Genomic DNA, 72089 nt, shown 5'->3' with positions numbered 1-72089 from the left:
GCGATAATCTTCATTGTCTAGCTTCCCTTGATTCATGCTTGTTACATGATGTACCCTGAAGGTTGAAAATTTGCTTCCAGATCCACTTTAGTTACCCACCCAAATTCATTCCATTCATTTTGTCATACCTCTCCTCTGAGTTGACAAACATGGTTATTCCCATTACATTATCACAAAGACCCTGTGAGAAACGTTAGGCTGCAAAACAGTGACTGGCCCAGTGGCTATCTTCTGTCATACCAGCTTCATTTTTAGGTACATCTTTCTGGACATATGCTCACTGAAGATGGCTTTAACATGCATAGGATATGATTTTAATTAAATTTGAATAAAACCAGCTATTTTAAAAATTATTTATTGCATTTTAAAATAATTATTTTTCTCTCTTTCCTTTCAATGAGAGCCAAAGGGGGCTGACTCTGTAAATTAAAACTATAATGCAGCGAAAACAATGTATACCAGAAAAGTGAAAAGAACCATGAAATAGATTATAATAGTTAAAAATTAATTTAAAGGCCATGTAATGTAAAAACATTGAATTGAATTTAAAAGTCAATTTAAAATTATAAAAATAGGTTGAAAACATAAACAACATAGGACTGTGTGATAGGACCTGGATCCCAAAAGCAACGAATGGAAGGGAGAACATATGAAAGGTGATTAAAAAAGAATGGTGTAGAACTGAATGAGAACAGTTTCACATTTGCACCATTCTTTTTGGGTCATCCAGTATTGGTGCTGAGACAGGTTGTGTCAGTTGCTTATACCACCACAGCATTACAAAAGAAGTAAGACTGTGAATAAAGAAAACAAATGGGCTCTGCAATAAAGTGTTGGAGTGTAGTGTGGTCTGGCTTAGAGTTTCAGTCACTCCATTCTTATATTTCCTAAGGACTGGAGTGCAGCTTTGGTGCAGTTTCTGGCCTCTTAGGATGCGTGCATAATTTAAACAGCATACCTCCAAAGTGACTCAAAGCAGCTTTATTTTGGCCTGTCTGTATGGGCCCTGAGCTTGCTACTAGGATACTTATGGTATGGGCTGTAGCATATAATCTCTAATGACCCATAGAAAAGTCTCTTGAGATAGAGCTTGAACAAACAAAAGACCATCCATGGTTTTGAGTTTCTGTGTACAGAAAATGGTCACAAATTTCCAAGGGGCAGGGCTTTTCCCTTGCAGTGTTTTTCCACTAGCAGAAAAATACTTTTAGAACAACCTCTTAATGACCATTTGCTACAGCGTAATGTTTGTTGCCCCCAGATCTGGTATTTTCTCTGGCCATTCTGTAGAGTTACGACGACATTCAGTTCACACGCTTCTTCAAAATGGCCCTCCTTAGCAGTGGCATCCCTAGAGCTGGTGTCACCTGCTGCAGTAACTCATGATGTCACCCTCTCCATTGACCTCCTCCCATTTCACACCATACAGAATCCTTAGCAATCCTTTTTTGCACTAATGTTACTTGTAAATCTTAATTTCCATGTACAGTAGCACTGAGTGTAATGCTAATAGTTGTGACAAACAACTGACAAAATTAAAATTTTACTTTCAAATTACAATATCATATGCACAACCTTAATGTTACATATGCATAGTGAATATCTGGTTAAAATATGATGTTTTTAAAGAAAAATTAAAAAGAATATTTTTTTTAAAAAAATTAAAAAATTAAAATTTTTGAAATTTTAATTTAAAGAAATTCTGGGGGCCCTCCCTTCTCCTCCCACTGAGCTTTACCCCACTTCCAACATTTTTAAAAGCATTTTAAAGGGAATCAGATGAATGCCAAAGCCCATTTCTACTAGTAACACCACTGCTCTTTAGGAAAGCTAGTTGTCATTGCCTTCCTATAGCCTGATTTATCTTTGTAGATTATGGTGAAGTGGTGGCCTTCCAGCTGTTGTTGTACTCTGCAACTACCACCAGCCCTGAGGAATGATGGGAGTTGCAGTTCTTGGAGGGCTGCACTCTTCATACCTGACATAGGCAATCATATGTTACAGAGACAGTGGGCAAGGAAATCTCATGTCTGAATTCTTCTCCAGAAACCATGGACGATGTTTATTGAATACATGAAAAGTAAGGGAGATTTTCTTATTTTTTAAGGTTTTTAGACAAGTGAGATATAAAGTAGGGGATTTGTTTTAAAAATGTCTTATGTTCTTATTAGGTTTGTGGTGAGGATTTATATTTTTAGTATGATATCATGATTTAAAGGTTAATATAATCATAATTGTAACTTTTGTATAAACTAAAGGGACTTAGGCCCGATACAGAATGGTCTGAAAGGCTGGCCTGTGGGCAAAGTCAGGGCACAGCATCATGATGATGTATGCCATGACTCAGCCCCCAGGGTGCAGTATCATGACGCACCTCTGACACTGTGTCCAGATGACACAGCGCTGAAGGGACACCATGCAGCCACACCACTGTGGCTATGGTGCCTTGTGGAGGGCACAAAAAAGAGCCACTTTTTGTGGCTCCTTGTTGTGCTCTCCAAAGGCTGGATCAGGGCTCCAGTGTGAGGTTGCCGTAGCCCTGATCTGGGCAGGAAAGGGTCACATCCCACCACCCCTTAGGGGCGGTCTGTATAGCCCCATAGTTAAGTACTATAAAAAGAGCTATAGTCAGATATGCTGGGAGCCTATTTTCCCCTTGTTAATTGTGTATCTATTTTTCCTTTTAAAAATGTGTTTCTGTAATGTTTTTGTCTGGCTGTGTTTCAATGAAATATATTTTCCCCGCCCCCAAGAAAGAAGTTTGAATTCTTCCCCAAGTGAAAAAAAAGCCTCTTACAGAAAAAAGGCATCCATGTGTAACAAAAGAAAGAAAGAAAAAGAAAAGCATTTTGTGTAAGGTGGAAAATTTTTCATCAGCATCAGCATTCTCAACCAAAGTATCCATTTCACACTAATTGCAAGATGAAGGATACTGTGCCTTGGAGATCTGTGCATTTATATGGCTTGCTGTGCATTTTAGAAAATGAAATGATGTGAAAAAATAATGCACATATTGGAAAAAATGCAAATGGATAAAAAATGGATACTGCTGAAAAAATATGCAGAAACATTCTGAAATCAATGAGAAAAATGTATTCAATAATGTGTATATTAAGGAATGAAGTGTACAGAAAATGAGTACAGATTTCCATATAGGAAGAAAAAGCACCGTCTCCAAATCTCATACAAATGATGGATGTAACATGAATGCAGGTGAGAACTGGAGAAGTACCTCTCTTTTTCTTCTCTTCTCTTTTCTAGTTTTTAACTAGTTTTTCTAGTCCCTGATCCTTTGACTGAAGACAGGCAGACACTTCAAGTGTAGTGGGAGAGTTTTGAATATGCATTCTTTGCCTTGGAAATGAATGTATTGGAATGCAGCAAATGCTTCTCGAAACCACTTTCAGAGCACTTGAAAGATTGCAGTGAAATTATGCTGCCAGAGCTGAGTTAAATTTTTGGGAGCTCAGGAGAAAAAACTCCTAAAGGATAATGCTGCCCCCCTTTCCACATTCCTTGTGTAGAATCTGGCAAATTAGAACCAAGGCCAATGCCAAAGGACAATTCCATTGAAAACATTTTGTTATAGTATTGGCTGAAAGCTGTCCAGCACAATGGAAATGGTATACAAAAAAAAGGCAAAACCCCACTTGATCCACCAATAGTATAAGTATAGTTCAACAATAAGGATACAGCAATTAAAAGACTAGGAAATACAAGATGAATAAAACAAAGTTCTGTCTGAAAATCCCTACATTTTTATTGCAGAGGTGCAACACAATGAAAAACCAGCAAGCTGTAGTGACTGGAGAAAAGTGTGAGAGGACTGTATTGAAACCTCTGTACAAGCCTCACAAGTTTGGTGAGGAACCATGGGTCAGCCATATCCAAAATGATGAGGACAAAATGACAGTGCCAAAGGTAAGGAGGGGATGCATGTACACAGTGCTCTGAACTGTCTGGAGAAAAATGTAACAAACAAACTTACATATAACAAAATCCAAAATTCACAAGATCTTTCTTTCTTTCTTTCTTTCTTTCTTTCTTTCTAGAATGGTTATTCCTGTTTACCATATGATGTCAGGAAATGTCCCACAGTGGCATGCTGTATGTACCTGGTGTGGTAACTCATAGTTTCACCCACCCACCCCCATTGACCTCCTCCCACACCACACTATACAAAATCCTTAATTTTTTTGTACTAATGTTATGCATAAATCATAATTCCCATATATCACTGAATGTAATGGCAATGGTCGTGACCTAAACAACTAGCACCATTAAAATTATACATTTGAATTACAATATCATGTGCACGGCCTAAATGTATTTACATGGATATAATTTCATGTGTTTAAATTGAAAACGTTGTAAAATATGTTTTTTAAATTAAAATATATTTTATTAATTTTAAAATTATTTTTTTAAAAATAAATTATTAATTTTTTTCCAAAATTTTAAATCTTAATTTTAAAAAAAAGAAAATCTGGGCCTCTCCTTTCTCCTCCCACTGAGCCTCACCCTACTTTCACCATCTCATTGGCTTTCTAATGGGACACAGGTGAATGCCACAGCCTGTTTCTGCCAAAAAAGCCAATGTTTCAAGAACAGTGTTGTCACCTCCTCTTAGAGTGTCATCTGGTGTGGTCCGTACCCCCCTAGTGACACCACTGGGAAGGGGAAAGAAGCAGACTTTATACATATTGTAATTGAGGATAGACTTCCTCAAAAATTACAATTTCCCTTTGTTACATGATGTGATTAAAACCACAGTTAAGATCCCACATCGGGGGAACAGCTATCTATCACATAGCTATATCTCCTGGTGTTGCCCCAACACAAACTCACCTTGTAAGTTGCTTCGCACCCCCCCCCCCCCGCCACCCATTTCCATTGCCAGAGAGCTGGGAGATGAGTGGGGAAACATCCAGCTATTTTCCTTTAACTCAACTTGCTGCAACAGTCATTTTCAGAGACCTCTGGGAAGTTCCTGCAGATGACATCTTTGCAGCAGGTCCAGCTACAGGAAAAGAGCTTGATGCATCTCCACTGATCACAACACACCCCAACAACATGGAAATGGCTGTCTGTATGTGTGTGTGTGTGTGTGGGGGGTCATCATTTAAAATGTGGGAGTTGGCAGGGGTTGGCCATTGCACAGGTGTGGGTGCCTTCAAGTCACCTGACATCTTATGATGACCATTATATATTTCATTTAGAGTATTTGTAGCCCACTCTTCTGCCACAAAGGCTTTCAGAGTAGCATATAAATTGTTAATTAGACAGTAGTCCTGTCAGTTGCTTCCTCTGAAAGAGAGCCTACAAACACTTAGTGATGTTGATGGTCTCCCATCACAGTTGATAAAACAAAAATCCATTCACTACAACAAGCAAAACGGTAGGGTATGATAGTGTTGGATTTACACTATTGTAACTCATTAAGATGATGCCTGTCCACATTTATATCATTTGTAAGAATTTAATTTTAAAAATTTCAAGCACAGAATCCAACAGAATCAGCATCAAGGGCCCTTAATTTGTTCAGAGAGTGCTGGCATTTCTGGTTTGTTGTTAGATATTAGATCCAATGGGCTCACTGTATCAGCGGACAAGCCATCCATGGATTAGAGCTCCTATGGATTACCCAGGCCCATATAAACCAATGACAGCATGCACCTGGTGCTGTGCATTGATTAATATGGGCTTGACCACTTGCATTTTTTCTCATCCATAGGGTAAAGAGCAGAACCAAACCTTTGCAGATGGGAAGGGCCCATTGTACTTGGATTGGAGACTGCCAACAAATATCAGGTGCTGCTGCAGGCAATATTTCAGAGCTAAACAACCTCTGAGTATTCCTTGCCTAAGAAAATACTTGAAACTCATGAAGTCACCATAAACTGAGAGGCACCTTGATGGCACATGCGCACACATTCCCTTTTTCCCATTCAAAAAGTGCAAGAGTGAAAATGTCTTTACTACATACTGATTGTGTTGAAAGTCATTTTTTAAATAACTAAGAAGGGATTCAATACAGAGCTGAAAATACATAGATTTACACCCATCAATATTTTAGCCATTTTTCTTATCAGAAAAATATTTGAATTAAAAAAAAACACAAGAAAAATCACTAAAACTCTTATCAAAGCTTTAAAAATATTGGTTTAAAAAGACAACTGATCTGAGCCTACAAAAGACATACATTTAGAAATTGTTTTTATTTTTGACATGCTGTAACTTTAAAAAGGCATTAAAGCAGGTAGGAACAATGTGGTTGACTGATTAAACATGTCAATTTGTTTCCAATGGGTGTCCAAAAGTAGGGAAAGAGTGTTCATAGGACACAGAATTATTATTTTTAAAAATGCCCTGGAAAGCATCCTTTCTTCAGTAATAAAGAACCTGCCTTCAGGAAACTGAATGGAGTTGAAGAATCTGGCTTGCTGTCCCTAAGAGCTGGACACATCCTTCATGGATTGAAAGCAGAAGGGAGTTATGTTGGATATTCTCAGCTTCTCATGTTACATTTGTTCTTTCCAGTAAATCCATTGCTGATTGAATGAATGCATCCGTAAGCCGGCTTCCTTTTTGCCATTCTCTCCTGATCTCAAGGCCTGGTCCAGAATGTTCTAGCTCTGTGTGCTTCAGTGCATCTCACTCAGTCGCCTGGAATATCTTTTCAGACTGATATGACTCTCGGCCCTATTTTTGTTCGCCAAAACGTTGAGTTGTCTGAAAGCAGCAGCAGTAGCAGCATGAAGTTCGCTCCCCAAGCAGCAAAGATTGATTTCTCCTTTGAGTAGCCCATGCTCTCCACAGAAGTATCCTTTCCAGTTATGTTTTGAAAGTCATCAGACACGCTGTTATAAATGATAACTGGCGATTACTGGAGATGCTGTAAAATAATAGTGAGCAGAAGAGCATCTGTAATTTCCACGGCTGGTTTGCAATCATCACTCAAAATGAACCCTGTCTGAATGGTAAGGCGAAACTTTTCCACCACCACTCTCTGGCCCACCCCTACTGCCACCCCCACCTCCTTGCCTGCATTTTACTGCTCTCTAACACAACTGAAATAGATACTGTCTCATGAATTTTTATGCAAAATTCCAGGCAATCCACTGAAGCATAAGCAACACACTCTCTAGCTGTATGTATACGATGTTCAGGTCTCCTCCAGGAAAATATTCAAAGCTTCCAACTGTCTGATGGCTTTTGTGGTTGCATAGAGGAAACATTTCTTTTACTTATAATGTGATCTAATAGGCCATTTCAATGAGTCTAGGGGACAATTCTTATTAGACCCAGGGCAGGCTGTACCACCACTTACATGCCATGAATTTAAACAGCAAAACAGGACAATTCCTTTAAAATCCAAGGGCTGGGTTTGTGCAGCTCTCCTGGTAGCACTTAGCTAGCATAGCCAATTGTAGAGGATGTTGGGACCTGCAATCCAAAAAGATCTGCATAGTCATTTAATTTTCACCCCTGCTTTAAAACGAGCATTTCCAACTTGAATTAAAGAGGGTTTTCTGCCCAATGCAGGTAGCATAGTTGTGGACAGGGATAGGAACCCATGACAATCACCTTTGAGGGCCACATGCAACTCATGAGCCATGTGTCACCTGCCCATTCAATAGGAAAACTGGGTTGTTCGTGAAAGGCATTACATGCCAACTTCTTTTCAACTTCAGTCTCAAGTAGCCACAAGCGTTTTAGGAGGCAATGAGTACAAGAGGTGGGTAGATTCAATGTTCTGTAACATGAGCAAAGAAATCAAGCTCAGGCCACCATTCACAGAATGCATGACAAGATGTTAGTCACTGGGCCGGACAGACTGGAGAACAGACAAAATAATCTTTGGAGAAAGAAGCAAACATCAGGGAAGTAGGCCAAAGGACAATCCTGTGAACACAAAGATGAAACAAGCATTCTTGTAGATTGAGTACAGCATATCTGGAAGCTGTGAAGCCAGATGTTGATTGGAATTGGTCCTCCTTGCCCTCCCAAGATCTGGTAAATTCTTAGCAGCAGTGACTGTTGGCTGTCTTGAAGTCCCTGCTATGCAGGTGTGAGAACCCTGACCCTAGTGCAAGAATATGTGCTTCCAAGTTAAGCGTGTTAGTGTTACATGAACAAACGTTAGCCTCTTGTGTATGTCTCACTCCCCTAATGGGGCTTCAAGGAGGAGGCTGGGAACATTTAATTCCACTTTTTAAAACCAAACCAGCCTTTGTTGTTATAACCAAAGTGGAACAAACTGAAGTTAATTTTAAACTATAGTTTTCAGAATAAGCCAACATCAGACTGGTTAATGATGCTAGATTGTTCAGGTAAACCGTGTTTCAAAATAACCACTGTTCTCAATTCAGAGAAATGCACAAACTGTGGATAGATGATCATAACAGAGATTGGTGTTTTTAATTTCCTTCTTGCAACCATAGCAAAGCAGGGAAGAGGGGCACTAGGCTCATGAATGTAGAGATGGCACTGAGAATGGATGCCACCCCCACCCCTACCCCCAATTTCAGAACCACATTTGGTACCAGGTCTGTTGTGGTTGCTGTGTGCCTTCAAGTCATTTTTGACTCATGGCAACCCTAAGGCGAAGCTACCACAGGGTTTTCTTGGCAGAATTTGTTTAGAGTGGGATCATCATTACCTTCCTTTGAGGCTGGAATGTGTGACAGTGGGTTGCCATGGCTGAGCAGGGATTCAAAGGCTGGTCTCCAGTGTCTTGGTTTAACACGCAAATCACTACACCATGCTGGGCAGTAGTTCAAAGCACATCCCTCCATGCCACCCAGCATGTCTGCTATTGCCATGCATTGCTCATTCTAAGGTCAGAACAAGGTGCTGAGCCATGTGCCTGATGCTGGGTGCCTTGTTCTGACCTCACATAGTGAGCAATGCACCACCACCACGACTGCACTACCTGGCAAACAGCTGCCCCATATTGAAATGGAGAGCCAAGATAATGGGAGGAGGTCAGAGCAGCTGCAGACAGGATCTCAATCTGTGTGTATGATTGCTACAAAAGGTAAGTTATGAATGGTGAAAATATCCTTGGAGGACAAAGTGAGCTGCAGTAGGAAGTGAAAAAGTTAACTGTGTGAACACACTCTAAGGGGAAATAGTTTGATAAGTGCTGAACTGTAATGATTTTATATGGTCTTACAACCAGTTGGCTCATTGGTATGAGTTTGTGAAGTTCATTCTTGATCCAGATCAATAAATCTTGAACCAACTGAGTTTTTGTAAGAGAACTCATTGAAGAAGAAAACTCCATGGATTTGATTGCTTTCCCCAGCTTTTGAAACGCAAAGAACAAACGCAGTGCTGGAATAAAGATTTTTTATTCTCCTTCAGTGCAGTGCGTATTAAGTCATTCTGCCTGATTCATAGCTCTTTGTTTCTACCTCTTTGTGCACTACTAGGCTGGGTCCTTTCTAAGGCACAGTAATCAAATTTTGCAAACACGGCTTAAACAATACCTCACCATCTTCTTCCATTAGGACTGTATCAGCATTTTCATTATAGCATTAACACTACTACCATCACTCTTGATTTATGCTATACGTTCTAGTACTAAGCTGCCAAATATTGCTTGTTTTGCTTGACACAATGCTGCAGTACTGTATGCAGATTTCAGCGAATGTCTCCAGGGGACATTTCTTCAAGGGCTCCTAAATACCATCATTAACATATCTCATCATATCTGATTTCAGAAGCTGGCTCATATTTGTAGGGTGCTATCTGGGATCTCAAGGACTGAGTAGTAAGTAGTTCATCACAACATCCTATGCTTTTCTCATGGTTTGAAGACATAGTCTCCAGAAGAAAGGGGAGGGGAGGGGATGGGCTCTGAACCCTTTCTGCAATGATCTGGCAAATTAGATCACCAAGACTCCTATTATGGTTGCATTTCTCCAGGAATTATTCATCAGAAGTGTACAAAATGATCACGCACTAGGAAATAGTAACACAGCAATTATTATTATTATTATTATTATTATTATTATTATTATTATTATTAAGTATTTATATCCCACCTCTCTACAAAATGCAATCGAGGCAGGATACCTCCCCAGGAATAATAAAAAAAGCCTGCTTGCCGTCTTTCTTAGCGACACTTACTTGAGTAGGATACACTGAACATATGGAGGATATTTTAGAGCCTTCATATTTAAGGATGTTTGAATGATAATGGATGGGAAAACTAATCCCCCCCCCAGCAATGCCAGTAAGGCAAAATTAATAGGAAACTACTAGCAATGTTGAGTCCCGACAAACAGTTTCCAGGTCTACAGTTAAAGGGAAACCCTGCATTTTCTTATAGACATTAACATTCATATTTGCTTAAAGATGGATCCAGATAAGGCTCAACTCTGTCAAGCCACATGTCTTCTTCAATTCATCTCCTTACTTGGCTTGCTTACAAGAGTGCAAAGCAGCTCTTGCCAGCCTGGTACCCTCCGGCTATGTTGGACTGCAGCTCCCATCATCCTCCAGCCAATGTGGCCAGTAGCTAGAGAATTATAGATGTTTCCCTGCAGGGTGGGAAAGGCTAGTGTAAAGAGTTTGAAGTACTCTTGAGGCAAAATGGCTGAGAATAACTGGTCAGAAAAAAAATAATTTGAGGTATTTTTTGAGTTAGGGTGAAGTACCAGGTGCATGGAATTTTGCAGTACTTTATTTGAACTAGAATGGGAAGTTTCAAAATGGTGACCTTCATTGGTCTTTAACCTTCATATGCAAGGACATAACATTTTAGTCCCAAAGATTTATTGCAGGATTCATACAGAGCTAGACTTGTAATATCCTCTGAACAGTAGTAAACACTTTCCCGGCTGCTTCTTGTAATCAACTGTAAAAGAGAAGAAGAAAGTCAGATTTCTTTTTACTGAGATAAACACGTATGACTCTGGAGACCATGATTCGAGTACCAATTCAGCCATGTAAATCCACGGGGTGACCTTGAGCAATTCACACTCTCTCAGCCTCAGAGGATGGCAATGGCAAACCCACTCTGAAACAACTTTCCAAGGAAACCCTGTGATAGGTTCCCCTTGGGGTCACCATAAGTAATATAATGATTTGGAGCCACATAACAACAAGAGCAACAAATGTAAACCATCACTGTAATCATTATGATTATGATAACTCATCATCATCTGTTGCAGTGGTTTGTTGGTTTTCTAACCCACAATGGCCTGTCATGTGTCAAGCAAACTAGAACTACTGCGGCTCCATGGTTAGTTAACTTGGCTAATGATGGCCACTAGCAGCTGGGAAACCTTTTTTGTCTTTCTTTTTCCACTCCTTTAACTCAGTCTAACCTAGTTTCATTCCCACCAATGCCCATCCCTAGTGGTCCCTAATTCGCACATCTTGTTAAATCTAAATCCACGCTTGTTTCCTGTTAACTGCAGATTAATGAGATCCCAGTACATTAGCAAAGTGTGTGTCTTTCTTAAAACAAATAAATAAATCAAACACTCTGTTTCCTAGTGCCTGACCCTCTTTTAACTGAACAATCTGCAGTTAAAAATGCAATTTTGTTGTTATCCTACGGCTGTACAGTGGGGGCTTTACATGATGCACATTTTTACAGTTCAAGGGGCTATGAACATGTTTGTGGTTGAAGCGGAGCAATATGAAATCCTGCATCACAGATGCAAAGTAGCTATTTTCATGTGTCTGTCTCCGTTCTGGAGATACCCTGTAGCATGGCTTAGGAAGCCTAATTTCTTTTTATCTGTGGTCTGTTTTCCCCTACTTATAAGATTGCTGAGCTGCTTCATCCTAGTCCCTTCTTTCATTTCTGTTTCTTATATTTTAATTTACTTCATAGTCTTATCATTTGTCCAAATCCTTTGTTCCTTGAAATGCTTTCTATATGCATTTGATTCTGTTAGTTAAATCCACTGGCATCTCTCCTTCTATCCCCCCCCCCCCCAACACACTTTCTTTTTTCTAAAGCACCTCCTGACATTCAGGTTTTTCCTCCCAGATGCATTTAGAAAAATCATTTGGAGAGAGAATGCAAAGCAAATTTCATGTTTCAATTTGCAGAAGCACTTGTCCTCCCCTGTACAGTTATATGCACATCTCTCCACCTTTGTTCTCCAGACTGTTAGGATGTCCATTAACAGTAATAGGAGCTTGTTAGCCAGGTAAAAAGACCAGTCCTTCATCTTCTCCTGCTCTTCCAGAATGAGACCATTAAAATGTAGGGAGAGGGAGTTCAACTGTAATATGAAAAAAATGAGGAAAAATTAATTTTGATTTATTAGTGAAACAAGGTGACACTGCCAGGGAATGAAAGCCAGATTGACAGTCACAGGATATTAGAAAAAATCTCTTTGTTCAGCCACATGGAGAGCAGAGAAAAAGGACTGCCAGAATCAGCTACCTTCCTGCAATCTGACCAGCTTCCTTTCCTCCTCACCAGTGATCAGCCTCTGGTGATGGCTTCCTTGTCCTTTCCCCTATAAACATGGTTTGATAGGTGCCAACTAGCCATAGTTATGTTCCCATCCACTCTCAGCCTCTCCAAGTGTGTGAAACATGTATAGAGAGTCCAGCAGAAAAGTGTTTGGATTACCTGTCAAGGTAGCAGTGGCCTATTTTGCTTAGCAGCAGTAGTACAGCAGGACAAGTGGAAATACTGGAGTTCATTACTACAGACTTTTACCCATGTATCCAAGGAGAAGCCATAGTCATGCCCACAGAGACAAAAGCAGAGAAGAGGAAGACAGAGAGTTAACAGTAGTGGTGGCTCTTGGTTTCCATGAAGTGAGCCCAACCTGAACTTTAAAGGAACTATTTCAGGTACAGTAATTTTGCATAGTCCCTTTAAATCCAAAGCACGCCCACAGCTCCATGGACATGGGAGCTACCAGAAGCCACTGGATTCAGGACTGGGAAAAGTACCTTTGTGGAATATATCTCCCAGAGTCCCCCAGCCAGCATGGCTATTGATCATGCTCTGTGGCTGAATCCTACTTTTCTTAGGCTGCATCCATACTATAGAAACAGTTCAGTTTTACATCTCTTCAACTGCCATGGCTCAGTGCTGTGGATTCTGGGAATTGTAATTTTTTGTGGCACTGGAACATTCTTACAGAGAAGGCTAAATACCAGAATTTCATAGCATTGAATCATAGAATCATTGAGTTGGAAGAGACCACAAGGGCCATCCAGTCCAACCCTCTGCCATGCAAAAACTCACAATCAAAGCATACCTGACAGATGGCCATCCAGCCTCTGCTTAAAGACCTGAAAGAATAAAACTCCACCATACTCCGAGGGAATGTGTTTCACTGTCGAACAGCTCTTACTGTCAGGAAGTTCCTCCTAATGTTAAGCCATGGCTAAAGTAGTGTCAAAGTGAATTCTTTCTGCAATGTGGATGCAACAGCCTTAGACTTATACTCAAAAAGAATTAACACTCCATATATATATATATATATATATATATATATATATATATATATGAATATAACAAATCAACCCACAACCATTAGTAGCATTTCTTAATTAAGGGGCTGGACAGAAGGTCTTTCCCTCTCATCGGTGCCGCAGTAGCCACACCACGCCGCACCGATGTGCACCCTAAAAAGAAGCTGCCTAGAGCACTTTGTGCACATTGATGCCACCATTTCTATGATTCTGCTTTAACTGCCAGGGCAACATCCTATGGAATCCTGGCATCTGCAGTTTAGGAAAGGGTATTTAGAATTTTTAACCAGAAACCTCCCATGATACCTCACCAAACTGCGTACCACGGATGCAGCCAAGACATTTAAAGGAGACTCTCAGTGATAAAAATCTGTTGTGTGAAAGGGCCCTATAGTTGAGGAAGGGCTATTACAGGACTGGGGAATTGGTCTTCAGCTTTCAACAACATAGTCAACAGTGAGGCATGATGAGAGATTCAGTCCAATGACATTTGATGGGTCACATGTTCCCCATTCCCTAAAACAGTTTTTTTTTAAAGTTGTGATCCACTCAAGTTGACCCTTCCAAAAAAATTCAACAAAGTTTCTGTGTAGTTAACAAACTGTCGAAGACAATGGTTCATGCAGTGTAAATGAGCCCTGGTGGCGCAGTGGTTAAATGCCTGTACTGCAGCCATTCACTCAAAACCACAAGGTTGCGAGTTCAAGACCAGCAAAAGGGCCCAAGCTCGACTCAGGCTTGCATCCTTCCGAGGAGGGAGCTAAAATGAGTACCCAGACTGTTGGGGGCAAATTAGCTTACTTGCTAATTGGCTTACTTGCTGTTCACCGCTATGATCTTTGGAATAGCGGTATATAAATAAAACAAAACAAACAAAACAAAACAAATGCAAAGATCAACAGGATATGTTGATCTAAAATGAGTGTTGGTCCTTCAAAATGAGATGGCTGCCTCAGGCAACAGATTCTGAGAGTCATAAAAAGGCAGGTAATTATTAACTATTTAATTTTAATTACATTTTTACTTTTAGAGAGGAAAGGGAGCGGCTTACTTGATTTTCTGCCTCATGTACAAAAACATCTTGCTTAGCTTTGGCCATCTGACTCTTGGCTTATGCTTTCTGGCTCCTCTGACTCTTGATTCCCAGTTTCTTCCTGGGCTATCTATCTGTGGCTGTCTAAGATCCAGCACTGCTACTCTGCAAATGTGAACAGAGATACACAATACTAGAACAGCTTGGAACGTGAAGTCTTAGTGAGAATTAGTGACAGACATTTGGCTGAAGAAATTTACAGCTAGTCAAGCTTGGAAAGCTGTGGGATTACCACCTTGTTGAAAATTTGAAAATCTCCCAGATTTATGTCTCAATTATCTGCGTTTGCCCTTTGGAAGTGTGCGCTGGAAAATAGCAGTACTGATTAGGTTACAACACGTAGCAAGAGATGTAATCTAAACAAGCATCCCCACCTAAGTTACTAGTCTCCAGAAACTTTTTATAGATAGATAGCCCAGGAAGAAACTGGGAATCGAGATTCAGAGAAGCCAGGAATCATAAGCCAAGAGTCAAATGGCCAAACTTCATGAGAGGGACAGGTGATGGATGGAATCTCAGACCATACATTTTCTTATACTTAGGGAGACCATTGATCCATCGAACCCAGTAATCACAATTCTGACTGGCAGTGGCTCTTCAGGGTTTCATGTAGGATGTATTTCCTTCTACTTTTATACATTCACCGTGTATATTTTTCCATGTCTGGTTGCATGGTACTTCATTGATGGCTATCTCACTATCCCTTCTCTCCCTTGTCTTCTTTTTGACTACTTTAAAAATAAACAAACAACAACAACAACAACCTGAAGCCCAGTTCGCTAGGTTTTTGTCAGTCCAGCAAATGGAATGAGATTTTCAGCTCTAGAAATTTCTGCTGTTAGTTTCACATATTTGTACATATAGGTTTGAAAATAACCAATGTGGAGTAGTAATTTAAGCAATGGATTATGACTCTGGTGAATAGGATTTGAATCTGCGCTCAGCCATGAAACTCACTGAGTGACCCTGAGCAAGTCATGCTCCCTCGGACTCAGAGGATGGCAATGGCAAACCCCCTCTGAAAAAACTTGCCAAGAAAATCCTGTGATAGGTTTACCTTTGGGTTGCCATAAGTCAGAAATGACTTGATGCCCCACAATAACAACAATAGGTTTCAAGCAATGTACAAAGAAATTATACGTATTATTGTTAGGAAGGATCGAATTAGGGGAATTTTAGTTAGCTCTAATACGAGAGGCGTGTCCTAACAACGCACACACAGGATTGTGTCCCTTAGTGTATACCAGAGGTCACCTAGTCCACCCTCAAGAGAAAGAGACTCTGATACCAATGAGGTGCAATTAAATTATAAACATTTATTATAGCCACACAACAAAAGGGATCACACACGCACACACACATTCAATGCTATAGCAAGGGAGGGGTGAGTTCAGGAGTAAAGGAAGGAAGAGAGAGGCACCGTTGGAAATATTTACCTTAGACGTCTTCTCCAAGGAGTCGGATGTGATGTAGGATGGATGGTGGGACACGGCCGCGAGAACGGGGAAGGAAAGAGCGGCTGTGGTGGCTATGGAGCTGAGTTCTGGCAGGCAAAGCTAACTTAGAGGCCCGGTGACAGTGAGCTTGGCTTCGCTCAAGTGATTTCAGCAGAGCAAGATGCTCTTGGAACTCAGGCTCGGAACTGGAAGCTTGACAAGCCTACTGAAGGGCTGAAAACTAGGACCGTATATAGTGCTAAACCTATCCTCAGGCGATGGCTGCCTGTGGGACAAAGGCGTTGATGACTTATCTTTGTCTAAGCCTAAAGTTAAACAATGGCTGTACAATGCAAGAGGTCTGGCACTTTTCAGGAGAGCAGATATCTTGATGGCTGAGCCATTACGTTAATCACTGGCTCATTAAGAAGGAAGCCACATCTATTGTCTTCCTTGCAGAGGTCTCTGTGAATCTGGTTTAGCAACTCCCAAAACTTCCTCTAAAAGTTTTGAATCTACCTTTTTCCTGAGACCATGCCTTGGCAAGGCAGCTGGCTACGTGGTCTGCTTGCCTTTAGGTTAATGGCAGCTTGCTGTGCAGTCAGTCAGGGGTCATGGCTTCAGATCGCATGGCACCCAAAATTTTATATAAATCCATACTTGGTAACATTATGATATTATATATAGACATTATTATGGTTGTCCTTTTGATTTTTAATTTGTTATTTCTACTTCCTTGTTGCCCAGGTTGATTAGTGAATAGGTTGGTTGGATTACTAGCTTATTTGTGGTCAAAGGTAAGTGGAACAAGGATGCCATGTACACAGACAATGCACACACTGATTGTGGTGGGAAGCTGATGGAGGCAAGAGGGGGTATGTGTAACACGCATGTAACACTGAATCATGAAGAAAAAGTAATCCACATCTGGTCTCCAGTTTTCTGCCATGCAATGGATTCAGTGGGGTCTTATACCATCTCCCCACCACAAGCAAATTGTCCAGGGTTCTCATATAGAGATGTTTTTAAAACTGTGAGTTAGAGCATCTCAAAAAGAGGGGGAGGATCTTCTTGTTAACAAACCATGATAATTATTGAAATCATACTACTTTGGGGTTGTTGGGGAGGGGTTAAGATCTCATATACCAATGTGCTAACCTGTCAGTCACAGCACTAGATACATTAAATTAAAAACATTGTAAGGAATAATGACAATGCACTTCTTTCAAAATGTTATAATAAGTAAAGGAAACCAATTATTTCTAACAAGCCTCTAGGCCTGCCTCCATATCAGCCAGAGTGGGCACACATTGCTTTTTGGGCTAACAATTCATACAATCTTTTTCTATTGGCCTTACTGGGTAGGACTGATGGAAACTGAAAGCCAAAACACCATTGTGCCCTAATCCATGGCACCAACCCCAGTCACCACCCCTATTTTGGTAAAATAAAAAGATGTCATAAATTCCAGTGACACAGTTTGTCAATTTGACCCTTAAGCGTCTCCACTAATATTGCCTGCAATTCCCTCTTCTGATCGACTGCCATGGTGAGCCAGTGCCTGGTAGCACCATACAGAATCAAAAGGGGATCAATACAAAAAAGATGTTCCTCACTCTTCTCTCCTCCAGTTAGAGTGGTCTCCTCCTCCTCCAGTTAACCACTTGAAGTTCAAATTGATTATTTACCATTTAAGCTAAGAGAGCCAGTGTGGTACAGCAGAAACAGGCTTGGGGTACATCTACACTGTATAAACAATGCAGTTTGATACCACTTTAAATGCTGTATCTCCATCCTATGGAATCCTAGGATGTATAAGTTTTCAAGATCTCTTGCTTTTTTTGCCAAAGAGTGTAGGTTTCTGTAGGATGGAGTCATGGCAATTAAAGTAGAGTCAAACTGCATCATTTCTACAGTGTATATGCACACTTGGTCCAGAATTCCACAGGACAGAGGTTTAAATCCCAGCTAAGTCATGGAAACCCATTGGATGACCTTGGGCAAGTGACACTCTCTCAGCTTCAGATAAAGGCAATTATAAACTTCCTCTGAATTAATTTTAAGGGAACTCTGGTTGACTTGAAAATACACAGTAGCAACAAACCAATTAAGTTTGCAGTCCAACAAATGAAAGAAAGTGTGGGTATTTCCATAGGATGTTTAGAGATTCCCCCCCACCTCAGAAAAACAGAACAAAAACAAGCAAACCCAAGTTTAAAAAACACACACATCGAGCACTAAACTATCAGTCCTTCTCAACAGCAGTTAACAAATTACTCTATCTAGGATGGGAGGCATTCTTGCCAACTGTTTTATATAACAACACTAGATTTGCAGCTTGAAAGACTGGTGTTAACCAGGGGTGTAGCTAGCAATTTGAAATTGGTGTGCTCAGCAGTGAAGCACTTTGTCCCCATACCCATAATCCTCCAAGGCAGAGGTGGCATTACACACACTATGATCACCTACACAGCAGGTGTGGTTAGATGCTGATATCAGAAACAAGAGCATGCTTCTCAAGGGGGAAATATCATTGTCCCTCAAGAATGCAAAGCCCTGCGTAGTGCCGCATACATTGGCCCCATTTCCACTTACAGATAAATCGGTGTGCGATTCGAATCAGTGGATTGATTCGACAGCGGAGCATGGTTCCCATTACATTTGCCCCGATCACATTTTTTTCCCTCCAAAATAATCCACTTGTGTTTCCCATTCACAAATGAATTGATTCAAAATGATTTGGTTCCAGCCGGCCGAAGGGGAAATTTGAATTGATTCCAATTTGCAAGTGGTTCACACTTGCGCAGATTCGATTTATCGAAAAAGAAGCGGAAAAAATCAGCGTCAAAAAGACACAAGTTAAATGGGTCTAGCACATGCCCCCCTTCTCGGAATTGTTTCAGTGATTCGGATTAAGTGGAAACTAGAGTCGTTTGAACGGGTTTGAACCGATTCATGATCCGATTTAAAAGGTAATGAGAATGAGACCATCGTTTATGCTGGATTGTTGGTTTTGCTTTCCAAGTTGGGAACATGCATTGCGGCATGAATTTCTTGGAAGTTGAACTTCCAGTGGATGTTTTGATATTATTTCTGATCATGTTTGCCAGTGTCCTATGTTCCAGCCCTTTTAGTGACCAACCTACAGTATGGATGCCACAAGCTTCAGGGCAGTGGGAGTTTGTGGCACCCTTGGATTTATTAAAGGCTTAGCTGGTTATGCAGTTGTTAGCTTATGTGGTTGCATGCATTTACTGTTGTTATTAATTGCCATCAGTTCAAAGTTGGCTTTGAATTGCTGCAATCTAATAAATGAGAGACCTCCAAGTTTCCTTGTTATTAATAAGACCTGCTCAATTCTTGCAAACTCGGGGTCATGATTTACTTGATTGAGTCTATCCAACTGTAATGAGTTGTCTTCTTTTCCTACTGTATTTCACGTTACCAAGCTTTATTGCCTTTCCTAATGAGTCATGTCATCTCATATTATTATTATTATTATTATTATTAGCACTTATTTATACAGTGCTGTAAAATTTGCATAACGCTTTACATAGCAGGAATCAAAATACAGTAAAACAGCAAGAATAAAGAATGAAATACCTGCCATATGGCATGCAATCTAAACATCAACATACAAGATTATATCCAAAGTATGGCAACCTCAGTTTAATAATTTTGGCTTCTAGGGAAAATTCAAACTTGCTTTACTTTTGGACCCATGTATTTTTGACAGTAATGTTACCCACAGTCCTTTCCTTCAGCATTACATTTCAAATGAGACTAGTCACTTTCTATCTGCTTTTTTCACTGTCTGTCTTTAGGAACCATATGATGAAACTGGAAATACTATGCATGTATAGTCCTGACTTTGGCATTCAATTATATGTCTTTGCATTTGAGGAGTTTTACATGTATGCATATATATCTTAATACATATCAGAACTACATCCATAATTTAGAGGTGACTAATGTGATGCTTGCTGAAGCCAGCAAGGCGTAGTGGTTTGCATGTTGGATTATGACTCTGGAGACTAGGGTTCAATTTTCTGTTTGGCCATGAAGCCTAGTGGGTAACCTTGGGCAAATTACTTCAACTTCAAGGAAGGCAAGGCCTTCCCTGAACAAACCTTGCCAAGAAAACCTTATGATAGCTTTGCCTTAGGGAAATGTCATAAAGGCACACAATAACAATGTGATGCTTCCCCTAAAATGCTGCACACCATACTTTTCATGTTTCAATATGGCTCTTACATAGGACGTTGCATTATATGGAGTCAGACCATGATTTCCTTGGCGTTGGTCCTTTCTAGTCCACTGCTGGTGGATATTTGAGGGAGGCATTGTCAGCTGTGCTAATTGAGAGCCTTTGGACTGGAGATGCCAAAGGCTAAATCTAGAACCTTATACATTTGGAGTGTATGTTGTTGCAGGCTCTATGGGCTCCTCTTACTCTTTATCTATTTATTTGATTGATATCTCACCTTTCTCTTGGACCTGGGACCCAAAATCAACATGATTATTTTTTTTAAAAAAGTACAAATAAAAACACAGTACATTTCATATATATTGTTTAAAAAACAAGCAGGTTACAGTATGAACTCTCACCTTCATTAATGAGAGTATTAGGTGCACATCAATTAAAAAAATTAGTAATAGAAAAAAACCAATTAAGAAAACATGTACTCGCCATTAAACGGTCTTTCCTTAGAAGACTATCATTTGCTCAAAGCCAACTTGAATGTAAATTTATCAGTCAGCAGAACAACAGGGAGGGAGTAAGCTTATCTTCCCTTGGTAGGGAGTTCCACAGCTGGGGAGCAGCTACTTGATAAGGCTGCCAATTCTGGCTGAATTTCATTCTGGAGAATTTTTTCAAAATGAAATCAAATTTCCGCGTGTGGAGCTATATGTCTACATTCACAGATACAATCTCGTCACCTCTTTAATTCACCTTTACTGTTTTCAGGCTTGGGAAACCAGGCCTTTAAATAATAAGATGTCTGCTTCTTCTTTGTACGTTTATATTATTTTTGGTTTTTTTCTTCTTTCTTTTTCTTCTTTCAGTGCTTTCTGTTCATTTTCTGTTGTCATTCTGCAAGGAACTTTAGGAAAACTTTTTAAACAAAGAGTATACACACACACACACACACAGAGGGAAACAGTAAAGCCTAGGGACAACCTCAAAAGACAAGTAGTTGAATCCATTTCTGTTACTCTGTCTTTCCTCTTCTTCTGACAGATGGCGAGCACCACACCTTCATACTAAAACACTTGAAATGTACCTTAAAATTGTGTTGGCTTGTCTTCAGCTTCCTGCTTTTTAAACCTATGTTTGAGCCTGCCTCTTGCTGTTTTTAGCAGATTTGGGTTCTTTTTAAAAGAAGCCTAGAAACTCTCCACAGGTCATATTAATATTCTGTTTCACTGACAGCTTGGCCTTCACAACACTATTAGTCAGCCTGTTTCTGTCCTTGGTCCACATTTGTGTCATTAAAATGAAAACTCTCTCACAGTAGACATTAGAAACAGAACTGAAAAGTGCAAAAGTCACCAGTTTCTTCATTTGGTTGCTATAATGTATTTATTTCTTTATTAGTTTTTGAATTTGTACCACATATTTTCTCCCCATATGGGATTCAAGGCAGTACTTGGTACTTGTCTGAAAACTTTCTCTTATCTTGGATTTGTGTTCTGCTGCTTTGAGACAATCTCTTACTTTATTTGTTGTAAAATACGATAATCATCACAGAGCTTGTCACCCTTGATCACAGTATGCACCCTGACTATGGAGATTATTGCATTGTATTTAAAGCGACTTATCTCCGATGGGACATAGTCACGTTTATTTTAAAAGCAAGTGTTATTGCTACATAAGTGCAACCTGTATGCAGCCCAGATCCCAGTTGCACTTATGTAGCATCTTTTCAAAAACAGGAAGCTTCTATGAAAAGCTGCAGGATAAGCACAGCTGGCATCTGGGCTGCACTCACCCGGCTGCAGCTGCGTGTGATAACACCCACTTTTAAAATTAAACGTGACTGTATCCTATTGGGGATAAGTCACTTTAAATACAGTGCGATAATCTCCGGTGTCTTAAAGGCTACTTTTCTGAATTTTTTGTTGTCTACTGAAGACACATTGTCCAAAATGACTTGGGCTTTTCTCCTCTCCACAGTTTTGAATGGTGGCCTTCCATGGCACCATGGAATTCTTCAGAACTGACACCATCAATTCCACTTTTGTCATAGCATCCCTAAACGTACCAGTTCCTATCTGATCTTGGAAGTGAAGCACAGTTAGTCTTGGTTAGTACTTGGATGGGAGCCTGCCAATAAATATCAAATGCTGTGGGCTATACTTCAGAGGAAAGAACTGGAAAATCACCTGAGTATTCCTGCCTGAGAAAACCCTATGAAATGCCATAGTCAACAGGCAACTTAAAGGACTCCTGTATGTATTCAGTACTAGTGAGTAGAAATAACACACACAGAGAGAGCATCTTGAATATTTGCAGTCAGATTGTGCAAAAAGAAAATATAACAACAAAAGAGATCTGTATTCTTCCTCACTGAAATCTTGTCCACATAATCTTCAAACACTTTTCTCTGTGAAGAAAAGCATGCTCCCAATGCACTCCAAGGCTCTTATATGTGTTCAGTACTGATGAGTAACAGATATCTTATTAGTATTTGTTGAACAACATATTTCTACTACTTTTCTACAGTCTTAAAAAAAAAAAAAGGGGGGGGGGGGAGAATGGGACAAAAAGAGATCCTTCCTTCTTGGCCAGGAAGTTAACTTCCTGTATACCATAGGATATGTGTTTCTATATCAAAACTCAAAGCCTCAAAGTGAGTGGTTGAGGAAAGCAAGCAAAAGACTTGCTAAGTATATGGAACTGGGAGAAGCTGCACATCTGCCAAATGTGCCGGTCTGTCAGTAGAAGAAAGATCAAGGACGAATTTTGGTTGCAATCTGACACTTTAGGTTTTGGCTTGACAGCCCTCACTAAAGATAGGGAAGAATTTAATCTCATTTAATCTTCAGTAAGAATTTATCAACATATGTACATCTCTTCATATTTAGGATGGAAAGAATCTGAGATTTAAAAAATCAGAATGTGGAAGAAAGCAAAGCCAGCCAATTTGTCCATCTAGGCCAAAGGCTTTCTGTGCTTACCTCTCTGACATCTTTTCTCCCCCCTGACAGTGTCTTCATTTTTAATACCTATGTGTCAGTCATTGGCCTCTTCAAGTGGGCAATATCTGCATTCAAGTGCATTTTGCTCATTTTGGGAGAAATCCTCCCAGATTCCCCCCAGATGTACACATTTCTTCATGTATGTGATGAATTTTATTTTGAAAATGAGAATGGAGGAGGCAGTAATATGGACAGATGTTCCAATCTCCCCTTGCCTACCTGCACCCCTGTACACTTTCTTTCTTAAAGCTACTCTCTAACAAAAGTTGTTAACTGACCACATCTCTAGGAATTACGGCAATACTAATGGTCATTTTATGCTCATTTTTCTCAAACATGTATTACTTGTGAGACAGAAAAAATGAATACCATAGTGTGTGGCCTTTCCCCATCAGTGACAGTTAGCTGAGCTATTCATTTGGAAGCTCATTGTAAGAGGAACAATAGAGCCATGCACTACTACTGCCAATTGAACCCCAAATGACACATCAGGGTTTTTTTTAAAAGAAAGAAAGAAAGAAAGAAAAGAAAAAGAAACAAGAGTGAAAGGAGGTAGCAAAATATAACTGCTATATATAACTTGTTTCTTAGATAGATTATGTTATACCTGAAGTTAATTGGCTACTGAAATTCTGTGAGGGAAGGTGGAAGATGATGAGAGAAATTTAGCCAGAAATCAGTGGCACAACATCCAAGATTAAGAGCTGGATAAAAGGTTGCTCCAAGAATCCCAAAAGCTAAGGTTATAGACAGGCAATAGGAGGCATGACTGCACATATTGTGCTTCAAAACCCTACAAAGTCTATATAGCAATATAGATATAACAATTGGATTATTAGTACGCATATATTATTATGTGTTCACTTTTTTAAAAATTGGTGTATGTATACCTGAAAACTGTAATGAGAGAAATCACTTTAAAACTTAGATGATGTTGAAAGTACAAGCGCTAATGGGTTATGGCTAGATGAAGCAATCTCATCACACCTTCACCATAGTTGAGTCACTTATGGCTCTACTCAGCACTCAATCTTAATGTAAGTCTTCTGTCATGTATTATAAGACATTGGCCATCTGAACAGGATTGCCAATACGTTAAAAGGTCTGAATGTCTGGATATTTTCTTCTTTCTGATATAGTCCAGAATAGTGTGTTGTAGTGGCTTGCATGTTGGTCTATGACTCTGGAGATCAGGGTTTGAATCCCCAGCCAGCCATGGAAACCCACTGGGTGACCTTGAGCAAGTCACACTCTCTCAGCCTCAGGGGAAGGCAAAGGCAAACCCCCTTTGAACAAATCTTGCCCAGAAAACCCTGTGATAGGTTTGCAATGACTTGAAGGCACACACCAACACAGTTAATGACTCCATAAATAATATGAGAATTGCCAGTGTTAAGATGAGTGAGGAGAAGATCAGCTCAGTGAGGAACAGGGTCATAAATGGCTATTAATGAGGATGTCTGTGTATCACTTTTGATATGTAGTTGAAATATTGTGTGAAATGAAATGTCTGATTTAGTTTTAGTAATAACACAAGAGAATAATACTGTACAAAATGGGTTTGAGTCAGTGGTTAACACTAAGGGTAAGCTTTTTCCTGGTCAATAAAGATTTGGCCAGTTGACCAGTCACATATGATCAAACAGTGATCAGGCGTGCTGAAAAGATCAACATCATGACATGATGATCATCAACAATTTCATAGTTATAGTAAATTTAGTTGTTATTGTGATGCAACAATATTAATTTTGGAAAATTATTTAGCAAATTATTCTTTGTATAACCTTTTTGTTCTGCCCTTCCTTCAAGGAGTTCTCTTTTCATTTTATCCTCATGACAACTCTGTTGGGCTGACAGCATGCACAATGGCACAGGACAGCCAAATGAATCATGTGCAGCCTAGATATTGTTGGACTGCAGCCCCCAGAATTCCTCATCATTGGCTATGTTGATTACAGCTGCTGGAATTTGTTGCCCAACAACATCCAGAGGGCTGCATGATCCCCAGACATAAAGTAATGGCTGGATGAGAGTTGGAGCAAGTGTCTCCCTGATCTAACACTCTTACCTTTCAGGATGAGGCCTTTGCCATATATAAACTTCTGTCAATGATACCTAGACATATAGCAGGACTTGAAGAAGCTTTGCTGTATGCTAGATTTGCAACCAGGTGCTGCAGTACTAGAGAACAAGTAGCACGTGTACCAACTATTACTACTACTGCTGCTGCTACTACTACTACTACTACTTTATAGGCTGAGTTTCCCTTATCTTGAATTCTGAAATCCAAAATACTCCAAAACCCAAAACGTGTTCTATGGGTGGCTGGGTTAGTGACACTTTTGCTTTCTGATGGTTCAATGTACACAATATTTATTTCATGCACAAAATTATTAAAAATATTATGTAAAATTACCTTCAGATTATGTGTATAAGGTGTATATGAAACATAAATGTTATCTGGTTCATCTTGGTTTACTGGGGCCAAACACATTGCAACTGCTTAACCCATAAGTCCCTACATTTCATGCAAGCGGTGAAACTAATAATCAGGCGTTCGTTTATCATGGCACCCAAGCCTGGGATCCTGGTTTGTTATTTTCAAACAAGCCAGGTTCTGTAAGCTTACAACAATCCCTGTTAGTCGGTAGCATATCACTCTGGGCAGTTCTAGCCTATGACATTTGGCTGCATGAAGCAACAAACAAGATGGTGCCCTCTCCCATTCGATGTACAAAAGCCACCTAGAATGATAGTTGAATCTTTCTTCTACAGTAGTGATGGGACAATGCCTTCCACTATGCCAAAAGGCACCAGGCTATTGTAGGAGGCACAGGGCAGGCTGTGTATCATAGAGATGTCACCTCCTACACTTTGCTGCTACTTCCCAGCATCTACTACCTGAGATGACTACTTCACTCTGCCTAAAGACAGAACTGCCTCTGTGTTTGGAAAGAACAGACTAGAAGCCTTTGTAACTTCTATACAATATTGGTTTGGTCCAGTGGATGGGCAAACCCCAAAGAAGGAGCTGATTAGTAGATGAGTTCAGGAAGAAAGGAAGATTAAGAGTACATCAACACTGTAGAAATAATGTAGTTTGATACACTTCAGGTGCTGTAGCACCATCCTTTGGAATCCTGGGATTTTTAGTTTTACAAGGTATTTTGACTTCTCTTTCAAAGAGTGCTGGTGCCTTGCAAAACTACAAAGTGGTGCCAATCTGCATTATTTCTACTATGTAGATGCACAAATGGAGATGAGCTGAAGTTGCCAAGGAGTAGGCCCTTTTTATTTTGAATAAGCAGGATTTTTCATTGTGTGTAGAAGTGTATGTATGTATGTATGTATGTATGTATGGTGTTATCAAGCCCAAGCTTACGAGGGGATGAAAGGGTAAATTTTTATAGCAGAATTTCTGTTGTATCTGTTTCATATCTTTTATTGAGAACTTCAAGATCCACATCCAAATGTTGCAATACAACTGAGCAGCTTAGGCAGAAGTGTTCTGAAGTCAAATCTTTCACCAGCATCTCATTGGATGCTTGGAACTTTTGGGACAGTCCATATGTGTCTAATTTAATGTATAATTTGCTGTTTTGTTGTTAAAAATAGATATTGGGACTTAAGCTGTGATTGAGTTTGCAATATTAAATTATAGTTTACCTCCCTCCCTGAACCTAGAAAGAGGTACACCTTCATTCAGATGCCATGATATGACTTCCTGGTAGTTTTACCCAGTCCTGTGAATGGGAGATACCAATGTAACACAATATATTAGTACTGTGCAAATGTGGCCAGGTTTTGTGGATGATTCTTTTGCTCTGACATTATTTGTAAGAAGACAAAGAAAAGGAGAAATCTGTGAATCATTTACCTGAGCTGTCACATTCCATCTTCTCTTGCTTTCATAAAGCATAACACTTGGAAAGAATGGTTCCTTGCCAGAGCTGTCTTTTTTCCCCAAGATCTAAATATTAGTTTAGGCTATAGCACATTGTACATAAGATAAATCTGTCCGGATGTCTGAGATTTTCTGCCATCTTATAGCCGCAAGTGCGTGTATTAGTCATTCCTAAATAAGGTCTGGAGTGAACAATCTCCTGGCTGAACTTCAATATTGAATGATGAGATCATGTTAGAAGAATCTCTACCAAGGTCATGCTGGGTTAACAAAATGCCTGGTGTGGAAAATGCAGATAGAAATGGTTATTCTCCACCACCCCCTTTCTCATAATACAAGTATAGTAGCTATTAAAGAAAATTAGCCCCAAAAGAAAGTCTTTCTTCACACAATGCATGAAAATCCAAGTGTTCTCAGTTAATAAATATTAAAAAACAAACAAATTAATTTATGGAATTCGTCACAATCTCAAAGGACTTGAAAAGGGGATCTGACAGTTGAACGGAAGATAGGTCTATCTTCAGCTTATTAATCATGATCGCTATATGGAAGCCTCACATTCAAAGTACTAGTGTCCTAATCCAAACAGGGAGTGAAATTCACTCCATTATTGTGGGATAAGATGTGCTCCTTTTAGAACCAGGAGCTGCCATTGATTTAGAAGCAATTTGACCAAACACATGCTACTGGAGAGAAACTGTAGGAGAAACTATCACATTGGTGGTCATTCCGGTGAGAAGATGAGTGAAGAAGTAGATGAAGAACTAGATTTTAGGTGTGGTCTATCGTAGCATTTTTTTCTCCCACTCATGCCCCTCCAAGGTCAGATGGGGCTGGCCCATGACACTGTATGACCTGAAGCAAAGAACAAGATTGGGCTCTTTTCCATTTCATGTACAGAAGCTGACTGATCTGGTAGCTTAATCTTTCTCCACCATAGATGATGGGACCGTATCCCTTACCATACCTGAAGTCCACAGACTGGCCTAGGAAATACATGGTGCACTGTACGCAGCCCACAACCATGTGGTTGCCTCCCACTATATGCTGCCTGTGGCGAGTGCCTCACACAGCTTAATGATAGGGCCATTGCTGAAGACAGAAAATAGAAAGCATATTGACTGTAACAGAGTTAGTTCCCTGTTAGGAAAGGACGTGTAGTGGTATATATTAAACCCAAGTGTACCAGGGTATCTCATATTCTGGAATCACCACCTATATTCTCTTCTGAAGGCATACTTTCAGATTTGCTAAGGATGGCACAGGGAAATCCTGACCAATACAGGCCAGTCTCTCTCTCTCTCACACACACACACACCCCACATCCACACCACCATTCAGTTCCTTTTTGCCCCTCCTATTTTCTTGGCTGACAGTATCTAGAATATTAAAGCAGATGAGAAGAAGCTTCATGCAATGCACCTGTTACTGAGCCATGCAGGTGTGAGACAAAATGTCTAAATGTGTATAAAATATTCCATACACGTGCTCAACTAGTTTGTTATGAAAGAGGTTCTAAGTTTTCTTCTTCACCGATATGTCCATTTTGGGTGTTTAGTTGGCATGGCTGCTTCTGTCACTATGCAGAATGAGATGGTTACCTCAAGTGGTAACTGCTGAGGGCAATGGTGTTATGCTCTTGGAGGTTCTCTTTGAATTCCAGCTGTTCTTCTCTGCTTGATGGCAAAGCTATCTTCTCTGAAGATGCCAGCCACACATGTAGGAGAAACGTTAGGAAAAAAACTCTTCTAGAACATGGCCACATAGTCCGAAAAAACCCACAAAAAACTAAAGCTGCCTTTGTTACACAACTTGTCCTGGGTCTCCTAAAATAGCCTGGTGTCTTAGATGTGGTGCAGTGCACCCCCTTCCATTCCCAACATTGCGCGATAATTCAATTGCCAATCCAATGGGCTTCTGTACAAGAAATGAGGAGGGGCAGCCATCTTGTCTTCTGCCTTAGAAAGCATATTCTCTTGGTCTGACTTTGGTGTGTTGGTCCTATTATCTGTTTGGAAGAATCTGAACATTCCCCTCATGTAGTATGAAATTATACAGCTTAGTGTCAGATGCTATTATCACACACGGCTTCTGTGGGTGTACTTTAGCTAGGAATATTCATCTCTCCTCCAGAGCATGACTAGTGCTCTGCTGGCTTGTGATAAGAGAACTGTTACAGGGAATAGTAAAGGAGTCTGTTGCAGCAACAAGATGGTGGAAACTCCTAGGTGGACACTAGCAAAGACTCAACTCTCTAGAGTAGTGAACCGTTGTGGTTGATTGTATACCATCATCAAATATCACAAACTAAGGAGAAGCTATGCTGCAGAAATATTTTGTTCTGCAATGTGTGAGAACTACAGCAAGGAACGTAGCCACGCCAAGGCTATCAAAAGCACACAACATCAGTTGTCAACATTTCAACTGAACTATGGAAAAACAGGGTTTTCAGTTTTACATTAAGGAAAAATTAAAGAGTTTTAGATGATGAAAAATGCTCAAAGCAATAATAAATTTGTGCAACTTGGCATCCATTTATTGCACATATAAAAGATAATGGACCTCTGTATACTCTTTAATCTCCACATGGATTCCTGTGGAAAGATATCATGGGTGGATAGTGACGATATCTTTCTGTTAGGAGTTTTACGTGATTGAGAGCCCTACTTAATTTGTCAGTTCTGCTTTTAATTTTTGCTGTCAATTGTTGTGGTGTCTCTTAATTGTTTTATGATTTGCATGTAATTTTTATTAGATGATGTGAAAGGTATTGATACATTTAAGACTTTATTTATTTAACATTTTAAGACTTTTTTTAAAAATAACCCTTTTGCAAAGAAAGTTGGGAAAAGGTGGGTATGCATTGCTGAACCTCTTTTGGGCCACCAGTAATAGGATTACAAGAAAGTGTGGCTTCTGCCCTTGTTTGTGGTAACACCGTCTCTAATCGCTTCATAATGAGGCATGGGTGAGCACTTTCATCAATATTTATGACCCACTGTAGTGATTTCATGTCATATCAGTGTTAGGAAAAAGAGCCACTCACCAAATTAGCAGCATTACCTTTCATATAAGCTTTGTCAACGTAGGCTATTAAGTGTTTACTGGCTATTTATTGATGTTACCATTCAAATGAAAATGTCAGCTAATTAATGTCCAGTGGATTTGTTTCCCCAGGTTGCGACAGGGCATCTCAAAGCCTTTCTCTGCTTTGTCTCTTGGCATTTTCCCAAGATATTCCCAAGAAACCAGGACACGATTTTTGGAACATATGTTTGTAAAATTTTGGCTAACCGATAGAGTGTGAGTGTGTCATTTTGTGTGTCTGTGTGTGTGTATAACAGGGCAGGGAAGAAGAAAATGCTTTCTATCCTTCCAAATGAAACCATCAGCCCAGCTATTTATTGCCTTTTGCTGAGACGCAAAGCAAGCGAGGTCTGTTATGATGACAAATTAATTCACACCTGGCTTTGATCACTGCGTGAAAAAGTTTTCAGAAGACACCAGTTTCCAGCAATCACATTTCCCCCCCTTTCTTTTTTCCCTCCACAATTATAAGAATTCAGGTTTGCGTCTTCAATTCCAAACTACAAAAGCATGTCCTTGTAGCTGGTGTACAACTCTTTAAAAAAGGAAAAAGAAAGAAAAGAAAAGAAACCTAGGAAACTCAAATCTGAACAGAAGGATAAATATTTCTGACTAACGAATGAGCAGAAACTTGGATCTGGATACGATATGCACTGCTAATGTTCCGTAGATGGTTTGCAGTACGGCTAGCCTTGTTACGAGGGCTTTGCTTGTGTGCATGAAAGCACTGCTTGCGTTGGTATGCACCTGTCTTTCTGACTTGCTGTCATGTAATGTGTCAAAAGCAAATTAAAAAGGGAGCGGCTCCCTGATAAAAATAGACTAGTATGTAACTAGCAACTGGCTTGAGAGGGGAAGTGAATATATAAAGATATATATCGTTAATATATCGCTAATGTTTACCACTTCACCACTCATGCCCCAGGCTCAAAATACATAATAATGCAAATTAACATACGGCACGTGGAAGAGCTGGAATTGTAAAGATAACCATACCTAATACAGGCGATGACAGAACATCTGCTCTTTAATTAATCTTACGTAAAAGCCGGAGCTTGGCATTAAGACACAGAGTGTTTATGACAACTGTTTTTATTCTTGTAGTTAACATGCTCCTGGCCTCCCTGGTGGAGTTGTTTCTGCTTTGTAATACGCACATAAAGCTCCAATAAACAACCAACCAGATTTTTTTTTAAAGCACAGAGGAAAAGAAGACAATTATTCAGGGCTTATCGTATGGGGGGAAAAAGAGATACCAATCCACAAACAACAACAAAAATATGATATTATTAAAAAGAGCTGGCCCACACATATATGTCTATCATTTAATGGTTGCAGCATAGGAATGGAACATCATCAAGGCTAGATGATACAACGAGGCCCTAAACTAAGAGTGCATTTTCACTGTAAAAATCATGTAACTTGACACTACGTTAACTGCCATGGCTCCATCTTACCAAATCCTGGGATTTGTAGTTTTGTGAAGCACTAGCAATCTTTGGCAGAGAAGGCTAACAACCTTATAAAACTACAGTTCCCAAATTTGTAGCTACAGCACTTAAAGCGGTATCAAACTGCATTATTCCTACAGCGGAGATGCACTCTATGTCACATTTAAGAGACCCCATGATAGAGAGTACCCTTGGTATCTCCTGGGGTTTGGTTCCAGGATCCCCCATGTATGCCAAAATCTGTGGATGCTCAAGTGCCATTAAATATAATTTAAGTAAAATGGTGTCTCTTATATAAAATTGCAAAATCAAGGCTTGCCTTTTGGAATTGATATAGATTTTAAAATTATTTTCAATCCGTGGATAGTTGAATCCATGGATAAAGAAACTGTGTATACAGAAGGCTGACTGTATTAGTAAAAAAGCATTATTTTGACAGAATGTTAGAAATTATTAATTTCCATTTATTTTTTTATTTATTATTTAGAGGCAGTTTGTAATTTGAGGTCTTGCACTGCAGCTTTCTATATGTACTACTACTACTACTACTACTACTAATAATAATAATAATAATAGGAAGAAGAAGGAAGAGGAGGAGGAGGAGGAGGAGATGACAGTGGACCTTGGTATCTGCAGGGGTATTGTTCTAGAATCCCTCCTCCATGGATACCAACATTTGTGGATGCGCAAAGTCCCATTAAATACGATGACATAGAAAAATCGCGTTCCTTATAAAAAATGGCAAAATCAAGATTTGTTTTTTGGAATTTTTTTGAATATTTTCAAACTGTGGATGGTTTATTCCATGGATAAGGAATCCATGGATATGGAGAGCCAACTGTAACAACAACAATAACAACAACAAATGGGGGAGGTAACACACATAATGACATCTAAACCCTGTTAAAATACTGTTAAAGCACATACGCCTAGGGCAATTAAAATCATCTAGTATAAATCAAAATATCCTAGGGGGCCTAAACACTGTGCCAATGGAGTGCTGTGATGCACCCCACCATGTGGTTGGGCACTCAATATGACGCTGGCATGGGGGTGGCCAGCGTGCATACATCATGCCCCCATGCCACCCCCACATCGGTTTATAACACCGGTCTGTTTAGCCCACTAATTTAAAATTCACAGTTTAAAACTGACTGGGTAGGTCTGCTAGAAGAGATAGGTCATTGATACTCTTTTAAATCTAGGCAGAATATTTAGTTATTACATATCTCCTGACAGGCCATTCCACAGTCTAGGGTGATGAAAATGTCCTCTGGGTGACACTTGTCAGTCTAATCCTGGATGTCTGAATAAAATGTCCCCCAGAGGATCTGGGTGTACAGATTATTTTGTTATCACTGTATTGTTACAGATTATCTGGAAAGAGATTATGGAGATATGGGTAAGGAGGGATTGCTCCTCTCAGTGGCACCTATCATTGTATTAATGGGAGTGATGGGGCCATGCCACTTCAGTGATGGGAGAAGGACTGCAGGAAAAGAGATTCCACCTCAACAGGTGGAACTTCCTGACAGTAAGGGCTGTTCGACAGTGGAACAAACTCCCTCGGAGTGTAGTGGAGTCTCCTTCCTTGGAGGTCTTCAAGCAGAGGCTGGATGGCCATCTGTCGGGGATGCTTTGATTGTGATTTCCTGCATGGCAGGGGGTTGGACTGGATGGCCCCTGTGGTCTCTTCCAACTCTATGATTCTATGATTCTAGGATAAGCGTGATAATCATTTGATAATCATTTGATAAAGATTATTATTTGAGAAGCTTATCGCAATTGCGCAATAAGAATGACTGAAGGACAGGATAAGGACAGACATCATCTCATAATATTTGTGTGATCACACCAAAAGGACAAGGTAAGGATGGAAGTGTTCCATCCTTTACCCCATGAGATAATCTCCATATATGTTACAAATTATATGGGAGGAGGAAATCCTATAGGTAACCTGGGTCCAAACCATGTAGGGTTTTAAAGGTAATAACCAACACTTTATATTTTGCCCAGAAACTAACTGGCAGCCAATGAAATGATTTTAATATAGGTGTGATATTCTTACTTCTAGATGTATCAATGATCAATCTGGCTGCTATGTTCTGAACTACAGTAATTGAAGTTTATGAACATGGTACAAAGGTATCCCAATGTACAGCACATTGCGAACGTCCAGCCTTGAGGTTACCAGCATGTGCACTACCATCTTTAGGCCTTCCATTTTTAAATTTGGCACTGAATATTGTAGATGGAATTGAGCACAGAAAAGCTAGTTTGTACAGTTAGCTCTCCCTATTCACAGATTCTTTATCCATGAATTCATGCATCCATGGCTTGAATACTGACAGACAGACAGACACACATACACATTCCAAAAAGCATACTGTACTTTGATATTGCTATTTTATACAAGGATCATCATTTTACTATGCCGTTATATTTAATGGGACCTGAGCATTCACAGATTTTGGTATTCACAAGGAATCCTGGAAACAAATCCCAAACAAGAGCCCATTGGATATGCTCATTCTAATTCTGCAAGCATGAATGTTTGTTGAACCTTGTTAGATGGTAATGGAAAACCCCTTGGCCAGCTACCAGCTCATCAATGCTATTTTTTCCAGCTGAGCTGAAGGGAAAATAGCAATAGCAAGTACATTTCTATACTGTTTATCAGTGCACTTAAGCACTCCCTAAGTGGTTTACAATGTGTAAGCCAATTGCCCCATTAAGCTGGGTACTCATTTAAGCGACCTCAGAAGGATGTAAGGCTGAGTTGACCCAGAGGCCCTGGTTGGTACTGAACTCACAACCTTATGGTTTGTGAGTGAGTGGCTGCACTACAGGCATTTAACCACTGTGCCCTCAGGGCTCTTCTCCTTGCATGATATGGAAGCTCTGAAAATCCAGAACCTAAAAAAGCCCCTGAAGAATTGGACCAAAGAATAATCTAGACCAGCACCCTCCTTCCAATGGAGTCCAACACAATGGCAACAGACCTTTGTTGTTAGTTGCCATCTGCAAGGTTGTAGCTACTAGGGGGAGGCAAAATGAGCCCCCAAATTTCTAGTACTGTAGAGAGACACTGAAAATAATTTGCACCTGGAACTCTTGTATTTGCTTCATTTGCATTCCCTTGGTAACTCTGCTTAGCCTTTTTCTTTTTCGTGTTAAAATATCCCAGTTTTTCTCTCCTTCTCCCACTTTCCACCTTTGTCCTTATTTACTTCAGTTGCTGCAAACTGAGTTCAAAGCACAAAAGTAATTTGTACTTAAGTAACTCAGCAGAGTGGAGCAAAGAGGAGGGGGTGGAATCTTATACTTCCCAATAGGTTCAGACAAAAGCAAATTGCTGTAACATCTCCTAGCTTGTACTTCCACATTAATAACCTCTGCCCAGTGGTCTATATTCTGACGCTGTTGGGTCATTTTTGTCCTGGTTTTCATCTGTGAAACGTTGGCAAATGTGTTTTTACAGTAGTAGGGCCTGTAAGAATATATCTGCCTGAGGCCCCAGAAACCCTTTGGATGGCCCTGCTTGAAGCTGTGTTGTGATGCCCATGAAGGTAGGAAAACATATGTCAAATACAAAAGTATATGATGGTGCCTCTATAGTGCCTGTTTCAGTAACAGAAGGAGGAAAAAAACCTCAAAATAAAAAAGATGTAAAATGATAGCTGACAACTAAAAACAACAACCAACCAACAAAACTGAATTCACTTTTTTAAAAATGAAAGTCATTCATGGACAGTTATAGAATGAGAATCTGGAAACAGCACTCAGAGATATATAAAAAGAAGCCTGGAAGATAATCTATTCCTATCTGTCTATCCATTTATCTACCCACTGAGTGTCTATCTATACACCCTGCATAAAGACAAGCTGCTAGTAGAAAATGCAGGCCTGGTGTGTGCGCGGAAATCACACATCCAAAGGATCATTTTTATTTATCTACCTCTATATCTATATCTATATCTATATCTATATCTATATCTATATCTATCTATCTATCTATCTATCTATCTATCTATCTATCTATCTATCTATCTATCAGAGAAGGCAGATAAACTGAAAGCTCAGGTGTGTGTGTAAGTGACTTCAAGCTGCTTTATGGTTACCTCATGAATTTCATGGGGTTTTCTTAGGCAAGGAATACTCAGATGTGGCTCAGTCCTGTCCTTTAATATTGACTCTGGCCAAAGGTTTGCAAACAGTATAAAAGTAGCTCTGTCTGTAAAGTCATAGTTTTGCTCTGTGTTTGCCCAAAGGCAAGGGGGAATTAAAGAAGTGGGAGTTGGGGGTGGAAATAAAAATCAACCTTGCCATGCACATCCCTCCCGTGGGAATTGTCAACAACTGTGTTTCAACTTTCTTCTTGCATCATAATCAGTGGTTTCTAATATGTGGATATATTGCCGTGTAAATCCAGTGATTAAGGGGAATGATCATCTCTTTTCTCCCAGTGCGCATAAGTAGCATTTACTGTTTGCAGGGAACTTTCAGAACAATACATTAAAAAAAGAACACACCTAGTAATTTAATCACTCTGCATTGTTTATGACTTCTTTTTTTCCTCGAGAAACAGTAACAGGGTGTACGTCTCCAGCAGAAGCCATCTGAAAGTTTGCCAAGGCAAGGTCCTTGTTCATTCTCTTCCTATAGTCCTGGCATGCAGAAGCATGGAAGATGACAAAAGGCATTTTGTGAGGGGACATCAAGAATCAAAAATAGCAGTAGAAACAGGAAGAAAAAGGATTCTTTAGGACACAGCTATGATTACTTCATAGAACTGGACATGACATAAAATCCAGACTGTGTTCTGGAAACACCGTCTGCAACTGGGATAGCAAAGTGATCCATAGCATAACCAGGGCTGGCATCAGCACTTGGCATACATGGGCTGCCAGTTACCATTTCTAATGCTTGCTTTTGGCATTATTTCATGTTCTCTCTGCCTGGCATTCAAAAGAGCACTAGGTGGCTGGGCCTACATGCCATTCTATTTCCCCATAATCCTGCAGAGAGTGTTGCTTTAAGGCATTATGGGGGATTGAAATGTTGGCTATGCCTAGTTACTCATTGCTGCTTGGGGCACATCTGGTTGCCATCCAAGTGCTAATTATTTTATGTTTTAATTATACTGCACTGAGATGGATGCAGAAATTTATTAATATTGTTTGGCTGTCACTTTATTGTTGTTGGGTTTTGCTGCCATTTTATTCTGTTTCACATACTGTGTTGCTGTTTTATGCTTTTGTTGCCTTGTAGAGGTGGCTTATAAATTATTAAATAAATGAACAAATATAAAACCCTAGATTTTTTTGTTTTGTTTGGACTTTGGGTACCATTGAGTTCCATAAGAACTACTGACAAGCAAGTAGGCCAAGGCTGTAAACCTAGACATTCTTGGCTGAACTCTGTGATTGTTACATCCGTGGAAACCAAACCTACCAATTCGATATAGAGAAGATGTTGTGAGTGGGACATCTCTTCTTCAGATCTCACCACAGTTATGAATTTATCCAATGACATTAATCAAACATTTATTCTCTTGGCTTTATCTGCAAAACCTTTTCAGAGATTCAAAATAACTCACTACAAATAATCTGTTACAAATGACTAGCTACTTTTTCCAATAGCAAAGTTGTAAGTTATACTACAATTATAACTTGGACCTTGTCTGCATGGGCCAAAAGGCCTGTCCCACCTACTGCCATTCTGACATTGTCCTGTTCAGATGATGCACTTCCCAAGTCCTGGTTCTGGTGTGAGCTGTCTGAATGACGTTTGGCATGTTTGGCACCAGAATGGAGATATATCTACATTAAAATGATTTTTTAAAAGTTGCCTATTGCTCTGAATCTTCCAGGAAGATTTGGAGTTCTCCATTCCAGAGCTCAGAAGTGAATACAGTACTCATGGTGGCAGCAGATACGCTGGGCAGCCCAGCAGGATGCCCATGCAGAAAGCTACCATGGCATGGATATGGAGACTGAAATAATAGGGACAGGACAGCTGTGGGGCTGGGATACCCCAGGCTTCCCTTGGGGTATCCTGGCCAGTGCAGACAAGGGATGCTTTCATTCTTTTGTGGTGTAACTGTTATTAGTTAGGTAGTTATACTCATGAAATGGTGGCGGAGCAGTATCACATGGTTGATACGCTTACTTGTGCTGTGTCCTTTGTTGCTTCCTCATTCCTTGTTATAGGTTTTTTAAAATAATTTTATTATGAACATGAACAATCTTGTTTCTTACAATAAAAACGTTTCAACAAAAATTTACATTGTTACAGTAATTTTTCCTTTCTAATGCTTCCATCTTTTAGAGTTTATATAAAGACTCCATCCTTTTGATCCTTCTAGTTCCCTTTAAAATTTTCATTGTACTTCTTTTCTTTCTTTCCTTCTGTAAATTGCCTATTACAATAATAGTTACAAATGAAATTGTTACTTTTCCCACATCCTTTCCCCCTACCTAATCTCAAGTATGATACTCACCTTCTTACTCTTCTCTTCTTTCTAACTAATGATCTCACAATTCCTTTCTCTTTTTGTCTTTTCCTTGTTATTAGCTGCTATTGCAACTTTCTAAAAGTTCCTTCTTTATCCCCCAGATATCAGCCTAATATTCTAAGATTGGTTGCCAGTCATTCTCTACCTTGCTTATCGCTTTATTATTAACCATAAATGTCAATCTATCTAGTTCTCTTATTTCACTCACTTTGTGCATCCACTCGTCTGAATTCGGGGGATTTACCAATTTCCAGTTTTTTTGCAACAACTATCCTTGCTGCTGTTATTAAGTAAAGAATACACCAATACAGTCCGTCTTCGCCTTACGTTACGGATCCCTCCGCGTAAGGCGAATTCCACCTATGCTCGAGCCCCATTGGAAACAATGGGGCTCGTGCGCGGTGGCGTGGCGGCACAGGCGCACGCGGGGCACAACGGGCGCATGCGCCCATTCAATTGAATGGGACGCGCCACCCCTTCTGCCCCGCGCGCGCCCCGCGGCTTGAGCGCGTATGCTCAAGGCCGCGTATGGCGCGCCCGCGTATGGCGCGGGCGCACTGTATTTCTTTTCATCATCTGATTTTAAAGTCGATGTTATATTTAATAAGTAAAATTTTGGTTTCATTGGAAATCGTATTTTAAACATTCTTTGTATGGACTTCCACCCAGTATTTTTTAAATTTTGGTGCATGTCCACCACATAGGATATAGTGACCATGTTTTTGTATGGCATCTCCAACATTTATCATTAATTGATTTATAGATATTATTCAATTTCAAAGGAATATAATACCACCTATTGGTTATTTTCAAATTTTTCTTTAAAATCTTGTGCAACTGTAAATTTATTCATATTGACCCATGCTTTCACCAAGTCTTCCAGAGTTGTTGTATGGCCTATGTCTTGAGCCCACTTAATCATGTATCCCTTTATTACTTCTTGTTCCATTTCTCTTTTCAATAGTAAATCATAGAGTTTCGACACTTTCCATAAGATCTCTTCCAAATAATTTTTTTCTAATCGTACTTTTTCATGTCCTCCATAAACTTTTGTTTTATTTGCATGTACTGAAACCACTGACTTTTTATTCTCATTCCTCAGTCCCTCTCTAGATTTTATTTCTATAATTCCTTGATTATCTATTTTTGCTATATCTTTATACATTAACCATTTTTGGTCTTGGGACCATCTTCCAAAAAATGCTTCTTGTACCGAGGCCCATAGATAAAAAAAGATAAAATATTTCTTTTATTCTTGTCCATATTTTTAGTCAAGTTTTCCTAATGGGGTGGTTATTAAAGTCTTTATGGATCATGATTTTATTATAACATAAATATGCATGCCAACCAAAGCCTAACTGTGTTCTTTCTAAATGCAGTAATTTTTTGTTATCTAATTTCATCCATTCTTGTATCCAAATCAAGCAAGAAGCCCAAAAAATAATTTTAAATATGGTAGGGCGCACCTCCCTCTTTCTTTACTCTCCTTCAAGTTTGTCCATTTAATTCTAGGTTTATTCCCTTTCCATATATATTACCTGAGTTCTTTGTCCCATTTTTAAAATATATTTTCCTTCTAAATGATTGGAAGATTAAGCATTAAGACCATTTTGGTTATTGAAATTCTCCCTTATATTGACAAATTCTGTTTATTCCACCTTTTAAAATCCTTCCTTATTTGTTTCTGTACCATATTATTGTTGTTTTCCCAAAGATTAATGTTATTATTTGTCAACCAAATTCCTAAGTATTTTATTCCCCCCCCCAATTTTGCATCCCTTATTTAGTTAGTGCTTCTTGTTGTTTTGTCATGTCTTTTGTTATCAGCCATGTTTTTCTTTATTCATTTTAAATCCTGCATATTTTCCAAACATTTTTATTTCATCTATTTCTTGTTCTGCATTTTTAATGGATTTTCCAAAATCATCACCATATCATCTGCAAAAGTTCTGATTTTTGTTTCAGATTTCAGATTTCTAATTGCGTTTATCAAGATTTTCAACACCATGATAAATAAAAGTGGTGAGATTGGGTATCCCTTCCTAGTCCCCTTATTAATTCTAATTTCTGTTGTTTTCTCATTGTTAATTGCTAGTTAAGCTGTTTGATATTTGTAAATCTGTTTGATATTTACTATCAAATTTCCCTCAACTCCATTCTTTCCATTATCTGAAATAAAAATTTCCATATAACATTATCAAAGGCCTTTTTGGCATCAATAAACATCAATGCTAGTTTCTTCTCATTGTGGACATTATAGTACTCCATAGTATTTATTAACATTCTAATATTATTACTTATATTATAGCCACTTTTTGATTGTTTATTTTAAGATATGTTTTAAACTGTGAATTGTTTAATTGTTATTTTATGGGGGATGGGTGGGATACTGGGATTTGGGACTCTACTGTTTTAACTTGTAAGCTGCCCTGGTTGTCTCAGACAGAGGGGCGGGATATAAATTAAAATTTTATTTATTTATTTATTTATTTGCCCAGTAAAAAGCCATTTTGGTGATCTCCTATGCTTTGTGATAATATTTTCTCCAATCTATTACCTAATATTGAAATGTATATTTTATAATCAGTGTTGAGTAATGAAATTGGTTCATAGTTAGATATTTGCAAACTGTCTTTCCCTTCTTTTGGTGTTAATGTTATAACAGCTTTTTGCCAAATATCTGGCAGGCCTTCATCCAGGATTAAGTTCTAACAATTCTTCCTTGAAGGTTTTATAGTATATGGCCAAAGTATATGCACATAATACAAGCTTTTGAGGCTCCACTGGTGTCTTCATCAGGCAGACATGTTAAGAATCATACAGGAGAAAAAAATATAAAAAGATTATGTTAGTCACAGGTTTGCATTTTCTCAAAGTGTTGTTGATCTTTCCTATTAAAATAATGTATGTGTAATATGCTATTTGAGTGAAATATTATTACTAGGCCGTGGCTTGTGTGAAAACACAGTGAACCATCAAGCAACCACTCATGGGGAGATACTAAAGTTCTCATGCTGAGAGACAGTGTGGTATAGTGGTTTAAATACTGCATTAGGACTCTAGCAAACCTGGATTCAAATCTCTGCTCAGCCATGAAAACCCACTGGGCAAGTCACATTCTCTCCTCTGAATGTATCATGCCAAGAAAGAAAAAACCTGCAGGGTCGGGGCACCATGGATAAGAACCAGTTTGAAGACATTGTCAAAGAACCAATTAAAGTTTTTTACATCTAAATGTTATGTACCTGTTTATTTGTTGTTTGTCCCCTCCCCCCCCCAAAAAAGAATAAAGATCGATTCTCCAAGCTACGGGCCACCAATACTCATGAAGTGGACATTTTTATTCATTAGTTATATAGTGCCATCAATGTGCACGACCCAAAAGAGTTTGGTGTCCTTTGGCCCATTGAACTGGACTCAATTGTGTCCATCTGTTGGCTGGGGACATTGTTGACCAGCTGGAAAGTTCTATGAGAGATTTCTGTAAACCTGTACCTTTTCTGTTCCATCTCTCTGAAGAAAACTTGGTAAGAGGGAGGTGTTCAGAAATTTGGAATGGGGGGAAAAAACATCTTTATTCCTTTTGCACTCATGGAAAGCCCTACTGAATCAAAGATGAGAAAGACACAATTTGATGCAACTCAGAAAAATTAAGCATTCCTAAATTTATGCTGGACGGCATCCACCTGTTTTGTGTTCAGCTTGTTCTACATCTCCTAAACTTATCCCAAGCAAACCAGGGAGCAGTGGTTTTTTTCTTTTCTTTTCTTTTTACCAAAAAAGGTTCCTGTGTTGGTTAAATATGTCAAAGCTCATGAATAGATGACTATTTTCTCCTTTTCCCTCCCCTTCAGAAAATGCTTTAACCTTCATTGTCTAATAATGCCTGACCTTGACTTTATGTGGGCTGGAAGGATTTCAGGCTTGGTTTTATCAGGATTAGCTTTTTATCTGCAGAGAAGTACCCAAGCAAGTAACTCATCTCCTTTCACCTTAGATTCTATGATTTCTCCTCTAATTTCTGAAACAACAAAGAGCGAGTCAACTAAATAATTGTGATGAGGACGACCATATGACTTTCATGGAGAGGCCAGGGATATGAAGCTGTAATCTGTTGCAGGGCTCCAAATCAATGCTTTCAGATAATGTTAGCAAGATTATTAAGAACTCCTGGTAGTCAAGTGGCAGCACCATGCACCTCAATTCAATATAAACCTTTCATTTGAGCATCTGCCATTACTTTTATGTAATGGAAGATGAGGAGGAGGAGGAGGAGGAGGAGGAGGACAGTGCCATGGAATTCCACAAGCTTACTGGATATGCACTATTTTCATGTCTGCCCCGAAACACAAATTGACTTTGTGAGATTGGCTCAGAAAATGAATACCCAGGACATTGCTCTGTGGTACTTTGCTGTGAAATTACTTCTCTGAATGAGGGGGGGGGGAAATATTGAATTCCTTTGAAAGCAAGTAGCATAATATCTCTGGAAATGAAAATCCCGTGGAAGTCACAAAGGAAAGAAGACTGAAGGAGATATGAAAGCTTTATATCTCTAAATGTTAGGCAGACTGTGCTTCTGCCTCTTCCTTTGTGACAACAATCAGAACGGTTCTCTCTGATGTTGATACAGTGAAGGCCGTATGGAGCTCCTAGATGCTCATATTTCAGATTTATGGTGGGTTTTTTTTTAAAAAAAAAAACCCTCTAACACACATCCTGAATTGTTACCTGAAGTCTCTAGTCTGTGTTAGCTCCAAATGCATGCAGTCACTAGTTTAGTGGTAGGTGAGTTACTCCGCTCTGTCATCCAGCTTTAAAATGCATCCCAAGTGAGAAGAATCAGAGTGACATATTTCTTTTCCCCCCCCTGGAAGCCAAAAGATCTTAACAAGCCATGAAGAAAATCGAACCTCCCCTGCCAATCTTTATTGTCTTAGAAATAGCTGTAGGACCTTTGGCTGGTGTTCTCTTTGCCCTACTCCAGAAATTTGTGTATTTAACCAATAATAAAGCCTTCCCCAAATGTTAGAAAATAGGATGTATATAGAAATTTGGTCATAAAGAGGTGTCATAGCTGAATGGATTTTTAAGCACCTGTCCCCTACCTTATCCTGGTTTGGCTCCTCATTTTTTCTTGTTGCTTGGGTTTTTTCTCCTCTGTCTCTCCCAGCTTTGAGGATTGTGGTGTCTCTTGCACCCTTCCTTAGGCTCCTTGTTCCCTCACCTGGTTTATCTAGAGTAATTTTTAATACACATGTTGGCCAAATACCTACGTTGAGAGAAGCAAGGATATTGGCTCACTGTACACTACTTAAGGATGCAGTTGGTCTGGTCCAACAGTAAACGGAGCTATACTCTATCTTGTTAGTTGATCAGTTTGCTCTCTTTGATAGAAGCACTTTCTTCTTCCCATTTTATTTCCTTGGTCAAGCCATGTTGTTAGCTCTCTGTTGTAGCAACGGTTTTCCGCAATGCTGTTTTGCTGTGTGTAAAGGCTGAGTGACCTTCTCAGCTTTGTAGCAGTTTTGACAGTAGATATAAGAATGGGCTGCATTATCAGAGCAGCAGAGTCAGCTCTTGCCAGAAGTTGTTCCAATCTTTCTTTTCATAGCTTCTTCACGACTGTCTCTGCTTTGCCTATTTGGACTCTGGCATCTGCACAGGCCAAAAGGCCTGTTTTTCCCCTGTTCTGGCATCATCCAGTTCAGACAACAACAGTAACAACAACAACAACAATTATTATTATTATTATTATTATTATTATTATTATTATTATTATTTCTTACCAGCCTCTCCCCATGAATTGACACAGGTAACAACAAAGAACAGATAAATAACATCAGTTAAAAGACATCAATTAAAATACTCATCAGTTTAAAATGACAAATAATATATACACATCTTAAAAAGATCCACATTTTAAATCCATCATTTAAAATTCACAATTTAAAATTTTTAAAATCAACTGGATAAGCCTGCTGGAAAACACTCATCTTCAATGCTGTTTTAAATTTGGACAGCATATTCAGCTGTTGAATTTCTTCTGACAGGCCATTCCACAGTCTATGATGATACACAGGCAATGTATGTCTCAAATCTTGGTTCTGGGACAAGCACTCCAGATGACATCTGGCACATTCCACACTAGAACTGGGATATAACACATTTAAAATTGAGTAAAAAACAAAACCCTTACCTGTTAATGTGGATCATGTGGGAAGATCTGGAGCCTTCCGTTCCCACACTGTGGTGACTGTCTGCATGGGCATCCCACTGGACCACACATTGTATTTGCTTCCACCACACATTGTTTGTTCTGAGGTCAAACTGAGGTGTCCAGCATGTGACCATCATTCTGACCTCAGAAGCAAGCAACCCAAGGTAGCGGATGCATAGGACAGCCCAGCAGGACACCCATGCAGACAGCCACAGCAGTGCGGAAACAGAGGCTGGGGTAATGGGAGCAGGTTAGGACAGCTGCAAAATCAGGATATTCTGGATTGCCCCTGGAGTATCCTAGACAGCACAGACATGACCTTAGTCACTTCTATTCATTGTCTCCCATGCCCTCTTTCCTCCATGCTTCCTTTCTGATATCTCTCCGTCTTTTGTAGTTGCATCCAATCCCAGCTTAAAGAATTGTGTACAAATTTCCAGGCTGGATTCAGATGTAGCCATTGTTGGGCACTTGCTTAGGCAGAGGTCCATTACTTACTTTCTGAAGTCTCCTACTTCTCCTGTTTGCTGCTGTGGTTGCTTGTATACTTTGCACTTTCAGTGCAGTGCAAGGCAGCAGTGCAAAACCGAGAAGATGGAACATCCTCCTCCATCCCTTTGGATTCTTGTTTTGGGTGGACTGGATGCACAGGGAGATATGACACATGATTGGCAATGGTACCTGGAAGAGGAGGACACATTCTCTTTATGATCTCCTCCCCAAACAGGAAGTGGCATTGATGATGATGATGAAAAAAGTAATCTATTTCCTGTTTTTCTCCCAATAATGGGATTCAAAACAGCCAACAACATATTTAAAACAATACAAATTTTAAACTGTACAAAAGCATTAATAAAATCATAAATATAAGCTATAAAAGCAATTAAACAACATATAAAGTGAAAATGTTAGACATTAAAAATATTAAAATTCATTCAAAGACAATATGCAAACCTTAAAACAGTATTTTTGGGGTGCACATATTTTGTTATATTTTGGCACAATAGCAGTTACATAGAGGTCAACAGCATGATCCTGGAAAGGTCATGATGGCCTTTAAGTGAACTTCTTATGAGCGGTCACATAGACCTGAGGGCATGTGGAAAGGACCATGTATCTTAATGGGTGTAAGTATTGCTTCTTCCCAACACCTTGCCATGTGCATTTTCTCTTGAAGGTCAAAGACAAAGAAGTCCATCAGTGTAAAGTAATAAGCCAATCTTTTTGCTAGCCCCCATGTTATTTTCTCACACTCGATTCTATCCCAAATTCCCTGGGATTGTCCTGATATTATCACTGCTTCATTAAATCAATGTGGCCACTATCATCCAAAAATATTCCTCTTGTAACTCTCAAGTTAAAACCATCAACCAGCTGGGAACCCATTGTTTCTGATATTCCTAGAAAATCCACTCAAACTGCTTCAAAATACAGTTTGCCCCTTAAAGATGCCCACTTGGGCACTCCCGCTTTCATCCAGTTTGGAATCGAGCAGAATTGGGAAGAATATTTGTTATGGTGTTTATTATATGTTGGAAAATTAATAAAAATGATTTTAAAAAAGAAAAAAAGAAAAAAAGAAAAATGTAAGTGCCACAAGCAATTTGTTTGCCTAAACATAATGGTCTTTGACTAGCAGTGGAAGTAGAAAAGGAGCAGGTTTTGCAATGAGTGTTGCCATTTTGGCTAAATGTGCAACCGGACTCAGCTCTGGAAACAAAAGGAGTGGTGTTCCAGTTACACTTAATGCAGTGATATGGCATGCGAATTTTCCTTCTAGGAAGGAAGATAGGAAAAGCCAACTCAGCACCTTGTACAACGGCACAACAGCTTTCTGGCTTTATCAGTGGGAGCATTTGTCATTTATCACAATTATTCCATTATTTCTTTGTTTTCTCTTGATGCACTAGTGCTTTTCAGAACATGCTAGTGAGTCCTGGCACCTAGTTTAGAAATGATGAGCCTACAGTGTTAGTATGTAACCTTTAGCCCCAAAGTTTCAGCCTACATTAAACCTTCCCATCTCTTGTAAGGGGGAAAAATTGAGAAGAAGGAAGTGATCATTTGTAGCCGCATTGTCGGGATGGCTTGAAAATAACCCATTACTGTTTGCATGGAACTTTGATACTCCAGTGAGGGGGAGCCACGTAACTGCCTGGCTGTATAATGAAAAACCATTGACATTTAGTGTGTACACTGCAGATAAATCTCTCATAGGAAACAATCTTTGATAGCTAATGTCCATTCCTTGACAGAATGAAGGGGATGAAATGCCTCTCCGGTATCTCAGCAATATCTTCTATACAGCCACAAAACTCAATTTAAGCCATGGATGTGTTTTTCCCTTGGTAAGTAGATGGAACATATTTTTCCCTCAAGAGCTTTCCAGAAGCCAAGATTTGAAGTTTCCCAGCATTTTCTTTTCTTCTGAATTCTTTTAGTATATTAAAAAAGCAGGGTAGGGTGGGGACATTAAACTGTGTGGTGGTGATGGTGGTGATAGTAATAGTAGTAGTTGTGCTTAAAAGTGAGAAAGTAATAGCTTTGAATTTTCTATGTTGATTTGACAAAGCCAGCCATGGCTCTGGAAACAATACCCAGTGGCACTGTCACATTGCGGAGTGACATCTTTTTATCCAAAATGAAAATGAAAACTCAAAAGTAATGAAGCTCTATGAGATTTCTACTGTTTTGTGTAAGAAAAATAAAACTCAGTATTATAACTATCTGCTTCTGCACTCCGAACCTGTTCTCAGTTTTTATTCCACCTTCTCTCTTCCCTGACATGATGTAAATCCAAGCCTCATCTTAGTTTTATGTGTGGAGTGTATGTGTGTTTATGCATTTCCAGGGATTTCAGTTTGCACACTAGCTTTAACTGTGCAAATGCACTCCTGGCCTCTGGGCTCAGATCTGAATACAGGAGTACATTGCAAACCTGTGTCTTCAGGGGAGTGAAATCCTATCCAGCACATGAAGAATCCCTCTTCTGTCTTTCAGCTGAACAGCAATATCTCTGTTTTGTCTAGATTAATAAACTGAAGTTTGTTCATCCTCATCTAGTCCATTATTGATGGCAGCCACTGGTTTAGAAGCTAAACAACTTTCTTGCAGTTTTATGCAAAGGAGAAATAGAGTTGGGTGTTATCGTGCTGATAACACCCAATCCCTAAAACTCTTTCCCCAAAAGTTTTATGTAGATTTTAAACAGCACAGAGGACAAAAGAGAATCCTGAGGGGCTCTGAGGGCTAATGATCCGGAATCTTCCAATACCAGCTCCTGGGCTTTAACTCCCAGAAAAGGGAAAACCTTTGGGATCTGTCTGAAAACATCTAGAGCCAAACTACATGATAGATGGGAGGTGCATGAAAAGTCTTCCAATTAAAAACATACAAACTGAGAAGTAGATGGGGAAGCACTACTTTTACAGTAGAGGGGGATAGGATGCTTAAACATTTCTCTTCCATCATTTGCCTGCTCAAAACCACCCTACCCCTAAGTGTTTCAGTCACTTTTTTGTTCCTTCCCATGCGTTTCCCCTGACTCTTGAAGATGTGAAAACTGCTTTTGGGGGTTAATAAAAAACCAAAAGGATGGGAAAGGGTTAAACAACCATTTTCCCTAGTTGTTTTCTGATTCTAATTACAGATGTTGTTTTTTCCCAATTTTAAAAAAAATCAGAATAATCTTTATCTTTCCATTTATATTGCCTTGTTTTGGCCAGTAGAGGAAGTGAAACATATGTGTTAAGAGCTTAATATATTGTAAAAGTAATAGCAACCATTATGTATAAGAAACTTGTATACATCTTGTGAAATAAAGAGCATATCTTAAAGAAAATGTGGCAGTCTTCTTTACCCTTGATACTTTCCAAATCTGGTCTCCTGAATCCTTTTCATCTGTGAGCTACGGATGATGGATTCCCTATTCTCTATCTTCTGGATTCTTCTCCAACCCATGGCTCCATGCCTGTTTTGATGTGAAAGCTTTTCCTGACATGATCATTTGCAAGAAGTGCATTTAAAATGAATGGCACTTGTAGCATCACAAGGCAAGTCTCACATGGAGCAAGGTTGAAGAAGAGGTACAGTATTAATCAATCTTTAAACTCGCCTTGGAGAATAAATGCAGAGCTGTGTTGGTCTCTGCATGCTGATATCATGGACCGAGGAATGTTCTCTTTGCCACAGATTTCCTTCCTCAGCCCAGTCTCTTCCTCAGTGTGTAAAATCAGCATCCCAAGTAAATTTAGCAAATGCACTTTTCTGTGGCAAACTGCTCCCTTTCTACAGTGATGTCTTTTTTTAAAAAACCTTACTAAATTCCTCATTATCACAGTGATGTATATATTCACCTATTTCATCCTCACATGCAAGGAAAGATAATGCCTATCATTTTATTCCCATTATGGGAGAAAATGGATATTTTTTGTACAGTATTTGCAAATCCAGACGTATTCTGTAGAGTTATTTTGCAAAGAAATATATAGATATTTTCTGTACAAACACCACATATTTTACACACCAGAAATGTGTTCTCTACAAGACACTGTTTTCAGTGTAGAAAATGTAGTTTCCTGTTCCACTGTGCAAAAAAAAAAAAAGGGTAAAAACCACAGCAACAAACCAGCCACATGTATTTCTGCACATTGTGAGCACTAGCATGGTGTAGTGATTTCTATATCGGATTAGGACTCCAGGAGATCAGAGTCAGAGGCCCTTCTGCATGGGCCAAATAAAACATCCTCCCTCCATTCTCACAACAAGTAGTTTAGATGATGCAGGGCTCAATCCCCGGTTCTGGAACAAACAGTCCAGATGACATTGTAATGTAGGGCAGCTGTTTACAACACATTTCCTGGTGAGTCACTCGCTCTGAGGTCAGAACAAGGGCCCAGCAATGTGATCAGTATTGGGCACCTTGTTCTGATCTGAAAAGGAGTGGTGTGCTGTGACAGTGGCTATATCAGGTGACACAGTGGGATGCAGCCACCTGGCAATGGGAGTGCCAATATAATGATGGGACACTGGAGCATGTCCAGGGCCAGAATAGTCTATGCTGCTCTTGGAGGGTTCTGGTTTCTGCAAACACCACCAGAATCCCTGCTCAACCATGGAAACGCACTGGGTTTGGGCAAGTTACATTCTCTCGGCTTGAGAGGAAGGAAAGGGCAAGCTTCTTCTGAATCAGTTGGGCCAAGAAAATGCTGTGACAGAATCAACACAAGTTAGAATTGACCTGAAGGTGTATAACAGTAACAACAATTTCTGCACACAAGAATTCCTTGGAACACTGCAGGATGTGCAAGTAGCAAGAAGAAGAATGTACCCAGATTGTTGGGGGCAATTAGTTTACAGGTGTTAAGACACTGTTAGTTCAGTATGTTGGTTCAGTATGAAGACACTGTTAGTTCAATATGAAGCGGTATATAAATGAAGCTGTTTGTTTGTTTTGTTCATTTTGAGTGTCAGTAATCCTTTTCTGGACTGGAAACTGAGTAAAAATGAATATCCTTTCCATTGCAACATTCCCATCAAGAGAGTTGACTGTTTGCTGGCCCCTGCAAAATACTGCCAACCCTTCTTCTACATGGATTTCTTATACATGGATTCAAGCATCCACAGTTTGAAAATGTTCCAAAAAAGTATAAAGTTCAAATATCAAACCTTTATTTTCCATTTTTTATAAGGGACACCTTTTTGCTATGTTATTATATTTAATGGGACTTGAGTATACAGAGATTTTGTTATCCACAGGGGATCTTGAAACCAAACCCCAGCGTATAACAAGGGTCCACTGTATTTCACTTACAGTCAAGAAAGAGATGACCATTTGCTTTCTGTTCAGTTTTCCCCTTTTGTGTACAGTATCTCTGTGCAGAACTATGGTCCTTTCCCTTTGTAAAGCAAAGCATGTGTGTGTGTATGCGTACTGCACACACTCAGAGCAAACTCAGAAGGACCCATGACTGAAAGACAAAAACAACCCATTCACTGTTTCTAGTTTTTAAAAATCCACACAGCAAGGTAGCAGCTATTGTAGTTTTGTGCAGTTGGAATATATATATTCACAAATGCAAAGCCTGTCATTAAGAGAGAGAGAAAATATATTTTCCTTACTTACCAAAGTAAGTGGTGCAGTTTCTCATTTTTCACACGTAAGATCGAGACAGATGTGGAGGGACACCCTTAGTTTGCAGATCATCTCAGTGAGAAAATAAGGATGAAGGGTTTTCTCTGAAGTCTGCTGTGAAAGCCAGGGCACAGATATGTCAGTGCAAAGGGACCAGTATCTGAGCTCTTCTCTTAACCTCATTGACCTTACATCTCCTGTGTGATACGTCCTCCTTCCTTTATGTGTGTGTAAGGAGATCTAGGATCTGTGTTTGGCAGCCCTATGTGATGAGCTACTGAAGGACAGGTCACAACTTCTCAGTGAAATACTCTCATCATGTCCTACATTAGGGGTGTAGCTGTGTGTCCTCACATATCCCCCCCCCCAGATTGTGTTTGTGGCCTCCCCAGATTGTCCAGACTTCCTGGACTGACCCTTTTCTGGTCCAAATAGGATAAAATGATCCTCCAGGAACCCTCCATATTGCAGGTGACCCTGATTAATGTTTTTGTTGTTGTTGAGTGCCTTCAAGTCATTTCTGATTTATGGCAACCCAAAGGTGAACCTCTCTTGCCAAGATTTGTTCAGTGGAGGTTTGTCATTGCCTTATAAATATTTTTTTAAAAAGCAAAAGTGGAGTTCTGGCCATGCCTGGGGGCTTTTTTTTTTGGTATCTGTGTGGCCCACAGAAGATCCCTGGGGTAGAAAGTTGGCCCCTAGGCCTGCTGTTATGCCTACTTTGTCCTTGAATGATTCTGTCCACACAGATTCTTCCTCAAAAAGTATAAGAAGCCTTCCTGTTCTACTTGATCCTTGCTGGGAGGACAACAAAACCATCTCCATAGTTCTTCATCAGATAAGCATCCCTCTTACAAGCTTACACTCATCTTCTCCAGACAGTATGGATCAGCTGCTTGCTGGATGGCCTTCAAATGGGCACTGGCTTTCTACTGAAGTGTAGTGCAGAGTAAGACTGCATTGATAGATATATGTCCTGCATTGCAGAGGAAAAATCATCCTTTGAGGGTAAAGCACAAGGTACAGAGCGCCTTGTCATTGTAGAAAATCAATCCATCTTCACTTGGCCTTGAGCATTGTCATACAGGCTTAAAGACATCTGAGGCTCTGTAAACAAGGAGCCCTAAGAAGTAGCAGCAAATTCTGGCAGCACTGGGGCTGTTGCTGCTAAGGACACATGCTGTTTCTCTTTAATATCTTTGCTGATGGGAAAGCTATAACCAGCCTATTCGGATCCGGACCTCAATTCTATAACTCATGTAGACTTATTGTAGATCATAAATAGCCCCATGCTTTCTGCAGGGTGATTCTCCTGACCAAATATTCTTAAAAACAAAGTACAGTATTCCCCCTGAGTAAAACGTATCCTAATTCATCCTAGAATCCAGAATGTTTATAGAAGTGTGGAAATGTCACCTTGAGTGAGCTTGTTTAGAGCCAAACAATGCAAAAAGAACAGGATCCTGGTGTAGTTGGTTAATGAATTGGGCTTTCAAGAGGTGGCTTGGTTTTTCAAAGATGGAGGACTACTTTTCATATTACTTTTTCTGACAGACTCAGCTTTGAGCTGAAAAAAAGTATGCTACCCCTTCATTTTTGAATAATGGCCCTGATTCAATAGTGTGGTCCATGTATAACTTTATGTATAACACTACAGAATCCTTTGAGTGAATTGTGAAAGTGCCCTGATATGCATCTGCTGTGTCCTGATGTGTACTGGGCTGTAGTGATGCACACTGGCACTCCCTAACCAGTGTCCCTCTGTGCATTGATGCCCAATGAGCCTCAGTCACTTCACTGGCTCCCCTATGCAGTAATGGCTGTGCCTTGCTGAAGACAGACATTGCAAAACTGCTCTATTCTATTAACCACAGATGTGAGTCTGCTTACATTGAAGTAAGTCTCACAGAGAACTCTACCCCATGTTAATAAAATAGAGATCAATCCTTATTGCCCATCAGATAAGTTTATCGCACGCCATTTCCAGACCGTTCTGGGCACACTGTGGGATTGGCACGGAACGAGAGAGAATGGGTATTACCGCACAAGAGAACGCCACTGATGCTGATGGGAGACCCCAAGCCATTCTCTATCTGTGCTATGGCAGCTGATTTTGAAGAACAATTTTGAACTGTTCTTCAAAATCAGCTGCCATAGCATGCATGGGGAATGGCTTGGGGACTCCTAACAGCATTGGTGGCATTCTCCTGTGTGGTAACAACCATTCTTGCCCGTTCCGTGTCAATCCCAGGATGGTCTGGAAATGGTGTGCGTAATGGCAAAAAACCATCAAATGGAAGATTAAGAAGTGGAAAATGATTGTACGACCTGGAAAAATTACTTACATTCAGCCCTCTACATTGCCAGCTTTGACTTTTGTGTCTTTGATTATTCACAATTAATTGATTAATTTGATTAATATGTTCTCTCTAGGAATCTCTAGCTCCTCCACTGTGACTCTATGGCCAATATTCACCAGAAGTGGTGCTGGAGGACCTCAAGATTTCTAGAGGGAACAGTTCTCTAGACATTTGTAGATTCCCCAGTGCAATTCTGTGGTCATCTTCCAGTGTATTTTGGCCACAAAGCTGTGCTAGAGGACTTAGAGATTTTTAGAGAAGTGTTCTCTCAAGTAAAAAAAAAAAAAATAGTGAGTTTTTATTTGAATTTTTTGCCAGTTTCATGGGGGTCCTGTGCCCCTGACCCCAGGAAGTGTGGAGGGCCCATTCTATACTATTATTACTATCATCATTGTTGTCATCATCATTGTCTCTACTTTTCACTTCTTATTTAATCCATTTCTGTGCCACTTACCACAATGAATGCTTCAAAGCAATGTCCAGAAATGATAAAAGTGATTGTAAAAAACATCAAAATATTAGGGATGTGAAGAATAATTACAAAGAACTTTCTTTTCTTTGCTGAGAAATGGAGTTTCAGCATATCAAGGCACCACACCAAGAAAAGGGCCAACTACTGCAAGATATTTTGCATTTTGACACTTTTTGGAGAGAAAAAAGTTTGGGGAAATTGTTATGCCAAATACAAAGACTTCAGAAAAATCAGTTTTCTTTACAAAAACATTTGTGGACAAGAGAGATTGTTTTTCACAAAAACACGTATGCTGTGTACAATGTTTTGCAAAAAAAAAGTCACAAAATGTGAAAGCACATTTTAAAATGTGCATAGATTCTTGTGATCATACAAAAAAAATATGTCATATTCAAAACATAGATTTGATTTTGAATTTGAAATCATTCCTTCAGAGTGTGGACATCTAAAGCAGTGGCATCACAAGGGGGTGTGGCTCACACCAGGTGCCACCCTGAGGATAGTGTACATCTGGTGGGGTGGTATACCCAGTGGGACTGGCACAGCTGCTGGGTGAGTGGGAAAGGGTGTTTCCCTTTCTCGCTTGCCCAGCGGCCAAACTGGACTCCAAACAGCCCTTGCAGAGACTGTACAATTGCTGTTTCCAGTGATGGCAGCTGGTGGGGGGCAGTGCCTTCTGTTTGGGCTCTGGCACAGCTGCAGCCACACTAGACCCAAAACAGCCCTCCAGAGGCTTCAGCAGCTGCCCCCCATGCCCTCCTACCCTATTGCCAGGGAGACCACTGGTACAAAGTAGAAAATTCAGCATATTTCAAATTTGTTGTTTGTTATTTTCTGATAGGTCAACTTCAGCATTATTATTATTATTATTATTATTATTATTATTATTATTATTATTTGTATCCCACTCTTTTTCCAGAACTGGGACCCACAGCAGCTCACAAAATGTATTTTTCATGTCATAAAGATCAAGTAGGCAGAACATATTGTAAAGAACAAAAATAACTTTCTGGTCTCAGATCACACATTTTAGTGTTATATTAAGACACAAATAGTATTCAATTCAGGAAGTACTGCAAAATGGTATGCTCCAAGTCCACCTCGATGAGGTTCATGACATGCAGCTGTTAGTAAAAATGTTGCAGTATACGTTGAATTCATGAAATATATAGTGGTTTCCTTGATGATTTTGAAGTGATTTCATTGTGGAATTTATCTCAACTGGCACAAACATCGGGAGAGTCTTCATATTTGAAAGTCTTCTTCCTAGGCGACTTTATGACTGAGAGATCTCCAAGAACCAAGGTCATCAGGTGCACTGCTTAGGTCTTGCAAACTCAAGACCCTAGATTACTTGTTTGCATCAATCCATCTGTAGCATGGTCTTCCTCTTGTCACACTTCCTTCTACTTTTCCAAGCATTATAATCTTTTCCAATGAGTCTGGTAATCTCGTGATATGTCCAAAGTACAAAGTACAATAGTTATTTTAGCTTCTGCAGAAAGGCCAGGTTTAGTTTGATGACTTTTTTGGGCAGTCTGTAATATCCGTAGAACTTTCCTGCAGCACCACATTTCAAATGAATTGATTCTCTTCCTCTGAACTTTCTTCACTGTCAAACTTTCACAACTATATAACTGGAAATATTACAGCCTGGCTGATTTTGAATATTTCAGGTATTTCAAATATTTGTGAATGTTTGTTTCACTTGTTTGTATGATTTGTGAGCATGGAATCTTAATTCTCATCCCACCCCAATGAATGAAAGGAAGGGAGACCCCAAAAGCCAAAAGAAAGAGAGGAAATCTCTGGATGCTCAAAATATATTTGTTAGATCCAACATGTTTTGAATAAGATCTTCCTCTGGGGTACTGTAAAACACAGCACTCTGTGCTCTGTGCTCTCTAATTACCCTCTTGCAAAGTGATTCATTTTGCAAAAAGAGTATTTGGAGAGTGCAAAGCACAGAGTGTAGTATTTTACAGCACTCCTGAGGCAGATTTTATTCAAAACGCATTGGGCCTAATTAAAAATATTCCCACCCAGAGGTTTCCTCCTTATTGCTTGAAATCTCACCTCAGTCACAAACTCACTAGGTGGCCTTATATGAACCACTTTTTTCTCTTTCTGCCTCAGCTTTCTGTCTGCAATATGGGGATAATTGTGCTAGCCTAACTTATAGGGATGTCCTAAAACAGAGGCAAGGGAAGTACAGCTGCAGGCTAGATGTGTTCCCTGGGCCATTTCTGAGGGCTTCAGAACATCCTTCCTAATCTAATAGCTCATAAAACTACAATTCCCAGAATTCCATCTCATTGAGCCATGACAGTTAAGTAGTGTCAAACTGGATTATTTCTGCAGTGGAGATGCAGCCTTAGTTATTTTTTGGATAACGAGGCTTCCCCATTCGCACTATAATTTAAACTGGTTTGCAAATTGGATTATACTGGATTATATGTGCCTTCTTCACACTCGAGCCGATTTGAGCCCTGTTTATGTTCGGACTGAATCGGGGATGAATCGTCACAAGTCCTCCTGAACTGGTTCTTTTGAATACGGATCTTTTAGCATGTCATTTGAAAAGAACCAGTTTTCAGCTGCTGTGAACAAATGTGAAAGCATTCAGGGTACCCAGGAGGGAGTGGCAGTGGGCAAAGGGGAGACATAGGAATGGTACCCATTCCAACCGCCATTTTTCCTTCTCTCAACATTGCTGGGGGCTGTTGGGTGGCTTCCATGGGACTGTGAATTTCATGGTTCAGCAAACTGTAGCATTTGCATGGTTTCATGGGAGGGTCCCAGGTGCAAAGCTGGGAATTCTCCCCTGGCATGCGTGGATCCATGGGTACCATGGAGGATTGAGCTCTGGTATGGGTGGGTCATGGGTTCTGCGGAGGATGATCCCCTGGCATGCATAGCGACAGCACATGCACACAGCCACACTTCTGAGTGTGTGCATAACCGGAAACATGCACATGTGCATCATATGATTGAATTTTTTTAAAAAATAGAGTCAGGATGGATTGAACATTGAGAATCCATTTTATTCCAGTGCAAAGTAAGTGTGAACGTGAACCGTGTTAAATAGACAAGGAGGCATTTGGTGATGGAAAATGTAATGTGAACTTGGTTTTGGTTCAAATTGATTCTGTGACCACGGATACATTCGACTCAAAAACTGGGTTAAATGCGAGTATAAATAAGGCTGAGAACCCAACGCATGATTTTTTAATAATACTGTATAACTATAAAGGTAATTGCCTTTCCTTTTGGTCCTTGGGAGTATTATTTAATATTTCAAGGTTTGATTATATATATATACACACACACACACACACTGATTAACATTCTTCATTACATATTTTCATGTTCAAATGTAATTTGAAACAAGAGCAAAACATCTCCACTTGCCTTTTTGTACCTTCTCTGCCAATGTGGCTTTTATATCCCCTTTCCCCCATGTATCCTTTTGTGAGCTCCCAGAAAATTACTTCGCAACACTACTGTAATGCTTGACTTTTCAAACGGCCTTCATTCTGTGTGGTGCGCTGGCTGAATATCTGAATTGTGTCCTTCCAGAAAGTGGGTTAGCTGGCAGTGGTTACTTCTACTGTTCATTGTCTGTGAAGAGATAACAGAGGAAGGCAATGCCCTCCTCCCTTATCTCCTAGCAGACTTTGAACAAGTAAGTGGCTGGGGAAAGTCTTTGAATCTCAGAGAAGGAATTCACAGGGTTCTTTTGTCAAGCTGAAGGAAATACTGCTCTTCTAGCCAACCCCCAGCTGCAGGACTGCAGGCTGCTGAATCATCTTTCAGTGGTTTTCCATGATGCCCAGGGTAGGGAGGAAAATGATCAATGGCAACCTACAAGTCAGACCACTGTTCTTTTGAAAGAATTTGGTGGGCTAGTCACCATGAGCAATAATAATAATAATAATAATAATAATAATAATAATAATAATAATAGTAACTGCCTTCCCTTTTTGGGCTTCAGGCTATAATTGTAAGGAGTTACTAATTAAAAAAAGATGATGATGACGACAATGATGTAATTGCATCAGGACTTTCTCAGCCAAGTTCTGTCACACAGAACAACCCACGTATGTCACTAGATGAATGATCATCAAATGGTGATCATATAAACAAACTCTAACAAACAAGCTAGCCATTAGATACAAGTTTCTTATCACATTGCATTAACTTAAATGTAACATTTGTGGTCAGGGAAGGCCAGCCAATGGTCCATTTACTCAGAAAGCCATTTCCCTGTCCCCTGTTGGTACCACTATGATGATGTCTGCATGGGCGAGGGTATTTCACAAACATTTCAAAGTATCCTGGCCCTGGCAATGTTCTGACCTCTCCCTGTTACCTGGGGTCCACCATTCTGATGTCGGGTAGCTGTTCACATGCATGTCCCACTGGTGGTTACTACCATGGGTCGCTTCATTCTGAGGTTGGGTGCCTCAATCTGACCTCAAAGTGAGTGATGTATGCCAGTGGTGGCTGTGCTGAGTGGCACAGTGGGTCCCACTCTAAACAGCTGCCCAGCATTGGAATGGAGGTGTCTGGGTCTTTAAGGAAGACCCAGAGCAAGTTGTGACTTTTTTACTCTGTTTTAAGAGGATTATAAGAGGGTTTGGAGCTGAATGGGATGGATGTTGTCCAGACTGTTCGTATCTGGCTCAGGGATTGGTACCTGCAGTGTCTAGACTCCCTGCCAAGAGGATGGATAGAGGCCATTTTATTTGGCTCATAGAGACAGGGCTTACATTTTAATCAAGACAAGGTTTAAAAAGAAGGCTAGTGTATCATGGTTCGAATATTGAGACCAGGATTTGAATCCCTGCTCAGCCATAAAACCCACCAGGTGGCCTTGAGAAAGTCACTTTGTCTCAGCAACAGAGGTAGGAAATGGAAAACCTTCTCTGAAGAAATCTTGGCAAGAAAGCCCTAGGATAGGGTTGCCATATGTCAGAGATGACTTGAAGGCACATAACAACAAGATTTAAAGACACAGCAAAAACTCTGCAATTTCCTTCACAAGGTAGAGAAAAGAAATGTTTCCAAGTGGTAGGAAAGAGAGGGATTTGTCACTTGCTCTTGCTGCTACGCGATGCCAGTTTTTAATATAGCTCAGGGTAGTTAGCTTGTGTGGCAAAATAGATTTGTCTCTAGTCCAATGCTTAGGGAACATAATGGGTCACGGGAATGCAGAAACTGGCCACTTTTTTTTCACATTGTTGACACATTTGGCTGTTGATGAAAATGAAATGAAATAAAAATGATGAAAAAAGAACACATATACATTGCACAGAGTATCACTATCTTTCTATGTCCTTTGTTAAATATTATTTCCCCTTACCCATAATTGCAACATACAGTTCCATAATGAATTATAGAAAATAAACAAAGATGCTTTGTAATGATATCCATGCTGAATTCACATACTCTCCCTTTCCTATTAAAAAAAAATTAGCTTGTATGCTATGAGCTGAATTTCTTCTGAGGCTGACTCTATAAACTATAATGAGAACTTTTAAAGAAGAGCCAGAGAAAGGATTTCTCCTCAGATACAAACATCCATATCCGTTTAACTAATCCTACATTTAATATGATGAAGTGGTGCTGATTTTGTATGTGTGCAACGATGTGAATTTGACAGGAGTTTGAGAAAATGACAATTTAACTGGCAACTCTTCTCTCGCTATGGAGATCAAAGGCACACGAGCTGCTAACCTGGAATAGGAAGCATGTAATAAAATTGTGAAGAGATGTAACAAATAACCTAGGTAAAAAGGCAAATTTTCAGGGTTGTCAGGAGCAAGTTGACTTGATATTAGTTCTTTTTAGCTCAGTTCAGCATTCTACTTTGATATTTATTTTCTGGCTACTTACACAAAACTGTACCTAAAGTTGGAGATGGCATTGCCTGTACAGGAAGGAGTATATTGTCTAAGGCAAAGACTTTTCTCCCAACCCATTGTACATCATTCTCGTTTGTATTTATCACATGCTATCCAACTATCCTGATTTAATGGGGACTGTCCTGACTAATCCTGCTTGCCCCTGTATCATGGGATCTGCACAGTATGAACAAATAAAACCAATTTCAACCATTTAAAACAACTTTAAAAAATAGTTTTAACATGCTAAAAGTGTTTTAAACAATTTGACGAACTAAAATGAAACTGTTCAATACTAGTTAAAACAGCTGGAGATGTACATATTGTGATGAAATCAATTAAGCCCTCAAAGGATTTAGTAAAAAAGCCATATTTTTTACTTGGCAACAGAATGAAATCAGTATTGGTGCCAACCAGGCCTCTAAGGGAAGGGCATTCTATTCCACCAAGGCACAACAGCAAAGAAGGCTCATGTACCCATGTACAGTCAGCCCTCCCCATCTACAGCTTTGATTTTTGCAGATTTGATTATCCTTGGATTCAGGTGGTATGTTATCTCTAGGAATCTCTACATTCTTCAGTGTGACTCTGCTGGAAGTTGACCTTTTATGGGATAAAGTCATGTTACAGGTTGCTATCAGATGTTATCGCACACCAAAACACCACTGATGCCACTGGCCGACTACAACTCATTTCCCAGCCATGCTTAGCCTGCCAATTTTCAAGTACGGAAGCTCCTTGTTCTTGAAAATCAGCAGGCTAAGTACTGCTGGGAGATGGGCTGCCTGAGCGTTGCAGTCGCCCAGCAACATTGGCAGTGTTTTGGTGTGTGATAACACCCAATAGCAACCCATAATGCAACCTTATCCCATTGGGGAAAGGATGCTTTATTTGGGTGTGTGATAATCTCCCTAGAGTCATGCTGGAGGACCCAGAGATTCTTAGAGAAATCACTTTTCTAGGCATTTGTAGGTCCTCCAGCACAAGTTTGTGTTCAGCCTCTGATTGATGTTGACCATAGAGCTGTGCTGAAGAAACCTAGAGATTTGTAGAGAGGTGTTCTGTCATGGAAAAATTCAGTGGTTTTTAAATTCGTTTTCTCCCCACTTTCACAGCAGTCCTGTGCCCCTAATCCCAGTGAATGTAGAGGGCCCACTGTAATCCCATAGCATGTTGTTCCTATGCTGGCTGTATGCTGTAATAAATTCATTCATTCAGCATATTGTTCCAACTGGTGAGATACCGAGGAAGGCCCTCCAACATACCTCAGTCTTTGCACTGTTGTCACTGAGATCCAAAATATTTTAAGGGCTATCAGTGTCATCTCCTGAGCACGGAATTCAGACTGGAAGCACATTGATAGTCATTGTAATATCTTTGAGATGGGTGCTATATTAATCCTATGTGATGTCCCAGTTATAAATCTATATGCTGCATTGTGCAGAATCTGTTACTTCCTAGTCATCTTCAAGGGAAGCCCCATGTAGATGATGGACCTTATCGCACACACAATTTTCAACGTTCTGGGGACGGAAGGAGGATGCTCGTGTGCGCGCGCGCTCTGCAGAAAACGGAGTTTATCACACACAATTCAATCCTCCAAGAGGCTCCGTTCTGTCCCCCGGCATGCACCTGTTTGCGTCCAGTCCTGACAGGTGTGATTTTTGCCTGACGGACTACCTTCCGTCGGCAAAAAATGGCGCCTGTCAGGACTGGACGCAAACGGGTGCACGCCGGGGGATGGAACGGGGCCTTTTGGAGGACGTCTTCGTGTGTGATAAACTCCGTTTTCTGCCGGACGCGCGCGCACACGAATGTCTTCCTTCCATCCCCAGAACGTTGAAAATTGTGTGTGCGATAAGGTCTGATGATGCAATTTTTTAACTGGGTAGCTGCCAGTCTAGGTTATTCCTGACTGGAAAGGCACTGCTGTCATGCCAAATGAAGCTTTTGCCAAGCACTGAGAGTACATCTGGACTTCCAGTGGGAGAGACTGATCTTGAAGTACTCCCAAGCTATACACCTGCTCTTATGGAGAATGCAAACCCAGCCAGAGCAAGTAACATACTCAGTTGATGGAAATGATAACCATCAGACTTCAGAGCCTCCATATCATCATGACTAAGCTTTGATTTATTGGCCTTCCTCTGGCCTATTATGGCCAGGTGAGACTCCTGATGCAGAAGAACTTGCCAATATGCAATGTGTTGAATTTGCTTTTTTTCCCCCAAAGGAGAATGGATAAATAAGAAATACCTTTATGATTTTTTTAAAGCAAGAGGGAGGAGCAAATTCAAAGATAGGAGAGAATCTTGGCATGTCAAACTCATGGTTGCTTTCCAAACCATGGTATGCTGCTAGGATCCTGTGATTTACTATTGTAATTTGCTGATTCAGAACTGAAGTTATACAAAAAGGGGGTGGCATATTTTCCACATGTTTGCATAGGTGCCATGTTGAAAAACTAACTTCAGTGCATAATTTTAAAAAGCAGTTATGCTAGAGTCTTATGGTCTCTGGGAATGTGCCCCTAGAGACCATAGGATTCTTCAGATTTCCCCTTCTGGGACGGAGAGGATTCCTCTTGAAGATGCTGTTCTGTAAAGCATCTTCAATCAGTGCACTCCAACATTGAGAATGATAAAAAGGGAATTGTCCCATGGAGGTGGAATGCAAGGCTGTGGGCCCATAGATGCTGAAGACCTCCAGTGATCTTTAACATGGCCTCACAATAGGAGATGAATCACACCAGCCCTGGAACTGGTACAGATCATTTCCCTTCAAAAAGCAAGGAAAGGATAAAAAGAGAACAGTAGTAAATGCCTGAATAAAAAGGAAAAATAAGTCAGGTGCAGCACTCCTGCCCAACTAGTGCAGGCCAACAGAAAAACCCCATAGGATAGACCTGCCCATGTTTCATCCTAACAAAAGTTAATGGTATTAGTGCCTTTTGTTAATCATTTGTATACTCAACGTGGAGAGAACCCAATAGTTTTTGTTGATGATGTTGTGGGGAGGGGAGGAAAAGAATTAGTTTGCCACAATAGTAAGTGGTTTTTTTATAGTATAGTATAGTATAGTATAGTATAGTATAGTATAGTACTTCTGGTGGATTGTGTGTTACTCATGATCATGACTATCTGGAGGTAGAGGATTGGTTTTCTTCAAATTCATCTGTATACACTTGATCAAATTCTGTGATTATCTATCTTGTCAGTTTTCCATTCATGTAGCTCTCCAGGTTTTCCAGAGTGTTCTCTGTTCCAAGTGTCTTTCCTGGTAGTGGATGATAATGCTTCATGCAGCTATAATGAGAGAATGGATCAATGTTTTCTGCCAGTACTTAGATAAGTCAGTAACTTCACACAAATATCCCAAGAAATTCTCTAACAGTCTGCTGTTCTTATATTATACTCAGAAATACGGCAAATTTTGGACTAGTTAAAATCACACCTATTGGATAATGGCTCTTAATTGAATTTTTAAAAATATATGAGCCATTGTGATATAGTGGTTTGGGTGTTGGACTATGACTCTCGAAAGCAGGGTTCAAATCCCCGTTCAGCCATAGAAACTCACTGGGTGACCTTAGGCAAGCCACACTCTCTCAGTCTCAGAGGAAGGCAATGGCAAAAATAACTCTGAACAAATCTTGCCATGAAAACTTCATGATACCTCATGAAAACTCTTGGGTTTGTCATAACTTGGAAATGACTTGAAGGCACACAACAGCAGGAAGTAACTTTGAATTTTTGCAGTATTGGCATATATATGTAAGAGATACAGAAAACAAGTGGAATGGCTGTTTGGTTTGTTTCTTTTCAATATCACTTGTAAAATCTCTGCTATCCAAATAATATATTCCTTCATAATATATTCATATTCCAATTGAGTTAATAAGGCCCAAAATTTTGATGAACAGCCAAGTTTAAACTTTCTGCCTAAATGACATAAGTGTAGGTGCCAGTCAAGCATTTAGGGAGAGGGGATTCCACAGTTGGTTGCCATGGCTGAGAAGACCCTCTGCCATGTCCCACTATAGTATATTGATCTCACTGGTGGAACATGAAGGCTTCCTCACTCCCAGTAGACCATAATCCTCAGGCAGGCACACATGGGGCGAGGCATTCCCTCAAGTATCAAGGTCCCAAGCCATTTAGGACTTTAAATGTAATCACAAGCACCTTGAATTCAGATTAGAAATGTACTGGCAGCCAGTACAATTCTTTTAAGACTGGCATGATATGTTGTCTAATGGTACTCCATTCAGCAATCAAGCAGTTGCATTTTGTACTAACTGTAGCTTCCAAGTCTTCTTCAAGGGCAGTCCCAAATAGAGAACATTGCAGTAGTCTAACTGGGAGGTTACCAGTACATGGACTACTGAAGTTAGGTTATCTTTGTCCAGGAAAGGCCGTAGTTGTCTCACTAGTTGAAACTGGCCTTTTTTTTATCCTGTTACTTTGCTTCAGATGCTGCTGAAAATAACTACACATAACAACAAGTTTGGAAGAAAGGCCACAACTTCATTAGCAAGCAATTGGTAAGGGTTGGCACCAAGCATGAGGTCAGGATCTGCAAAATCAAACAACCCCACGTTTGTCTGATTATCCAAAAACCTGGCACCCACCAGGCACTTGGGATGACCCAGGGGCTAAGGAACACAACTTGACCGCAAAACATGCCATGCGTTCACATATTCACTAAGCCCCTAGTCACCGGGAGGCGCTCCCGCGTTATGGCCCCCGCAATGGCCATACGCCTGCCCTATTAGCCCCCAGGTAACTATTGACTCCCAACCAGAGCTCCATAGCCCTGGTACCACACCGTGCAGATCCTGGCCTATGCTGCCGCCCCAAGTTGTGACAAAACCCCCACAAAACAGCGGTGGGTGGGCGGGAGAAGCTGTTCCTGTCTTCCTCCCTTCCTAGCTTGGCTCCGCCTCTAGCGGCAAAACGGTCTGCCCGGCTAGTGGGTGACTGTTTTTTTATTGCTTTATTGCTCAATTAAGAGCCATCATCCAACAGGTGTGATTTTAACCAGTTCTCTGATAGATTTGTTGTATAATAAAATTCCCTAAAGTGGAAATGATAAGAAAGGGAAGGAATAAAAAGAAATGAGGCCAGCAAGGGCTTATATTTCTTCAAACTTCACAAGTAAGGAAGGAGAAAGTGTCACATTTTGTTCGAAAATGTTGGTGTGGCATCAACAAGCATTAACTACATTAGGTGATGATTAAATTAGCATCATAGAATCATAGAGTTCGAAGAGACCACAATGGCCATCCAGTCCAACCCCCTGCCATGCAGGAACTCTCAATCAAAGCATCCCCCACAGATGACCATCCAACCTCTGTTTAAAGACCTCCAAGGAGGGAGACTCCACTACACTCCGAGGAAGAGTGTTCCACTGTCGAACAGCCTTTACTGTCAGGAGGTTCCTCCTAATCTTGGTACCAATTAAACTGCCATGACTTCTTTCACCAATTTTTCAACTTGGTGAGGCCATTGCTAATTCTCTTTAGATTCCATCTTGGACAACTGTAGTTCTAAGGAATTGCCTGGAAAGAATGAGTAACATCTGCACCACAAGTTTGTAGTGTAGGTTTCACAAAATGAGAATGCAATTCTAAACGCAAATACTTGGGAAGTAAGGTAACAGGCCCAAACTCAGCATAAGTTTGTTGTGTCTATAAATATTGTAGTGTTTTTGTTGTTCTTGTTAAAAATAAATACTCATAAATATGTCACCTGGAACATGGGGATTGGAGAGGCATTGGTACAGTATGCATTCCAGGTGCTACAGTTCTACAGGGACAATAATTTGTTTAGTGTGTTGTATGTTGTGCCCTGCTTCTGCACCTGGCAATAACAACTAGGAAGCTTATCACACACATTATTTTCCCCATAATGAGAACGGGAAGGGGACTCTCGGGGCTGCGTGCAACCAGGAAAAAATGGATTTTACCATATAGCAAATCATCCTCAAAATGGCCCCGTTCCATTCCACAATGCCAAGCCGTCCCCATTCAGTGCTGAGGAGTGTTAAACGTTCAGGTCGGAGGCCTTCCAACTGAGCAAAATAGCACCCCTCAGCACTGAATGGGTACGGCTTGGCACCATTGAACGAGGCCATTTTGAGGATGATTTGCTGTGCGGTAAAATCCGTTTCCCCCCAGTTGTGCACAGCCCTGAGAATCTCTTTCCCATTCCCATAACGAGGAAAATAATGTGTGTGATAAACTTCTTGGTCTGTAAGTGGTGAGCCTTAATTTATGTCTTAAATACAAGAAACTGAATGGAGCCCATTCATAATATCAAGAGATATTTTGAGTGCTTCCAGATCAGTCAAAGGATCATAGTGCTGCCATTCAAAAAGACATTGCAGGACTATCTCTCCACAATGAATTTTCTACAGTAAGATGAAAGAAGCTGTAGGAAGGCAAGGCCCCATTTATATTACAAAATTATAGCGCTTTGAATCCACTTCAGTAGTTATATAGATTCCCATGGAATCCTGGGAGCTGCACTTTAAGGAGGCAAACCTGAAACTGTCAGTGAGAGAGCTCCTCTAGACACACTAACTACTAAATCCCAGAATTTCATACAGTGGAACCAAGGCAGAAATGATAGTGCTATAATTGTGTAATGTGAATGAGATATAAATGGAAAATGCCATCAATTGGACTCCCTATAAAACTCTATGAATGGGACAGGGCAATTGCACAGAAAAGGACTTTGGAAGTACTCCAGGAGATGCAGCTCCATCTGTGGCTCAGCCTCACCCATCTCTCAAATCTCTACTTCAAAATCAAAGCATCCTATATCCAAGAAACAGTATTATTTTTCCACCCCACCCTTTAGGATGCATGCCACTTCTTCTAAACTGCTAATTTGAGCTTTGGAAGTTTTCTAACCTGTGAAGCTTCGGCAACAAAATTAAACTGTACAAACTTTTAGCTCTGCTGCTGATGCTGCACTGGCCAGTCTTTTTATGTCCCTGCCCTCCATCAAGATCAAGCGTCTTTTAAAAACACACACACACACACACTAATTCTTAGATTGCAATTCAAGTAAAAAAATCAAAGAGACATAAGAACATTATGTGACTTTAACATTTTTCTTTTCTTGAAGTTGAAAAATACAGTTGGAGGTCTGTCTTCCTTATCGTATGGCCGGAATTACCTGGTGTGATCTGGATTACCTTATTCTTCCTGAAGAAGGGATCTTTTGATCTTTTCTTTCTTTTTAAATGTTTCTTACAGATTTTCCCATCCCTACATTACATTCTCAACCATAGCTTTTAATGAAGCTCTTGGGATCAAGATTTCTCACATCTGTTTTAGATGTAAAATGAAGTTACCACTTGAATGCACAAGTTGCTTGTATATATCCAACTCCTGAAGTGCCCAGAATGGGGCTAAATTATTTTGCAAAGCATTCTCGAGGGAAGATTGATTTAGAAAAATGGTTATCAAATGGTGGGGTGGGACCCTGGGGGGCACAAGAGTTGCTCACAGGTGGCACAAAACTTGGAGACCCTGATCCCCCCCTCCCAATTTTTTTAATGTGTAAAATTTACACATGCATTGAGATAAATATTGAATACTGAATTTACTTAAATGAAGCTGTTCTATTTTGAACGATGCCATTTCCTTATTACATTTTAAAATTTGAATATACATGACTGTGTGAATGAAAATATGCACACCAAATAAACAAAATATTTTTATTTATATACTATCTCAAGGGGGAGGGTGTCCACATGTAGATGTAAAGAGGTGTCCCAAGGGTAAAATGTTTGAATACCACTTGTTTAAAAGAATCCCTTCATTTAAACTGAAAAGGCCAATGAATGGGAACTCTTAGCACCAGATAACAGAATTGTTCATGGATTTATATTCCAAAAATGTCCTAGTAAAACTTTTTTGTTGTTGTATGAATCATAAATGCAGATTCTGAGCAGTCTATGGTGCTAGATGACTCAAAGTTCCTTCAGTTGCATATAATGGAGATTATATGGCAGCTGGTGGCTTCCAAGTCAGTGAGGTGATGAAACCTTTTCTAGTTTTAGTTCTAACCTTAAAATAACCATCACTGGTGCAGAGCCCTCTACTCAAAACAAATTCAGGTCTTGGCTAGCTCTTTTAAGGTTCAAATTAAAACCTGGGGTGGATTCAGTGCTCAGCTAGTATGGGAGCCACCAGTGGCATGACATTCATTGGTATATGGGAATTACTATTTACAAGTAACATTCTAGCAAAAAAGCATTACTAAAGATTCTGTATGGTGTGTAATGGGAGGAAGTCAATGGAGGGGATGACAACATGTGTTACTGCACCTGGTGACACCAATCCTAGTGACGCCACTGGGAGCCACCAACTACCCTGGAGATTGATCCTTTCACCTGTTTTTAGCCTTGTCCTTGATGCTAAAATAGCAAGCAGGTGTAACAGGAATGCATAAAGTATGTTGTAAAGGCACTAAATTAACCAAAGGATTAAGAAGAAAAACAACTGAAAATGGAAATCTGGGTTAGGTTTAGGAAAATCTTGTGCCAGAATGATGAATAACACTCTAGCCTTTTCTTTCTTTCTTTCTTTCTTTCTTAGGAGACTACCTAGTCCTACTATGGCCTAATCCCCTCTTCCTATATTTATCATGTGGTAAGTGTTTCAAGGCAGTTTTGCACAACACAATAGCTGAAGCACTAGCAAGCAAATGTGTAACCATCAATGACTCTTCTGCTCTTTTGGCCTGCAGAACAATGCAAAAAGAGGTTGTTTTGCTACCTTCTCAACGCTCCACCTTTTGCCTCTGGCGTACAAATGTGTTTAGTGCAGCCTGGCTTCCAGTGGTGAGCAACTCATGTGAGCCAAGCCTCAGTTCATGACTTTCATCGCGTTAGCGCACCCGCTGTGTAAATAAATCAGTGCATTGCCTATTTTGGGTTTAGAATAATGCAGCGTTTGAATAATGCATGGCAAGCAGTCTTTTTTATTAAGAAGCCCTTGGGCCAAATTCTGAGCTGTCTTCAATCTCTACTACTCCTTGGAGTTCAATGTGGATGCACAACAGAATTTAGTTTACTGTATACATTCCCAGTAATGCATTCATTGAAGGAACACCAGTGATGAAAGAGAAAATCTCTTCTTCCTCCCTTACCAATTTAATATGAGTGGCATCCCCCCCCCCCAAATATTATTCTCAGCTAATTTTAATTTGTCATTTAGTCCTAGTACGTCAGATCTGGTCATTACAGTTTACCCCGTCCTCCCGATTCTTTTCTGAAAAGAGTCAATGTGAAGATATCTAGCCTATATCTTCCATAATGAAGACAAAGATGTTATTTATTCTCATCTTGTAGTCCATCTTTCATTCCCTTATCCCCCAGCAGGTTTCTTGCTTCTGATGTATTTCTGTCTTTTAAAAACAGTGTCTGTTTCAGCTCAAATTCATATTCTTTTTTATTCTTTTTATATGAGCAGGATTTTCCTTCACTCTGCTTATCAACCACCCTGACATCCTCCTGGACTTGGGCTGCATCAACACCACTTAAACTGCCAGTGGCTCCATCCTACAGAATCTTGGGATTTGTAGTTTTGTGAGGCACCAGCACTCTTTGACAGAGAAAACTAAAAACCTTGCAAAACTACAAAATCTAGGATTCCAGCTAGTGCCAAACTGCATTATTGCTGCAGTGTAGATGCACACTGAAAATGATAATGTTATGTTCAGTTGGGGTCCTGCTAGATAGTTTATGCCTTAGTTGAGAAGTTCAAGCATAGTCTACCTGTACAACGATGGGAGTTTTCCCCACATTAAATTTGCTCTATATAACTCCAGGAAACAATCTTCTAGTTACCTTCTCATAGGGTGGTGTACTTCAGCCCAGAAAACCAGTTTTTTAGCCACAGGGATGTACCTTCCAAATGTCCCAATTTTGCAAGAACAGGCCTGATCAATCCTCTGTCATTCCACTTTTTAAGCTGCATTTAAAATGTGTCAGTTTCTATCTTCCCTTCCCACTTTCCTTCTTTGTCCTCAAAATGAGTTCAAACTTCAAAAGTAGTTTGCACATACTTAACTCAGCAGTGGGGAGAAGAGAGGAGGTGGACTCTTGCTCTTCCCAGGAGGTTCGGGAAAAGCAACCTGCAGTAGCATCCCTAGCTTTGGGTTCTTCCTCATTAATACTTTTTACCATCTTGTCCCCATTCTGATGTTGCTTGGTCACATGTGTCCTTGTTTTCATTTTTAAAATGTTGGAGGGTATACAGGGATCTGCAGTGTTGACCCTGGGATGCTCTGGGTAGAATAGATAGAAGAGAGAAGGCCAGATGGCTAGATAAATGTTCAGGCCCCATCTTCCCCCCTATGAGGTAACTAGGAACGAAAATAGTTTAAAATAAAATAAAATGTTATTTTCCCATATGCAGCCACATAGTGCCTGGCACTGAGATCTGGGTCCATCTCTGCCCTCTCTGCCACAGGTCTCTATGTTGGAAGACTGAAGTGATCAGCTCAAGAAGTCCATGTGGTTTCAGGTATGGAGATAACTTAGTGTTCCAACAGGCAAATCATGCCTATATGATCTAAGGAGATTATGACACTCCTACTTTCTCCTGATCTGGGCACAGGCTCAGCACAGGCTTAAATGGGTGGAAACAGATCTTATCGCACATCTCCTTGCCCAACTCAGCCACATTGCGTACCCAATCCAGATTCTTAGTGTAATTTTTGAATGAATAATTCTTTCCTGTTCCTCAAAAAGTACGCCAGGAGTCTGAATCAGATATGCATTGTGTCCGACTTGGGCAAGTAGGTGTGCGATAAGATGTTTTCACCCATTTAAGCCTGTGCCCAGACCATGCCCGGATCAGGTGAAAAATGGTGTGCAATAATCTTCTAAATTAGATCACTTTACCTTGTGCTGGAAAGTCTAGTCCTGGTGAAAAGTAATAAACAGTCCATTCTCCCAGAGTTAGGATTCCTCTGTTCACTGGCTATGTTCAGAATCTTCAAGTCCAAAATAAAAATAAAAATGCAGACATATTCTTGTTGATCACAAAATAAAATCCCTAATCTAAAGTTCATATAACGATGATACCTTTATTAGACCAACCAGAAGGTAAAAAAAACAGTTATGGGCCTCTACAGATGCTGCCCCTTTGAGCCCCGGATGGAGGCTGCGGCAACCACACACTGTGGCCTCTGGAAGGAGCAAAAAGAAGCCCTGAAAAGGGGCTTTTTTTTTTGTGTTCCAGAAGGGGCGTCATAAGTGCTGTGTGGCAGCATCATGACACCCATTTCGCATAGTGCCATTTGAGCATTGTGCCTGGCGCGTGTCATCATGTCACGTGCCTAGTGGATGGGCGTGCATCCAGTTCCAGTTTCAAACAGCCACCCTTACCATAATGCTTTCAATTATATTTCATCTAATTCAAAAATAAATACATCTGCTTTTAATTTTTAAATATTTATAATCTACCACTGCACCCTACACTTAAAGAATTTCAAGAACCAGCTTTGAATATTTTCCTACCCAGTGACCTATTGAACAGCTTAACATGTGCTGTTTGCTCTGAGCTATCTACTTTTCCTAATGTAAAACGGAATTGTGTCTGTCATGTACTCCTATATTTGCTTGTCTTTCCCTTCTTGTGTCTGGATATCCTTTCTGCATTTCCTGCAAGCTCAACCAAGAGGCCAGCATAAAAAGCTGATTCCAGGTGGAGTTTCACCAGTATCAGGCATGCTACACCAGGCAGGGGCTGTGCTTCTTCTTCTTGTTGTTGTTGTTTATGTGTACCCTCAAATCAATGCTGACTTATGACAACCCTAAGACAGCAATATTTTTAAGAAGAGGTTTGTTGTTTCTTTCTTCTGAGAGAATGTGACTTGCCCAAGGTTTCCATGGCTGAACAGGGATTCAAACCCTGGTCTTCCAAAGTCCTATAGCCTTATCACACAAGAAAAGAAAGTGGAAATGGAGCTGAAGTATAGTGCCTTTCTCCATGCCTTACCAATTGATGCCATAGTTCTTCAGTTCTCTTCCTACAGGAGATGGTTTGAAAAGTGTGTCTTTTTTCTAGCTGCATAATTCCATTCAACAAAAGAGACAGGTGTGCTATTTTGGCATGACCATTTGATGCATGATCACAATCCCTAAATTCTTTGCTTTACATATTTCTCAAGTGACTCTTGTTAGCTATATCTTTTGCTTAGCTTACTATACTCAAGGTGGCTTCTGACTAGTAAAACACAGAGGTGTGTTACAGACTGCTGCTTTGCAGCGGTCTGCAGGCGCTGCTGTTTGCTCCACGAGGGAGCTGCAGCAGCCTAACCGTGCGACTCCTGCGCGGAGCAAAAAAGAAGCTCCAAAATGGAGCTTCTTCCTGCGGCGCAGTTATGATGCCGCGAGGCGCCAATGGCGCACTCGCGACGTCATAAGTGTCGCACGACGTGTGGACGCACAGCGTCCGCTACATCAATATGGCGGCAGCCGTGTGGAACAGCCGCCGCCATATTGTACGTATTCACTACGTACTAGGGTTAGGGGGGTGCAGAAACACCACCCCTTCCTAACCCTAATACGTAGTGGATACGTACTTTATGGCAGTTTGTAACCCGCCAGAGTTACATGCTGTATGTGGTGAAAAATTCCAGGGCTATCACTTAATTCAAGTTCAGTTTTCTTTGGATCATAATCCAACCCACTCCCTAACAGTAAATGTAACATATCAAAACATATGAACAATAACAATTACCACCCACTTATTCCACAAAGTCACCCAATTAAAATTAAAATTAGAATTAAAATCATTCTAATACTAGAGCACTCAAA

This window comes from Sceloporus undulatus, chromosome 2, assembly GCF_019175285.1.
Source record: "Sceloporus undulatus isolate JIND9_A2432 ecotype Alabama chromosome 2, SceUnd_v1.1, whole genome shotgun sequence".
In the NCBI taxonomy this organism is placed as follows: domain Eukaryota; kingdom Metazoa; phylum Chordata; class Lepidosauria; order Squamata; family Phrynosomatidae; genus Sceloporus; species Sceloporus undulatus.
This window is presented reverse-complemented; position numbering follows the sequence as displayed.